The following is a 72,089-nucleotide window of genomic DNA, read 5'->3' on the forward strand; positions in this document are numbered from 1 at the left end:
TGTAACCTCATTTAAAAATTCACCCTTCAGTTAGTCTGACTGCTCGCTGGCATACTAGCCTAATTATTCCAAAATCCTCTTTGTTACTGTTTTCTTTTACTTTGCGTTTGTCGTTTTCAGATAATTTTCATTAGCTACCTACCGCCGCCAGATTCTTGGCCTATGCCCCTTAGCGGATACGAGCCACGACAGAGGTTCATCATCATGATCATCAGGACCCGTGACCTGCACGACTCGCGCGACCCGCGCGCCCACGAGCCAGAAGAAGAACTGTCGGATGGTCGCATAGTCGCGCCCTTCGCTCCGAGCTGCGATTTTTTCTCGAACCTTTCTTCACCGCAAGCTCGCCGAGTACAGCCAGAACGACGATGCACGGTCGCAACGCACGGAAGAAGATGGAGCGGGAGGTAGGCGTCCTCGCTGGCGGCGGCTAGAAATGTCTATAGTCTTGCGATCCAGAATCGGGCAAGCAATATGCCTGGTGCGAGGCATAGTTTCCTAAAATAACCACTAGAGGGAACGCTGGCGCTGCGGTCGTTCAGCCACCAGGGGAATGATGGGGAGTATACGTGGATTTGCCTGTCCTTCGTGCTTGTGGCTTGAGACGTTCTTGCGGCTTTGTTTATTACGCTCAGAGCAATGTATACTTCTCGAAGTGCAGATTACGCTGCGAACACGCACAATGGCTTCTAATTGCAACGATTCAGCGTGTCGAGGTGGCCAAATCGAAACGCGCCAAGCGTCTCAAGGGCACTGGCTTGCCCGCGATAAATTCATGAGGGCGTATTATGCCGCCTGTCGACGCGTGCAGTGATTTCTTGAAAATGACGAGATTACAAAGTCACGAAGCCGTTTGAAGCCAGAAGGACAAAGTTTAGGCAAATCCGTGTACTTCCCATAATTGCCATGCTGGCTGAACCGCCCCCATTGCAGATCCCGTAGACACTGGCGCCACATTTCCCTCTAGTGAGTATTGTATGAAACTCGTATAATTACGGCAGATTGGAGTGTGCAACTAAAATATGCTGACACCGTCCGGTAGGGAGGCCACGAAGGTGGCACGACATATTCAACGATGCCAGACGCGCGCTTTCATCAACGATAGCTATAGCCTGATGCGTCCAGGCAAGTTCTGTCCTTGGCCATGCATGAATCTTGCGAGGAGCTCATGCGCCGAGACGGTTCTAGAATGCGGATGCCCAGACACGTCACAAGCTGGTCACATGTGCTGCAATATGAGCGGTGAAACTGCTAATACAAAATAGTAGCACCTGCTACTTCAAACTGGGTCCACCGCTCGCAAGGCTGCGTGTTAAGGTTCATGCTGTCGCGAGGGGACGCTTCGGCGCTTGTTGTCCACAGACCACAGTTATGATGACGCATATTCTCGATAGGCCATTTTAGCAGAACACAGCGGGTCTGAAACTGCGCATGCGCATGGATCTAGTAGACAATTTTATCTCTGCGTGATTCGTTAGGCCCTTTGCGCGCATTCCGACTCTCCGCAGAACCACCGTATAGACATGCCGACAGAGCAACGTTTTCGCATACCGTCATATAGTATCTCCTGCTTAAAAAAATGAATTCTCGGTTTTCACGTGCCTAAACCACGATCTGATTATGAGGCGCCCTGTATAGAGAGTACTCAAACAGACAGTCGCTTAACAGTGACTGTCTGTTTGCACGCCGACTCAGTGCGTGCTCATCAGAGCGGAGCCGGAGGGCTGCCCTGCATGACCAAGCGTTCCAGGAATACGTCGTGCATGGTGTCGCGATGCGCATAAACAAACAATCAAGATCGAACGAAGTGAGGACTCGAGGTTAACATCGACCCCCTGGCACTTTTGTAAAGCCAACCTTCCATAGGCACACGACGAAAAGCAGCGCAAATTGAGCACAGGCGGACAGAGGAAACACGCGGACGAGCGCTTCATGTCTCGCAACTGTGGGACAGCGCCGAGACAGCAACTACGAGACAGCAACCGTACGACACGCTGTCGGTACGAGTAAAGAACATTTTTATTTATTTATTTATTTATTTATTTATTTATTTATTTATTTATTTATTTATTTATTTATTTATTTATTTATTTATTTATTTATTTATTTATTTATTTATTTATTTATTTACAATATATCCTGCAGCGCCGAAGAAATTACAGCAGGAGAGTGGGTACAGCTAATAAAAGCAAACAAATAAGCGAACAGACAAACAGTTCAACATATGATGATTATAAACGAGGCATCCGTAATTTTAGAAACTGTTATACAAGCCATAAGAACAGCACAGTGCAAAAATACCTCTATTAATTACAAATTATTGATCAGTTGATCGAACTGGACACCGTCAGCTGTGACCACCTCCTCTGGTAAAGTGTTCCGTTCAGATATTGTCTTTGCAAAGAAAGAGTGTTTCATATAATTTATACGGCATTTAATTTCTCTAATTTTACGGATGTGATCCCTCCTGCTTGAGATGTAGTGGGGAGGTTTCATATATTAAAATTTGTCCATACGAGTTGAGTTATTATAAATTGCATGCATTAGTTTCAGCCGGTTTTCCTTCCGCCTTCTGTCAAGAGGTTTGATTCCAATGCTGGCCTTCATTTGTGTGGCACTAGCTCCCCTGGAATATTGTTTTAATATAAACCTCACCGCACGCTTCTGTATACCTTCAATTTTATCAATGAGGCATTTTTGATGGGGGCCCCACAAGCTGGACGCGTATTTTAAGTGTGGTCTTAGTAGTGATTGGTACGCCGCCACAAAGATTCCGAATTACAAGGCTAAGCATGCTGGCTGCTTTGTTTACGGTGTTATTGATACGCTGATGAAATGAAAGATCTTCCGAAAGAAGCACCCCTAGATATTTGACTTCAGGTACGTTTGGAAGTACCTTATTACCAACTATGTGCACTTCCCCTTGCTAAATGTTACGTGGTAGCTTTTGTCAGCATTTAGACCTAGTTCCCATGTGTTACACCACAAGGTGACATAATCAAGATCTTGTTGAAGTGATTGCATGTCACTATCTGCACTGACTGCCCTGTATATTACGCAGTGATCCGCGTATAATCTCACACTGGAAGAAATATTAGACCCGATGTCATTGATGAAAATTAAGAATAATAATGGTCCCAATACCGAGCCTTGTGGCACACCCGAAGTCACTTCCACAAACCTAGATTGTTTGCCCCCCAGGACGACGCGTTGCTTTCTGCTGTTGAGGTAATCTCCAATCCATTTCAAAATATTTCGATCAATGCTGAGAGCAGACAGTTCGTGCTTTAATAGTTCATGCGAAACAGAATCGAATGCTTTTCTAAAGTCTTAAGAATATTGCATCAGTCCGCAATCTATTGTCAGCCGCAGTGACAAGGTCATGAAATATCTCTATTAATTGGGTGGTACATGAAACACCAGCACGAAAACCCTGTTGATTCTGGAAGAAAAAATTCTTAGTTTCTAAATGTTTTATCACATTACTGTACACAATATGTAAACATAGACATTGTTCCTTTCTTCCGATGTTCATCAGCCTTTTCTGATGTCCTTCGCCATAATCTCTCTCACGTGACGTTCTCTTCTCTCTATTGCAGCAAAAGAAGCTGCAGGCTGCGATGGTAAGACCACTCGCTCTTTTACCCCCATTTATCAGCAAGCGGCAAACTTGATGGGCTTAACGACTTCGGGATATATGCGACGTCAGACTTAGCGTAAAAATGCACAGTTGCTCCACCTACGCTTTTAAGAAAACGCTGCTTTATGCAATGAAGCACAAAAGTAACCGGAACGCCAATGCATTTCGTCGGACACTTTGGAAATTATCTCCAAACTGGCGCAGTCCTGAGAATTCGTTCCAAGTCGATTTGCCTTGCATACTGACGAGCTACAATTCATAGAGTAAGGCATGGGCCGTAATATTAAATTAATCAAAAAGTAATTAGCGTAATTATGTTAAATACTCGAGTAAGCATTTCAATTTCTCGTAGAACTATTGACCGCCTCATCGAGTAATTCGAATGAAGGGTTAGAATTGTGCTACCTGCCACACGCAATTTGCAAAAATTTGTTGCAGCTAAAACAAAAAAGACAGGCCTGCGTGGCACACGTGACACAGTCACAGCGTAAGCTGGAGGAGCGGCTCCATAGGAGCTCCATGTTCGGCAGCACGCCCTCGAAGGTCTTCACCACGTAGTCTATTGACGCCATTTTCCCGAGAACGAACCGAACTGTCCGCCCGGCGTCGACGGCGAGCTGCGGCTTCTGCTGCTCTCTGCACAGCGGTCTGCTGAGGCCGACGTTGCCTGGTTGCAGCCGCGCGCGTAGCTCTACGATTGGCTTCTTAATGAAGTGGTTCGTACCTTGCGAGGATGCGCTGTAACGTGTATCGAACACAGGTAGCGACACTACACGGCGTACATGTCGCATCCCTTGACAAGTGGTACAATACGATGCTAATTCTACGTGTCGTGACACCTACTGAGGCAATGCAACGCAACTGCAATGCAAAGTTTGCACGTGTCGACGCTACGCGAGGCGCATCTCACATGACAAATGGCACGATTCGATGCTGCTGCTGATGATGACGATTTATTGGCATCCCTTCTGAAACGGGGCGGCAAAAAAGTGCCGCCAAGCCTGTCATTGAATCAGGTATGCTATATACGTTTTTCATTCTAGCATTTTTTTGTATACATCACCTTAATCTTCTTTTTCTTCCTTAATACTTATCGATCTACATCTTGCACCGCTATACCTATGAAACTGCTACATGACGTGCTACCTGGTGCAATAATATGTAAGTGCAGTGCAAAGCGTGCATGTATCGACGCTACGTGGAGCTCATCTCGCATCGCGTGACTCCTCGCGCGCTGGGACGCGTGTATAGGGCAGGTTTTTGGAGCAACTATAGCAAACGCTGGCGCAGTGGTAGAGTAGCTGACTCCCACGCAGAGGGCTCGGGTTCAATCCCATCGGGAACTGTATATATATATTTTTCTCATTCCTGGAGATAGATGGGACAGACACTGGCGGCGGCAGTGGTGGACAACATCGCCAACCAAAACGGCTATTGGAATGAGCCCGTGACAGCTTACGCTGTAAAACACCCTGTATTATACATAGCGCGTTACAGGGTTTAGGTTGTCCCAAAAATATGAGTCATGGCACACCACTTAATTTTGTTCCGTCTTGTCATAACGTGCCAATTGTAATAAGGCTGTTTTAGAAATGTATTCTGCATGACTCTTGTAGCGTTGAGATAATGAACCATGCTGCCGTTTCTCTTGGTCAGTGTGGCTTGGCCTCTCAGGCCCTTGCTGTGCTTTTAGCGAAGTCCCCTATGGGAAAATGTATGTAAATTGTCTGAGATAAACTAAACAACAACAAGAACAACAACTTCATTGTGTCTAGACAGCGCTATACTGAGACGAAGACAGAAGTAATTAGAAGCAGGACATGCGCAGACATTCAACTAATATTTCATTAGAAAAAATACGGTAGCATATAGCACACTTATAAATGAAAAAAAGAAAAACGCAGTAAGGAGTACGAAGGCATCATGATCGCCACTGTGCAAAAAAAAGAAGTTTGACTTCCGGTACAGTGGATGCGCTTGCTAGATATTACAATTTTTTTCTCACTAAGAGCAATGGACGCTAGGCTCACTCAATTTTTTATAACATTATTTGGCAGTCAGCGCATGTCTTGTTTCTACTTCCTTATATGGATCGTCTCATTAGTGCTGCCGCCGTACTATGAACGTTCGCCATATCTACTTTCTGAAACTCATTTCTGAAACAACTCTTTTCCCGATTCATCGCGGCTTCTTCAACTCTTCTCGGCAGCGCCCTCCAAAGCAGCTCCTGGGTACGGTAGCGCAGTCCCCGTCAGCGCGGTCCCCGTCAGCGCGATCCCCATCAGCGCGATCCCCATCAGCGCGATCCCCGTCAGCGCGATCCCCGTCAGCGCGATCGCCGTCGGGCGGCGGCACGCCCAAAAGCCCTGGTTCGCCGGCGGGTGCGAGGTCACCGATGTTGCCCAAGTCGCCCAAGTCGCTAGTCTCACCGACGAGTCGAGACAGCAAGGAGGGCGCCAAGCCATCCACATCGCCCAAGTAAGCAACCACAGAATACTAACAAAAACCGAGAAGCCCGATTTTTTTAGAGGGGGAGAGGGGGGTAAGGGGGGAAGGGAGTTGTGCGTGAGTGAGTTACAATCGCACTAAGCCGACAGACAACGAAGTTGGGAAAGGAGCAGGGAAGGTTAAGCAAAGGGGGTCGTTTGGCCGAGTTGGTACCGCACTTTGAAAGTATCTGAGCACAACAACAACAACAACAAAACGAATGCACATAGAGAGACTCGATGACCACGAGAAGGCGCGTGTGAAACGGTGGTGTTGATGAGAAGCGCTTCCCGTGGGCAGCGCGCGTGCGAAGGGACACACCTGTAGCGCTGCACTGCCGATCCGGGCAGCATTACATGTGTAGCGTGCGTTGGAAAATGTGACCCGACTATTACTAACTGAATGAACAAGCGTGGTGTGAGCGCGCACAAACAAACATGAATAGATCACACTGAATGACTGCAGACAACGACTGTGAAAACGCTGGCAGCAAGCGCATATATACGCCGCAGCAGCGGGAGAAGGTACGTGCGGTCTAACGCTTCAACAGAAACTGAGCGGCGAACGCACAGTGCATAAAGGTCAGAGCCGTGTGGAGATAAGAGACGGTGCGGCGAGCGACGAGCGCGGTTGTTGGCAGAGGAAAAGTGCGCCCCCCCCCCCCCCCCCCCCCCCCCCCCCCCCCCCCCCCCCGCTCCCTCCGGCGCTCGCTTCCCGCTTCCTTGCTTGCGCGTGGGAGAGATAAGAAACCGTAACGAAATGCACATGCGCTTTCAATTTAGAGCATGGCTCATCACTTTCATTTTTTTTATTCTGGAGTTTAGGTGCCAATGTGTGTTTCATTATCAGTGTGTTTCATTTAATCACGCGACTTCCTCACTTCTTATAATACAGACTGGCGTACCACAGGGATCCATACTTGGTCCTGCATTATTTAACCTTTATACTAATGACCTTCCATGCATTTCTTCCTCACCTAATATCATAATGTACGCGGATGATACTAATCTTTTCTTTGCAAATTCTTCTCTGCAATGCATAGAAAAAGAAATGAATGATTACTTGAATTTATTATCTGAATGGCTGTACATAAACAAACTTCAATTGAATGTCAACAAAACCAAATACATCATATTTAAACCAATAAATAAGTCATTGCCTGTTAATATCAATGTTCAATTTCAAGCAAAGATGATTGAACAAGTAAGAACGCAGAAGTTTTTGGGGGTAAGGTTTCAGGAGAACCTCGCCTGGGACAATCATGTCAACAAGCTGAGCAATGACCTTAGTAAAGTAGTTGGCTGTATGTATAAAATTTGTGATCTAATACCATTATGGCTAAAGAAAGCAATGTACTATGCCCTTTTTTTCACTCGAAACTAATTGTGCCTTGATATGGGGAACAACGACAGCAAAAAACTATGAGAAGTTATTAAACTTGCAATAACGAGTAGCCCTAATTTTTGAAAGCTACCATGGCAGGCTGCGAGACTTACCCACACGCAATCTTTTTAACAAACATTCATTGATCCGAGCAAATCAAGTTTTCTATTATAGATTACTCTTACATATAAAAAAACACAGACTTCATGTTGTCAGCCTACCCCTTTCTCCTCCTCGATACCCATTGCGCAATCAAATCAGAACAACACCATTTACACGTACTAACTATGGACGTCAGGATCTACGCTATCAAATACCTAAGCTACTAAACATCGTTGAACAAAAAATTGATTTTTATGCACCTCATTTTAAAGAATGTATAAAAACCTTTCTCTTACAGTCTGAAATTCATTATAAATAAAATGCTACTGCACTAACATTTTGTTATGGACAGTATATGTATGTTTCTATCTGCACTGTAATGTGAAAGTACATACCAATAATTTTTCAAGCATAGAATGTATAGTCATGTAATACTTGTATAAATCTATCTTGTTTATTTGTATTGTCTACGTTGTACTCACTAGTTTTTTGTGTTGTATTTGATATGTTTGCTGAACGCGCTTAGGAGCAAGAGCCTCGGTCAGGCCATATGGCCTTTAGCTCTTGTTCCTCTTTCTGTACCAAAGCAAGAAATAAACTTCAACTTCAACTTCAAAAAAAAAAACATGATATCATTATGAGACACGTCGCAGTTGGGGACTCCCGATTAATGTCGACCACCTGGGATATCCTTTAACGTGCACCAAGTGCACGGTACACGGGAGTTTTAGCATATCACCGCCATCGAAATGTGGCCACCGCGGTCGGCACTCGATCCCGCGACCTCGTGCTCAGCAGCGCCACGCCAAAGCCACTAAGCAAACCACGACGGGTCGGCATCTCTCTTCGCTATCTGTTTCGCGCTGATATAAACATTGAAAGGGAATGTTAACTGCTGTCATTGAAATGTTGGACTAATAACGAAATTTAAAGTAGACGAAAACGCATCTTTCCCACTGGTGGGAGCCAACCCGCGTAGTGTATTATAGCGGGCCTAATGCAGACTATCAGTTGAGCTACCGCAGCGACCGTCCTCCCGTGCACTTCTTTGTCTTTGAAGGATTTGTGTGTGTGTGCTGTATTTACCGAGCGTTTCACAAAACGCGTTCGAAATATACTTTAAAATTTCGGGAGATAATTGGATGATTTTCTCTCGCTTGCTTTTACTAGAGTCATACGTTTGAAAGTTATTCGATGTACCAATTGGAGAACTATATCATGCAAATTAAACTAATTTAACTTTTTGAACAAGAGAGCCATACGTTCCCTACGGTTCTTGTCGGATGCATATCTGGCCCTAGCTAAGCGTCGTCCTTCTGCGTGTGAGAAGCGTGCGGTGGTGAGTTTACCAACGTCAAAAATGCGGAAATCCAGGGTTTGACGAAAGCCACGGTGTAAGAAATGTAGGTGTTCACAGTCGCCGCCCGCCGCGGCGGAGAGCGCGGACAGATTGTGTTCGCTGTAGGCACGCCCCATCGGCCCCTGAACCGCAGCGCCCCCTCCACCCAGCTGCGGCCGTGACGGTGTAGCTGTGGCGCATGCGCCGGCCGCAGGTGGGTGGAGGGGGCGCTGCGGCTTAGGGGCCGATGGGGCGTGGCTACAGCGAACACAATCTGGTCGCGCCGTTGGGCGGAGCGTCAACACCTGAAGCATTTCGTACACCGTGACGAAAACTTGTCTCGTCGGGGATGTTCACGGCATGGAATAAGGAACACCAACACCAGACAAAGAAGTAAAAGTGTAAAGGAAGCGAACGACGTTTCGGTTCCTGTGCGCAATCGAGTCTTGTTCACAGCGGTTACACGTGAAGTTTTCACGCAACATAAGCCTAAAAAGGTGGCGCAATCAGCGAGTGCAAGCCGTCGGAAGTCGAACGCTCAACCACAATGACGTCGTAATTCCGACTGTTGACGCGCGCTGTTTGCGCCACCTTTTCTTCATATTCCATCGCTGCAAGGCACAGACAATGCACGGACAATGTATGCGAACCGAAACGTCGTTTGTTAGTCGGTTGCTCGTCATTCGTGTCCAGTTCAAAAATAAGCGTCAGTGACACTTTGAGTATATACAGCTTAACAGCCGACGTTTCGCGCGCGGTCCTTGCAGGGGTCAAACGCTCGGCTCGCCGACTAAAGGCGGTCACCAGAGCTCGAAATCACGTGATCCGGGTAAGCAACCTCACCTCAGCGGCATTGAAACAGCATGGCTGCAACGGTTGCACAGTCGCACTCGATGGTCTTCACGTTAACACAGGAAAAAACAAACGAAATTTATAGTAAAAGTATGCAGCCTCTGGGTAGCCGGAGATATACAATGACAAGCCGTTGTGTTCGTTGTTAACCTATAACAATTATCAAACTCGCATACCCGAAATACTAAATGGAAAAAGGCCGGCCCATCACTCCTGAAAACAGACCCAAATCGGCAAGCTTAAAGTTTGTCTACTAGCTTGTTCACATGCAGGTACATATCACTAAATTATACGTTTGTTTCCATGTCGAAAACAGCACTTATAGGAAACAAGCGCTCCTTGACACTCGGCAAATACACGTTTTATGCTAACTGCCTCCAGCATCCATTTTTTTTCCCGACAACAATAAGAGACCGGAATCAGCTTGACAATTCAACTACCGGCACCAATTTATATTCAAACTCGAAGATTACTTGCGTACTAGACCGATGGCATCTGTCTTACAGAACTTCTGAGCTGGAGAAGCTCCATTGCTCACCGTGTTCAAAGCAGTAAAAAAAAATTAACTAAAATGAAAGTTAACTTGTGTATTACCCTCTATACGTGGTGTTTCAGCGAACACGTTTAAAATTTTTTTTAAAGGTTGCCTGTGGCAGATAGCCAAATTCTACTTCATGAGCTGGTCTACTCGAAGAAGCGGACATTATTTGCACAAAAAATTTAAACGCATAATCAACTAATATAACTAAAATTCACTAACTAGGTTTTTAACTAATTACACTTTGGCCCATATTGCAATTTACAAATTGTAGCCGTGGAGTTCGCAAGGCGAATCGACTTGGAACGAATTCTCTGGATGACACCAGTTTTGAGATATTAATTCTCAAATTTTGTGGAGAAATGTATTTCTGTTCCATTTACTTTCTTAGCAAAGCGTCGTTTTATGCATTGAAGCCTAAAGGCTTCGCTTTTAAAAAACCCAGTGCAGACGTACCCTCTCCATATGGCAATGCAGCCGGAGCACTAATGCTCTAATATTCAACACACAATTCGTCACACGAGTGGGTAAAATACACACAGATACGTGTAGGAGACATCCGAAAGCTGTCGTCCATTTAAGGTGCATTTTTTTAAGGTACATAAAGATATAGACCCATTTCTTCATGACTTTAAGGAAGTACTCGCCAAAAATCTGTCGTGTTCTTATTTATTAATTTGATAGCATTCCAATATTTTGGCAATTGCGCTATGGGGCCTTAATTCTCCGAAAGCGCAGTAAATAAAATCATGAGCCATTCCACTCTGAGAAGGTGGATGACCAGCGAAGCTGTTTAGCATAAAACACATAGTTGGCACAAAATGGGGAGGCCGAGTGTAGTCTGAAATCCCGAGGAGCAACGTACCTACGAAGAGCGTACCTACGACGAAAGAAGCGAAATTCAAAATGGGGAACGGCACCTTGTTGAAGCTTTAGGTTTTTTTGGCGAGCTCCCCAGAACTGCCACGCGAAACGTGTAGTGCCTTGTATCAGCACAAAAAAGCGTAACTTGCAAAGTTGACGTTTAATCGTTATGGTAGTGTAAATGCAGATGATTGGTAGCTTTGTTAAGCGACAAGGAACACTTAAAAGGACAGAAAATAAAAATAAAAAGAGAATACCCATAGAGATGAAGTTGGCCCACTCCCTAATTTAGGTTGGCCCACCTCCAAACTTCAGTTGGCCGGCCCCTAGATTTCACCTTCATCATCATCATCATCATCAGCCTATATTTATGTCCACTGCAGGACGAAGGCCTCTCCCTGCAATCTCCAATTACCGCTGTCTTGAGCTAGATTTCACCTTAGCCCACCCCTAAATTGCAAGTTGGCACACTCCCAAATTTATATTTGGTTCACGTCCAAATTTCAAGTTGACCCACCCTCAAATATTAAGCTGGACCCAGCCCCTAATTTAAGTACGCCTACGCCATATTTCAAGTTGTACCCACCCCCGAATTTCAAGTTCGCTCACTCGCACTTTTCAAGCTGGCCTACCCCCAAATTTCAAGTTGGTCGAAATTTCAGTAGGCCTACCCCAAATTTCAAGTTGTACCACCCCCAAATTTCAGTTGGCCCATCCCTACTATAAGCTTCTCCATGTATTTTATTTTCCAAGGAGCCCTATCTATCTCTACGGGTATCCTCTTTGCATTTTAATTTCCTGCTTTAAATTGACCCTTATCGCTTATTGACCTTATTTACACTATCACAACGATTAAATGTCTTTACGAATTACACATTTTTGTGCAGATACAAGGCATTACACGTTTCGCGTGACACGGCCGGGGAGCTCGCCAAAGGATGTTCACGCTTTAAAAACTTAGAACTGGCGACTCCTGACAATGACAGGCTTGGTCGTCGCCAGACCCGTTCCCCTTACGTCCCGATTTCCTTCCCTCGGTAGCTGGCAACCCTAATAGCAACCCGCTTTCGGTGACGTAGTCTCCATTACACGCCCGGAACTGTGCCACACTTGGCGTGCGGTTTAAACACATCCCAGGGTTGATATTGCATACACTCGCAGGTGCCCGATAAAGTGAACGGGATTTTGGCTGCCGCCGTAGCTTAATCGCTAAAGCACCGCTCGCGTGATGCGGGAGATATGTGCGTCGGGCTCCCACCGGCGGCCAAGTTATCTGCTGATACAACGTCAGTTTTTGTTTCCCCGTTATTTGTACATTTCAAATAAATATAATTAAATTTTCATACGCTTTCTCTGGCTCCACTGTCTGTTACTTCGTATAGCTAAGCTCTACGATTTTCATTCGTATGCAATGCGTTTTGAGCATCTCTCAATTGCACTGGCTCCACTACCCTCTATTGCTCTCCCCTTAGCGCATATAAAAATTATATATCAATAGTTAATCTTTCTTTCCTTCCTTCGTTTTGCATCCGTTTTATTTACATATGTCTGTGCTAAATAAATCAATTATCTGCGCTATCGGCCTTGTAACTACAAAACAAAATTAAAAGAAAAAAGACAGCGAATCAACTGAACCTATTCCGTCGCCTTGTCCAACTTCATGGCGATGTATTGATATCCACCTATAAATCGTGCCGCCCTCCGCAGTTTACCTGAGAAAATTTATCAGAGAAGTACTGCACTATACCAACAGTGAAACCCTGAACTGAAGGCTTCGATGTCATTTTTATATCATGAATAAAATATATTTCTCTCTCTCTCTGTCTCCGCAGAAGAGTCCCCTGCCTACTTGGATCTCTCGATGCCATCGCATGTAGACACGGTGAAGGCACCCCCGCCGAGGTCACGCAGGAAGGCGTTCATCTGCGTCGGCGTCAGCATCGTCCTGGTGGTCGCGGCCGCCTTGGTGGTGACGTCCTTCTGGTTCGGGCACAAGAGCTGGATCGGGCAGGCGCCCTGCCAAACCGACGAATGCGCGCGCGTCAACGCGATGCTGGTGGAGGCTCGCAACGCGAGCGTTGCGCCGTGCGACAACTTCTATCAGCACGTGTGCGGCCGCTGGTCGCTCAACCACAGCGGCTACTCGGTCTACGACACGCACGCCAACGAGTTCCTGAACAAACTCTCCGACACCCTGCTAAACGTGAGGGCCTTTCGCGAATCCTCTCTATCGCGGTGTGCTGCAACACATGGAGACTCAAGCTTGCCTTTGAACATTCCGACTGCACTCTTAACCTCGTTCCGCATACGTTATATTAAGTGTGTGTAACACGTTTGCAGGATGCTCCAACACTAGTAAGTGCCACTTATGTGGAACTAATGTCCTTGAGCGTTGCCTCTTCCATCGGTGGTGATTCTTGCCAGTGCGACTATTGACTTCGAGATGATAATTTTGGAAGCACGCAGCTCGCGGCGAATGTATACGTTAATGCGATTAGCATTGAAGCAATGTGGCGACACGCCGTATTGTCGCATATAACACATACTTACCCAAGTTGGCATCACAGCGGGATATTAAAAAACGTCGCATACGCCCGCGGTTCATATTCAGTAAACCAGGTTGGCGTCGAGGATGTTCATTAAAGCGCCACACACACACATTGGCCCACGTGTATGTGCCGTTATAGTCGCTTTGCGCGCCACACACACACATTGGCCCACGTGTATGTGCCGTTATAGTCGCTTTGCAAATTGTTCATTTGCAACAAGATATTGCGCCATAAATGCGCAAAGAAAGGGAGTAAAAATCGAAGAAAGGAAATGTCTTCTTGTGCATTAGCGCACCATGTGATTTGTTGTTTAGACTGCACTACCTTGGGGATCAGCCCACATTTCGTAGGCTGCACATCTCCAGGATGGAGCCAGGTTTTTTGTTGAGTACAGCCAGACTTAACGGTTCCGATTTTTGGCGCGCCTAGTTGAACGAGAGCGTCTGGATTTCGTTTGGGCATTTCTGCGCTAATTACGCAATATTACTGCTCCGCACACAGCTCTACGCCAACTTGGTGCGCTCTTTTTTTTTCGTTTCAAGCTTCATTTCGAGCTTTTTTCGTTGGCCTACGCGCACTACATAAAGCCTCAAATAATCTATTTTGACGACACTAAAGCGGCCAGACACCCAAATTCCGCGAACACCAAATCGATCGGGTCTCAAAGAAGACCTTATCTTCAAGATTTACAATGATTACGAATATGAGCGGAGACTAACTGTCCCGCTACGTTCAGAAAACTACGAGGGCATGGAAATTTGGAAAGGTAAAGCGTAACAAGCAGTGTCACAAAACGTATGAAACCACAAGCACGAACTGATGTACTAATCATCTTTCCCAAGGTAGTAGCACGATCGCAGCGCCAACGTCGTCTCTAGTACATTTATTGTGATAGCAATTATATGGATACTCCAAGCGCATTTCTGCCGTCGCCGTCGCCGTGATGTTCCGTATAAAGTCCGAACACGATAACATCGTCGCCGCGCGCCGTACGCTATGTACGCTATGTGCGAGTGAAAGCTTGCGAGGGTCAGCCGGCGAGCGCGGCTCAACCTCGCGCGCACGAGGGTAGAAGGCGGGGCGGAAGCGCGCAGTCTTCTGTCGCGCGCGACGCACGGGACGGCGTTCTACTCTGGCGGCTGCTGCTTACGGCGCGGCCGCGCAGGCGCCGTATCTTGAAAGCGATCTGCGCGATGTGGACAAAGTGCGCGCCCGCGCGAGCCTCATCTTTAAAGCGTTCTGCGATGTGCACAAAGTACACCGAGTGCCGGTAGCTTCGTATGCCCTGTGATTTCCATGTTTAGTTCACGTTGAAGCGAGAGACCGCACAAAGGTCAATTCGCTCGCTGCTGCTGCCGCTCTTATTTACTCCAGCATTTTTGACAGTGACTTTCCGCGTTCATCGAGCGAGATGTGTTCATGTTTACGTGTGCGTACGTGACACCATGCTTGTTAATTTAGTTAAGAAGCGAATGTTTGCAAGTTTACACGGCCGATGAAACTACTATCCTTATTTCGTATAGCTATCTACTAATTTCTATCGCAAACGATGCTTCGCCTTTCAGGCGATACTGCGACCTTCTTATCATCATCATCATCCTCATCAGTATCATCATCATCGTCATCATCAGCTTATTTTTATGCCCGCTGCAGGAAGAAAGCCTCTCCCAGCGATCTCAAATTAACCCTGTCTTGCGCTAGTTGATTAAAAGTTGTGCCAGCAAAGTTCCTAAATTTCTCGACCTACTTAATGCTTTACCGTCCTCGACTGCGGTTCCTTTCCCTTGTCACCCTTATGTAACTCCATTACACCACCGCTTGTCTGCCTTACGCATTACGTACATGGCCTGCTCAGCGCCATTTTTGTCCTCTTATGTCAACTAGAATAACCGCTACCCAGTTTGCTCGCTATTTCCCTGTATTTCTATGTCCTAACGTTTTTCGTAGAAAACCAATACGTTAGAAGCTAGACTTACTGATATATGTAAAAACGAAGCATTACAATAAAGGTTTTAGACTAGGGGACCCAAGCGGCCTTTCGTACGCAAGATATAAGGGCCACGGTACGGTGCATGCGCATACCCAGACGTATATGTTTGCTCATGCGCAGTACCGTGGTCTCTAGTTCTCTAGTAAGCAAGCCGCTTAGGTCCCCTAATCTAAAACTCCCTAATAACTCACGATAAAAGGTGCCCGCTAGCACTTTCTACAAATATAATACCAATGAACATTTCATGCCCGGAGATTGAAGTGGAGTTTTGTTTGATTGTTTGATTAAAATACCTGTTTATCCTTCTCAGACCCATTCTGAACCCTCGTCGATATCGGTTTTCATTCTTTTCATATTGAATCAGTAAAGAAAATATAAAATATTCTTGTGTCACTTAAAGCTAGATATAAGCGGCACTATATATATCAAACCTTTAATCATTTCGTTTCGCCAGTTCTCGAAAAACCCACTGCATCGTCTTCTGCGGCGAGAAAGTGAATGCGCAGTACATTTCGAATACCACAAGGTGGCGTTGCAATCCAGGATAATACGTTGAGGCAACGAACCGTCCGGGTCTATGTGCTGCAGTAAACAAAAGCCTTTTATCTCACTAAACTCGTGAAATGGGCTCTACGTCCACATAAACGTAGGTGCTGCTGTGTGCAACGCACCTATGTGACCTGATAAGTAAGCAGTCCTGGAATTTTTTTTTATGACACCGGTTGTCAATACCAATTGACTTTAAAATGTTTTGTGCCGCTACACTCTAAAACAAGGTCTACACCCTTTGGGATGTGTGCTGTACCCAGAAAAGTAATCGTCATGGGTACTGCTGGCGAATCTTTTCTTGAAAATTCTCGGCTCGCTACTTTCTTGTCAAGAGTGTTATACTTCTCACGGGGCTGACAGCGCTCGTACAGTTCGTAACCTAGAATCACCTTGTGCGCAGCGTTTGAGAGAGGGAAGGCACGCGAGAGAGTTGATTATTGGACTTTGGCACAAAGCCTAAAGGGTGTGAACTTTTCTTAGTCAAGGATTTTGTTGGGTCTTAAGTAGCTTGGAGACTCTCTATGTACGTGTATGCTGTCTTCGTTCACATTGTCGCTTTGTTTAGTATATACTGAAACGATGAACCTACTCGCGTTCATTACACGTTCCTTCAATTCGCCCTGCACTCGGTTTACTAGTTCCCGAAAGTTCGAAGCCAGTTTCTGCTGGTATAGAACTGGCAGGGCATGGGGAAATGCAGCGAGCACTCGGCCCACACGAAGCCTGCGCTGTGAAACGAATACAGAAGCGCTGGAGAATCGAATTGACCTCAAGTCGCTGCTTTTAGGGGCGAAGCTCCTTATAGCGGCACCCGTTCCGTCCCCGTCGTCGTAGTAGTAGTGTGTAACCAGTCTGAGAAAAATGAGAAAAAAAAATTCCGAAGTTGTGTCCGTAGCGCGTAATCGAACCAGGGACCCCTCGCTTCCAAGCGCGCGGCGTTAGCCCACTACGCCACGAAGCGGACATGGACACACGCACCACGATGGCAATAAATACCCAACATTAACGAAAGGCCGCGTTTCTAGCGCGTTTCTAACGCGTTTGTGCTAGCGCGTTACGGCCCGTGTAAGAAGCTGGTGTAAGACGCTGTGGCCTCTCCGCCTTACCTTCAACGCGTTTCGAACGCGCTGCCCAAAGCGGTGGCAAGTCAAGTTCAAGTCGAGGAGCGTTTAAAAATATGGGGGGTATACTCTCTCAGCAGTCATGTGATGGCGTCGGCAAACGCGGTGCACGTTCCGGCATGTGTAAATGGCTGCGTAAGACGCTGTGGCCGCTCCCCCTTACTAGAGAGTACTGCACGTTTCTAACGCGTTTGGGCTAGCGTCCCCTTAAGCGGGAGATCCGATGATTCCCTCCGGAGCTTCGCCCACTCATCATCATTCACCCCGTGGATATGCTGTGATTTTTTTTTCACGGCAGACGTTGGTGCGCAATCAGGAAAGCCCGACCGAGAAGGTGGCGCGCTTCTACCAGACCTGCACCACCGTCGTGGTGGAAGGGCGGGACCAGACGGCAGAGTTCCACGAGGCCTTCGGGAAGGTGGGCCTTCTCTGGCCCCGACTAGGGACCGGCGGCGATGCCTACATTGTTGAAGCCAAGGTCCATGCCTCTTTCCTCATGAGCTCGTTGCTCACGATTCGCATGGTCAAGGACTTCGGCGGCGAGGTATTGTACCGCGCCAAACCGCGACGCTGTTCGTGTCAGTCGTGATCTAGCTTTTTTTTTTTTTTTTTTTTTGCACGGTGTGGCAGCCATCCACGATCCCGGAAAACTTCCGGTCATGCCTTTTAGAGTGCCGCTCTTAATGGCTCGTTCCTTGGGCGAACGTCGGCGGCGGCGTAACCGAGCGAACGAGCACAACAGCGAAAGATGAAAGAAAGACGCGAGCCACGAACGGCGGAGACCAATGAGAGCGGGCCCTTCAGTGACGTGCGCGCGGAAAACTGGTTTCATGCGCACCCGCCCGACAGCTCGATGCGTACTCTTATCTGGCCTCAGCCGGACCGCTAGTTTCGTACTATCATCTGCTCGCGTCAGCTCTCGCTCGGGCTTGTTTGGTTTGCTCGTTTGGTCTCGTTCGCGTTTGTTTCGATTGTCATGGTTTGCGATTGTCTTGTATTCTGATTGTATGCGCGAATCGAATTGTGTAGTACTTTCTGCAAGCCAAGCGGCACCAGCATTACACTGGAACCGTGGACGAGTCATGTATAAAAGCCGACGCACTTGACCAGCAAATCAGATATACGACGATTGCCCACTCTGCGACATGTCTTTCTCCAATTCCTTGCTTCAATATATCGCGAAATGAAAACACGTATAGAGCCGCGCTCAAATTTCGCAATAGGGTGCATCGTAATCATCGGTGACAGTCAAGTTAGTCAAGGAAAAAGAAGTATTTTGTATCATAATATACGATAGGCCGGTGATGTTGATGCGTTCGAATATGAGGAAAGTACCCCATGCGTCGAGCTCATGTATGTAGCTTTCTAGTTGTACTTATCAGTAAAGCTCACTTATCAAGAATACTTACTCTGTAGCAGAACTGGCGCCAGCAGGATAGTTCTATGGAGTTGTAGGCTATTGCGAGTTTTGTTGTTGCAGAGCACTTGAGCCGAAATCTTTGAGGAGCTCTGTTTGTTTACACACAGAAGGGGTCTATATAGGGCGACAGTTGAGAGGAAGCAATAGCTTGGGGGAGGGGGGCTCCTATTTCAATACATCGAAACAGAGAAATAATTTTTCTCGGCAACCGCTGCAGAGGGTTTGATAATTGTTGCAGTTAAAAGAAGCGACTAAAATCTATCTAACTGCATTGTGATAACGTGCAGAGCATGCAACTGCGCAAATACTATCTAATGTGTGAAGATACCCGCCCACAAACCGTATGCGCTCTGTAAATAAAGGCGTTCTTGCTTTGTGCCCACTATAGGTCATATCAACTGGCGACGAAGATGCTTAAACACCGTAGGAAAATGCGGCGTAGGAACCGGATGGCAGAATAGTAGGCGTCTTTTGGCTGTTTTGATGATAATTGTTGCATTTAAATTAGGCAACTAAAATGTATTAACTGCATGATGTGGACTTCTTAATTTACGTCATCGAATTTTTGCAGATTTCAAGAAAGACTGGAGCATGGAGATTACAACTCTAACTCAGCAAAAAAGAAGAAAGAAAAAAGAAACGGGGGATATCAGAATTCTGTGAACTGCATCTGATAACAAAGCTAAAGCTCACAAAATTAGCATAATATACGCTGCTCCCTAATCTAAGTGGGACCTTTTTTCAAAACTCTCGTAGACATTGTAACAACTTCATGTAAACTGTTCAGTCAAACGTAAAATTTGTCCGCTTTAATTTCTCCACAGATGCAGTTTACAGAACTGCGATGTCTGTTTTTTAGCGCAATGTTACGTAATTGTAAACTTTGTGCTTCTGTTGTTTTTAAACCTAACCACGGTTCTAAATCAAAATATTGCTTCCTAGAGTTCCGTAATGGCAACAAATCAGTCATTCCAAACGGCCCAGCGGTTGTCTCAGAAAAGCATTTGTGCGTTTTATATGTATCTACATGGTCAAATCGCAGTAAACTGGCCCCACGCTACAGCTTCCTCTTAAGCTTGCTTCACATGCAAGCTTAAGAGCACGTCACGTGACGGGTTCTTTTCGTCACCCATGACGACGCAGCGGTCGAGTTGAAATTTAAAGTGTTAACTTCCTTGAAGTATGCGTTATAGAACGTGATTAAGCCACGTCCATACAGTTTCCGCGAGCATCTGAGTCCATATCCGTGTTGAATATTTTATGTTCGAGGTAATTTCGAAAAGAATTTGATTGATTCACGGTGGTTTAACATCCAAAACGAACACTGCGGCTATTAAAGGCGCCGAAGTGCGGCGCTGGCGAATAGTTTTTACACCCTGGGTTGCATCTAACGCACAAATTAATCTAAGCACGCGAGCATCTTTCTGTCATTCCAGTGTTTCGTGCAACGATTGAATTCACAACTGTTTAATTTTGTTATAGTAGCTTCTTTGCCAGAGTTATTTTTTTATATCAAGGATTTCATGCCGTTAGCGTTGCAATCTTGCAGTTGCATTGGTTTCAAACTTTAACGTGTTAGTATCGTGTTCCTCTTACATTTTTTTTTATTTGCTTTACTTCAGCGTTCTCGCGTTCCCCTATAGCTAGCTATTCTGCAACACGAAACGTCTACTGAAGTGTACTACTGTTCTGTAATTTGCACATTGTATAGACATGCAGTTTGTTTTACGAGGTCTCCTGAACAGTTCTCTATAGGACCTCCTAGTTGGTGCATCTTGTAGTGTCGTTGAGCGGAATCACGGGCAGGAAGAGAGCGTCTTTTTGAGCGTCTTCATTGTCCACTTCGTCTCTTCCTGCCCGCAATTCCACTCAAACGACGCTATACATGACTTCCTAAAGTAGTTATAACTTCATTAATCACCTCGTGATGTAGACGGGAAGTCAATCAAACGTGAACTCGAATTGCACCGTCGTGTGCCGTCGCCCGCAGGTGTACGTCCGCATTTCGCCGGCCAACGCCCAAGCCGTTTGGCGGCGGAACTTGCCCCTGCTCTTCCCAGACAGCCCCGATGACGAGAGCGCGTACCGTCGCTACTACGACAGCGCGTGCGGGGCCTACGCCGCCGGGATGGCCGGAGCCGTGGATTTCGACACCTTCCTCGGCATTGAGGAGGAGGTGTACAACGCAACCTATCGCGCCCAGCGTGACAAAGGCCGCACCAACCTGACCAGCCTGACCGAACTGAAGAACGTGATGAGGAAGGAGAGCGCGCAGCAGCTGGCCGAGTTTGTAACGGCGACCTACAGTCTACCAGTCGCAACTAACGTCACCGTGAGGGGACCGGAGTACTTGAAGCGCTTCGGGGAACTCGTCAGCGAACTCGGTGACGACAAGGTGATCTTCTACCTCGGCTGGCTGCTGCTGCAGGTGAATCGAACAGCTGTGCTTCACCCCCCGAATGTTTTCCCTGTCTCTTCGCGGCTGCGTTTTTATTTTTTTTTATTACTTACCTAACCTAACCTAACCTAATCTTCTCCAGGTACAAATTAGGACCAAAGTTTTCAAAGCGTCAAAATATTAAATTTATTTTCCGTTTTTTTTTTAAACACGGCGCGAATTTTGCAGAAAAACTTGGAGGACGCATTAGCTTCGCCTTTAAGAGGCAGAACGCGATAGCGTTATCGGGACCCGTTCGCATCGCATCGTTCGCATACGGCAAGTAGACTTCATTCTCTGCAACACGGAACGTGGGAAAGCCAGCTTACAAAGACCAAGCTTACACCGATCCCCTTAAAGTCGGCTTCACTTTAAAACTGAAATGCATTGCTCGAAAGACGTTTTTCCAGGGGCAATATAAGTGGTCTTATATTAAAATGTGAAGGCCCTAGCACCTTTTTTATTATTTTATTAATTGTTTTCTATTGTCCCGACGCGCGCAGGTCTGGTAGAAATGTTTTTTTCCTCGTAGCAGGATTAGGTTTTCTCCTACATTCGAATTACAATCCGACGCCGATTGGTAAACAAGACGGCGAATCCGACGCCAAATGGTAAAGTCGTACTTAACCATTTTTCTGACGGATTTCACTGAGAAATTCAATTTTTGTTCACGAAAACCTCGCACCACGTGGAGGGCCTGCGCAATCGATGTGGTTGGACGATTTTCTCCGCCACCCGCGATCACACGCCGGTTGCCGACGCCGGATTTTCTGCGACACGGGGCTCTAAACGCTATCGCGTTAAAAAGGAGCGACAGACGCTGAACGCGCTGCACTGTTGGAAGAAGAAAAGTGTTTGAAGGCGGCGGCACCACAGACAGCAAAAGCCGCCATATGGTAGCCATTTCATGCTTACATCTACTCTCGATTACGAAAGAGCCAGCTTTCTTTTTTTTTTTTTTTTTTTGTCCTCGTGCCCATGCACTGCATTCACCGAGGCACGCACGCTCCTGCGAACCTCTTTCTCGTTGGCGTCTATGCGCGGCCGCCCGGTGTAGCAGACGACGCTACGACAACACTTGAAACAGGCGTCGGACATTGAAAGCTCAATATCCGACGTGCTCTCTTCGGCAATTCTTCTGTGAAATCGCGTCAGCCGTCTCATCAGACAGGCGAGGCCGGTCTCCCACAGAAAGAAAAAAAAGAGACACGATTTCATTCGCAAGCCTTAGGGCCCATTCACACTTGCGACTAGGCGAGGTCGCGCGACCGATTGCGACTGGCGACCTACTCAAGACGAACGATATTCACACTGACAAATGCGACCGACGAGTCGCTAAACCGAAATGTCTCACGATATACCGTTCACGTCTGCTTGAAACGTCATCGTCGCGTAAAATAAGCGTCAGCGTATACGGACGTCCTGTTCCTTCGCATCTGATTGGTTCAGCTGTTCTGCGACTCGGTCACGCGACTGAAAAATCGAGCAGTGAGCGACTGGCCCGAAACGGTCGCATTTCGAGAAAAGCGACCATTTGCGACTACTTGCGACTGGTCGCTTTGTGACTAACTTGGTCGCGCGACCTCGCCTAGTCGCAAGTGTGAATCGGCCCTTACACCAACAGTACTCGTCTGCTGTTGATAACAAGATCATCGCAAACACGCGCTCAAAATAACCGGGTTGAGTCCCGGCGTCCAACGTAATGGACACGCGAAATCAAAGGAAGCGTTGATAAAGGTAAGCGCGGCAACAGTTTTAAAGTTCGTATTCTGCGCGTTGGCTGTTGTATCAACTTTAATATAAAACCAAATATGCCCTGTATGTAGGTAGAAATACGATAAACAGTTCTCCGGCAGGTGCCATAAAACGCCGCGCTCCTAAATGCCGCCATTCTGGAACTGTTGCGACGGAAATTTGAACAATGTATTTTCATCAATGCGGCATCGATGGCGCCAACAGGTGTCCCATACATTGGACAGCGGGATTTTAAGAGGATTAATGGCTTGGCGCAAATCCCCATAGCGGGGTCTCGGGAGGACTACATACTGTACCATTACCTACACTTGCAATGACGCGGCTTCTATCAATCACTTTCCTTGCTTTTCCTCCACGAATACTCTAATCGTATCTTACTTATCTCGACTGCTGACAAACGGTCGCCGCGCCGGAGTTCCCTCTAGTAGTTTTTTGTAGGAAGCTCTTACGGCGTAAGCATGGCCTCCGTGATTGGTGTGCCCGCGCCGCGCCACTCGGAGGTCATCGGGTAAGCGACCGCCGAGTATACGAGTCGCTATGCGAATGTCGCGCAACTGAAACGACAGTTCACGCACTGCGCGCAGCTGGTGTGGCGCGTGCTGGACCGACGCACGAACGTGCTGTGGCACAAACACTTCGGTTCGAGAGTGTCCTCGCACATCCTGAGGCAGCAAGAGGTCGACTGCCTGGAGCTCACCGAGCAGCTGCTCGGCTGGGCGCTCTTCTACCGCTTCACGCACGAAGAACACGGCGAGAACACGACCGAAATGGTGGACACGATGGCCGAGAATATAGGCTGGGCCTTCCAGCAACAGCTCTCCTTCAACCACATGTTCGACAAACTGTCTCTCACCAACCAGACCTTCACGGTGCGCACTCGTCTTTCTTGCTTCTTACGTTCAATATGAAAAAAAAAAAAGAAACATACGTTGAAAGTTGTACATCGAGTGACTATAACGCGATGGCATAGAGATCCTATCAAATCGATTGCTCTCTATCGAGAATTTCTCGTGCCTCACGGTCCTGTAAGTTCTAAACATTATTATGACCTATACTGTCCACCTGCTTCACCTAAGTCTACAACATCACTCCTTTAAAGCCACTACACTGCTATAAATCATCGCCCTAACACGCAAAATGAGAAAATAAAAGTGTCGAGTGCTTCTGAGGTTGATGTCATATGCTCCGCACAACTACGTGCACATATCATGCGATATATGCTTTATAAAGGGACCCGCTCACTCTTGTGACTGCACTGTACCGTGGCGGGACTCCACTTTTTAGCAACAGCGCCATTATGACACGCCCCCTCAGCGTAGTGACTGCCATATTAATTTGATTCGGCTTGTTTTGTACGCCGCATCAGAAAATCCTTTTTCCGCGCCGATTTAGCAAACTTTGCTGTGTTTGCTGTCAAACTGGCTGCACGGTAACTGCACTCAGCGCAAATTAAGGGAGGTGCTATAGCTTACCCAGAACGCTGACGCAAGAAAACTCGCGGCTCGCTTGGTCTCGGGACTTGGCCTTCAGTAGTGACACATTCGGATGCGTAAATAATTCGTGCTATAAATCTGCGCGGGAAAACGATTGGCAGCGCGAAAAGGTCACGTGACGAGCGCTGCGGCGGCTGCCCGGTGCGATTTTTGCTCGCATGGTCTTTCACTGACCATACATCTGTTACCCATTGGTCGAGTAAAGGTTCGTATTGGCCCGTCGAATGCTACATGCCGTATCCTCTCTGCATAAATCTATAATGCAGGTGACGTCACCACATTACTTAGTGGCAAGGTGTTTGGTAGGAAAATATTGTAAGGTGCAAATTTGTAAATTTTATAGCGTATATGTCTATATAACAGTCCGGCCGAAACGTTTAAATGAATGTTTGTTTTTTCTTTTCGATGTGCGGCCGCGACATCATTGGTCGGACCATATTGGTGACGGGCAATATTGTAAATTTTATAGCGTATAGCTTTAAATAACTTTACCATTAATTAACTGTACCATTACCTACACTTGCAATGACGCCGGTTCCATCGATCACTTCCTTGCTTTTTCTACGCCAATATTCTACTCGTATCTTACTGATCGCGACTGCTGACCAGCTACTAGAGTTCCCTCTAGTGGCTGTTGTAGGAAAGTATGACGTAGTACGATAGTCAGCGACTGTCGACAAGAAACACGGTTCCTGGACAAAACTACAAAACCATGCCTCGCAAACTGCGCGAGGAGACGGCGGCTCACTGCAAGCCATGCAAGCGCTATACCGGAACGAAGTGGTGTTACGTGATTCAATAACTCTCAACGCAAAAACGACAGCAGCGCCAGTGCTTCCAGGTCGCGCCCAATGTTGTTGCTCCATGCCTGATGCCTCGAAATTTATTGCAGGCCACGCGATGGCCACAGGGACATAACCTGATTGCATGAAAGCTTAATTAACTGGCCACTTGCAGCGCAATGTGTTCCCTCAACTCGTTCGCCCGTCGAACGCGCACACTCTCGCCTCTAACATTTGCAGTTACGGCTGCAAACAGAAACATATCGCTTAGCAACCTAAAGTTGTTTTACGTAAAGAATAAATAAAAAAAGGCAAAGGCCTGCGCGGCACACGCAGCACAGTCACAGCGTAAGCTGGTGGAGCGGCTTAAGAGTAGCAATTTCGGCACCACGCACAACAGGGTCTTCGCGGCAAAGTCTCTTCGCTTCGTTTTGATGAGAGCGATCTCAACTGTCCGCCCGGCGTCGACGGCGAGCTGCGGTTTGTAATGCTCTCTACACAGCAGTCTGCTGAGCCCGATGATGCTTGGTTGTAGCCGCGCACGTAGCTCTACGATTCGCTTCTTCAGCAGAGGTTCGTACCTTGCGAGGAGACGCCATAACGTGTACCGAAGAGGTATACCGAGAATACGTGGCGCACATGTCACATCGGGATCGCGTTTATTGCGCGCCTCGTCTGAATCGCATCTCGTCGTCTGCGCCTGTGCACGCGGCTTTTGCAGGCGCCTTAACTAGATGGCGCCACCATGCTGGCGGTGGCTCGGGTCGTCTGCGCCTGCGTGCCTGTCTAGGGCGCGTTTATAGGGCCTTTTTCTGACGCTGATAGCAAGCGATTGCGTGGCTCAGTGGTAAAGTATCCGACTCCCACGCAGCGGGCCTGGGTTCGATCGCGGCGGAGACCGGGTACTTTTTTTCGCATTTCGGGCGATAGCGGTTACGTGGCGGCGGCGGCGGACAACAACGCGAACCGAAACGGCTATTAGAATGAGTCCACATAACAGCTTACGCTGTAAAACGGGCAAGCTTGCTCTCGGTCGTGCAAAGCTTAGGCACAGCGAAACTGTCTATCCTCAAGTCTTACTGGTTGCTACTGCTAGGTATTAACTTCGTTGCTGTTAGGTCTTAACTTGGTTTAACTTAACTATACGCATGTAGGAAGCGATCTGGAGTGATCATTTTCTGAGGTCCCTTCCCTATTTCGCGACATTTCGTGTGACTAGCGCTGGACGCGTCGGCGCCTACGAGCGACAGCGTTCCTTGCATGCCACAAACGCAGGCAGGCTAACAAATGTTGGCACAGTGCCACGAAGGCTGTTGCTTGCCGACGCCGAACGCGTTGGAGGCTAGCCGCTCGATATCAATCGGCCTGCTTTTTTTTTTCCTCCTGGCTCAGCGCGCCGCGGAGAGAAGAGAGGCGGGGGTTGGGAAAGGAGGAAGCTGGCGAGGAGGAGACCACCGTGCGCATGCACGCGGTCTCCTCCTCCCCCTCCTGGTTATCATGGCTACGGCGCGGCAGTTTCTTGATACGCACCACGAACCACAAACTACGGCTGGCTTAAACAGCTTCGCTGTTAATAAATATTAATGTTTTAGTTGGTTGTAGTTGTCGTACTATCAACCGCTAAATAATTTTTATGGTAAGATTGCTATTGAGCTCACTGCACCGATCATACCGCGGCATTTAACGTCATTATCAATGAACGTGTAGACCCAACATTATACTTAATCGCATTACGAAGCTTAAATGGCATTAACATTGCCGGTGTGTTTGTCACGGTTTAACATGGATTTTCTCTTCGATAAAGAATGCAAATAATAGTAGGGGGAAGCTTGGGCGAGTTGTTAAAAGATGATATTTGACAAACAGCAGCCGATATTAGCGCTGCTGTTTTTTGTCGAAAATAGGGAAATACGTTGTTCAGGATTACGTCGCTTTCCAAAACCTTACACCAGTAAGCGAGTACATGGAATAATTTATGCGCGCATTGGTATATACATATATGACGCGTTACGGGATGACGTCACCCGCAGGAACTGGTGTTCTTCCGCAAACGCTTCACCGAGGCCAATCTACGCCAGCGGCTGGACAACATGGACGACATGACCGACTTGTTGGTGACCAACTGGCGCACTGTGGCCAACACCAGGCGCATGATGTCCGAGGAAGACTGGAGCGACATGTCCACACACTACGTGTGGTGGCTACGCACCAAGCACGGCTATACGCTGTACAACTCGATACGAAAGAACCTGCGAGGCCCGCCGCTGTACGGGGAGCTGCCCCTGTTCGGCGAGCAGTCGACTGAGGCCGCCAACTACGGCGCGCTGGGCACCACCATCGGAGAGGCCGCCATGCGGCTGATCGAACGAAAGGTGAGCAGATAAATCTACGGCCCGACGCCTAAGCGCAAAGGGGACGCGATTGCCTGCGTGGGAAACATGCTTCGGCACGGCCTGGGGAGGTCGTAAAAGAACGCGACTTTACAAATGCTAGTAGGCACAGCGGAGACTTCCGCTTAACACGTGTTGTCATGGCAATCGTGGAGCTCCTAGGTGCCTAGCGACATAATCGCTTAGGGACTTTTGAGGCACTGGTCTCCGCTGAGCGTGGCTCTCTTATCTCCGGGACCGGGCGCAGCGACCTTGCCGAGCGCAGATCCTACGTGCGAGCGAATCGTTTAGGGCGCGTTGCAGTGGCGCACCGACGGGGGGGGGGGGGGGGGATTCCGGGGTTGGACCCCCCCCCCCCTGAGGCCGACTTAATCCCCCCCCCCTTTTGTTTAACCCCTTTTCTTTCCTTACGCATTTGAGTACTGCAACTAAGATGTAAGATGCGCAATCGTCTGCACACTCGCAAAAAGCGCATTTTTTTGACAATTTCCCGTGATGAAATCGAAATTAGTGCTGTTTAGATGGTATTGGCCAACTGTCAACCCCCCCCCCCCCCCCCTGGCAGAGATCCTGGGTGCGCTACTGGCGCGGTGAATGTCTGGCGGTCTCTGGCCCACGCCGGCCGCACTTTATTATTGTAGCGTTTGTTGTAGTGGCGGAAATCTTTTCAGTAGTGGTGGTGTAAACAAGCGGATACTGCTCGCGTTTGTACCCCGGTCCTGCGGCGGAAGCCGCAGTGCCGGGCACCGACGCGAAGCGGCGGTCGTTGGGGTGTTGCTACGCTGCGCTCCACAGCGTAGCAACACCCCAAATAAAAAATGTCACAGTTTCGCCCTAAGGGCGAAGCAATGAATGCGATAGCAACACAGCAATGTCATACGAAGTAAGGTGAGCGGCTTTGGTAGCAATATGAATTGTAGTAAACATGAGCTGATTAAGTAAGCAGGTGTGCTGCGACGTAAGTAGACCGACATGAAGAGAGACTCGATGACCACGAGAAGGCGCGTGTGAAACGGTGGTGTCGATGAGAAGCGCTTCCCGTGGGCAGCGCTTGCGAAGGGACACACCTGTAGCGCTGCACTACCGACCCGGGCAGCATTGCATGTGTAGCGTGCGTTGGAAAATGTGGCCCGCCTATTACTAACTGATTGAACAAGCGTGGTGTGAGCGCGCACAAACAAACATGACTAGATCACACTGAATGACTGCATACAACGACTGTCAAAACGCTGGCAGCAAGCGCATACGCCGCAGCAACGGGCGAAGGTACCTGCGGTCTATCGCTTCAACGGAAACTGAGCGGCGAATGCACGGCGCATAAAGGTCAGAGCCGTGTGGAGATAAGCGACGGTGCGAGCGAGCGACGAGCGCGGTTGTTGGCAGAGTAGAAGTGCGCCCCCCCCCCCTCCGCTCCCTCCGGCGCTGGCTTCCCGCTTCCTTGCTTGCGCGTGGGAGATTGAGTGCGTTCGCTCTCCGTGATAGCGCGCGTCCCCGCACGCTTCCGCTCGGGCATACGGCGCGCGGCGAAGATTTTATCTATAGGGAACCTCACGGCGACGGCGACGCCGACGGCAGAAATCCGGTTGAAGTGTCCATATAATTGCTATCGCAATAAAAATACTGCTCCAGTCAGGTAGACTGCTCCCTCCCTGATAGTGAGATTATATTTGGATCATCAAAACAGTGATGCGTTTATTTAAGAATATCATCGTTTCTCTCTCACAGGCGCGAGGACAAGCGGGTGCGATAGAGAAACGAAGGACTTTCCGCCACTAGAACAAACGCTACAATAACAAAGCGCGGCCGGCGTGGGCCAGACACCACCAGACATTCAACGCGCCCTAAACGACTCGCTCCCTACGCACGTAGGATCTGTGCTCTGCAAGCTCGCTGCGCCCGGTCCCGGAGATAAAAGAGCCACGCTCAGTAACTAGGAGCCGCCGCGCGCGCAGGCCAGTGCCTCAAAGTCCCAAAGCGATTATGTCCTTAGGCACCTAGGAGCTCCACGATTGCCATTGGTGTTGGGCTGCTGAGCACGAGGTCGCGGGATCGAATCTCGGCCACGGCGGCCGCATTTCGATGGGGGTGAAATGCGAAAACACCCGTGTACTTAGATTTGGGTGCACGTTAAAGAACCCCAGGTGGTCCAAATTTCCGGAGTCCCCCACTACGGCGTGCCTCGTAATCATATCGTGGTTTTGGCACGTAAAACCCCATAATTTAATTTAATTTTTTAATTGCCATGACAACACGTGTTAAGCGGAAGTCACGTGACCCGCAGTGCCACGCCCCCGCTGTACCTACTAGCAATTGGAAAGTCGCAGCTAAAAGAACACTCGGCGCGACCGAAGGGCGGAGGCAATGACTGCGATGAGAAAGTGTAGTGTTGTGCTAGAACTCCTCGGACGGTGTTCTAACTGTGCACGGGTGCGCCAACGTTTCTTCTTCACGTTAAGTTAAATGCTTCAACACGTGGTGTAAGGCCTAGTAATGGCACTTTCACAGGTACCACTGGGCTGCCCGTAAAGAGTGGCACCAGTAAAATTACATCGCTTTCCGATTGTGAGCACTAATACTGTTTCGCACTTCTTTCATATTCTGAGAACATTTCAGACAAAGGCGTGAACGAAATGTTTCATGGCTGTTGCTTGCGCCTCTTGCAATTCTCAGCAAAGAAATCTGAGGGAAATTCAGTTGGGAACATGAGACTGGTCTGAGCAACTTTTCCGGTTGAATAGTATAGCATCTAACTTGTATACGAGTATGAGGCATAAATAAACATGTAGCGTATATTTATGTAAGTCTAAAGCACTTCCCGCTGTTAGCTCTTTCACCGAATGTGACAGTTTTTTCTACAAAAGGTGAAAGACGATGCGAAGCGACGGTGTAAACGTCTGAACCTAGATAAATTACACTGCGTGCAATATAAACAAGAAGCGCAGTCTTCTAGGTGTATTTTTCGTGGCAAAACCACAAAGCTTATTGGAAACAGAGTTACGGCGTCGGAAACAGCAACTTAGCAAGAACCACTTGCGTTTTACTGCAGCAACAAATGAAATAGCTGACCACTGACGACCCCTTTCAGAATTCCGAATATGCTAACTTTCTGGGGGCTAACGCGAACGCAAAGTTATCTGCTTTTTGCAATAGACATCGAGGTTCGTTATTCTTATTCCCCTCACAATGGCATCCTTAGTGCAGTTCCAAATCTCATTGACAAGCCTGGCGAAGTTGCTTTCCAGAACGCCTCTAGAATCCCTGCCAAGCTAGCGCTTCTTAGCAATGCAGTCAGCTTAATTTCAATTTGGGGGTTAATAAGTGCCACAACCACAATCTGATTACGAGGCACGCCGTAGTGGGGAGCTCCGAATTAATGTGGACCAAATGCGATTCTTTAACGTGCCCCCAATGAACGTACACGGGCGTTCTTGCAATATGTCCCCTTCGAAATGCTGCCGCCGCGGCTGGGATTTGATCCCGCGACCACCTGCTTAGGAGTTACCCGAGTTCGACGTATGTCGAATGGGATAATGGTGTGTTCATTCAAAGAAAAATGGTGCATGCATCGGTAAATCACAGCGCATTAGAGACAAGGAACGGTCGCCGAAACCACCCACACACAGGGGCACTGTGCGTCTCGTTCTCAGCAAACCAAACTTGAATTAGTCTGGTTTGAGTGGTTTCGTGATTTAATCAGTTTGGTTTGGTAAATTACGTAGTTTACCAAAGTACTGAAAACTGGTAACTCCATTCGGGCATGCCAGAAACGATAATGCAGGTTACACTGCCGTAGTTAAATGAGAATTCTGAGGTATCACAAAACAGCGTAGCTTAATTGTGACACGCATTACCAGCCCATACAGGGTTGGCATACTCACTCAAAAGTACGCTGTCTCAACGGCTCGTTCCGCACTCGTTTCATGCTCGTGGAATTCAATGAGCACTGAGGTGTACGCTTGGACGTGGGTGTGGATGGGAATTATTTGCGGCGAGAGCTTTGTGTGGACGAGGATATTAAAGAGTCGTGAGTGGCAGTTAACGTGAGTGTCCAGGAGAGTCGGCGACAGTGAGGGTGAGTGACGTATTTATTTATTTATTTATTTATTTATTTATTTATTTATTTATTTATTTATTTATTTATTTATTTATTTATTTATTTATTTATTTATTTATTTATTTATTTATTTATTTATTTATTTATATTTTTACTTATTTATCTATATGGTCCCCACAACGCCTATTTCAGACATTACAGGGGATACACAAGTGAGAGGAAAAATAAGTTGCAACTAATATATATTCACGTGAATGGAAGGGGAAAAGGCAATACGCAGGCAATGTTATAAAAGTAGTTAAAAGCCATTCAAAGGTAACGATTAAGGAGCCAGTGCATAACAAAAAATTGTAAAGAACAACCAAAGGCTACGCAGAGTAATATTTTTTTTAATGGCTGGCTCTCCCGTAACCGAGAGTAGATGTAAGTATGAAATGGCCACTGGCAAAGCAGATTGGTTGGAGGTGATACTAGGCGCATATCTTAAAATGGGTGTACGCATGTTCGCAACGACACACCCCACCACACCAGACCGCACCCCACGCAGCATCCCATACTGTGCACTGGTCCACGTAGACGCTGCCCAGCTAGAAGAAAAAAAAAATGTCGCAGTTTCGCCCGAAAGGTGAAGCATCGATTGCGATAGCAAATTAGTAGAAAGCTATACGAAGTAAGGATAGTAGTTTTATCGGCCATATGGAGTTGTAAGTATTCGCTTACTAACTAAATAAACAAGCACGGTGTCACGCGCGCACCGGTAAACATTAACACATCTCGCTCGATGACCGCGGGAGCTCGTCAAAACGCTGGAGTGAGAAAGCGCGCCGGCGGCAGCGAGCAAACTGACCTTCGCGCTGGCTCTCGCTTCAACGCGAACTAAACGTCGAAAGCGCAGCGCATACGAAGCTACCGGCACTCGGCGAATGCACTTTGGCCCATCGCAGATCGCTTTGAAGATGAGGCACCCGCGGGCGCACACTTCAGCCGCGTCGCAGATCGCTTTCAAGATAGCTCCGTGAGCAGCAGCCCCCCCCCCCCTCCCCTCCCGTCTCCGTCGCCTCCTCCCCGTTCCTCGCGCGTGAACGAAGACCGTGCGCTTCCGGCCGCCTTCCTCTCTCACGTGCGCGAGATTAAACTGCGGTTGCCGGCTCACCCTCGCAAGCTTTCACTCGCACACACAACGCACGTCGCGCGGCGACGATTTTATCGCCGTTGGACTTTAGTGCGGAACATCACTACGACGACGGCGGCGGCAAAAATACGCTTGGAGTGTCCATATAAAACGGCTGAAGGCGGCACGACAGGCAGCGAAAAACGCCAGGGAGACAGAGCGCACCACCCAGCTAAAAGAAGCGCCTGAAGGAGGCGCCAGGCAGCGTGGCCATCTCTCGAGGCGACACAAAACCCTCACCGCGAAGCATGGCCTCCGAAATTTACGCGAGCCGGCTGGTTGGCCGGCGCACGTGCCAATCCCGGAGGCCATTGCGGTACTCACGGACCACCGGCGTTCAAAAGAGCACACGCAACCATGTCTCAGCGCCGAAAGATGACAATCAAGTGTATGGTGCCCTGCATCTGCCTTTTGAACGTCGCTATTGGAAATGACAAATAAAACTTTAGTGTACGAGAATTAACAGCTTGAGTGATATTGTGAACAAACATTAGGAAGAACTCAAAAGCAAATTTTTTTGTAACTTGTTTGGGCAGCAACTAGTGTGTGTAATGCGGTCCTGTACAAAGGGTTGGGGGCCAGAGACGACATTTTGTTAGCTTTTGACTGGTTGCCCAAATGATCTCGTTTTGTTCTCGCAATGATGCCCCTATAACGGCTCTGACTGTTGGCTCAAGGTCCAAGCAAGGTCGCCGACAGCAGGAGCTAAAAGCATTTCATGCTTAAAAACGCGCACGAATGTCGGCGAATGTGATTCGACGTAAGCAGCGTTAGCGAATTCCGGAGTACTTGGTCTGGGTACATGCGTATTGGCAGGCTTATCAAAAAGAGGGCGTCCTGTGGCGTACGGATCATTTACGTTCGTTCTTTCTCGGTCTTTCTTTTTTTTTTTTTTGCACGTTTCAACAAATACAATGGGTTGTCTTAATCAAATGTTCATGGAAAGTTAGTGGACGCGAGTATGGGCTGGTAAGTGCGAACGAAAGCGTGTGTCGACGCCAGTGAGCGTTAGAGAGTGTGTCTGGGTGCTATAAGTAGGAGCTTGAGTCAGTGGCAACGAGTGTTGGTGAGCGGAAGTGGGTATGCATTTATTGTGCCCACCTATACACAAAAACAAAAGTCAAAAGTCGGAACGTCTGTGCTCACTTACGTATTTCGATATTCACGTTTTAGGTGGAGAGGGATCGGCCTTTAGCCAATTACGTGTTGCTGATTGCTCTCTCTCTCTCTCTCTGTGTCCGTTACAGTTTGTGGATGCGAAGAAGACGGAGCTGACGGATCGCATGGAGTGCGTCTACACGGCAAATCCAGAGATGCCGCGCTCGACGAAGGATCCCGTGTACCGGTCCGCTGCTGTCGACATCGTGTACACCGCGTTCAAAGGCGTCGCGTCCAAGCGAAAGAATCAGGATCTGAGGAGTTTCGGTCGCGAGCAGACATTCTTCCAGGTCAGTGAGCTTTGAGGGCCGCTCCTGCGCGCTTTAGAAATGATGCAGCTGCGCCGCTAATGCAAAGCAGTGACGCCACAGCTGGCGCGTTACGTCCTTTTATTTAAGAATGTCCTACAGGGACACATCGTGGGGGCATTGAGTAAGGCGAGCTTGGAACAAGCTATACAAAACAAATTAACTAAAAAAGCCTATATTATATAGATGCAGGAATGCGACGACAAGTTTTTTTTTTTTTTTGGAAACAAGACGTACTTAACGTTTTCGGCTGGTGGACCAGCCTTCGTCAGAGTACAGTAACATTTCAACAACTCACGCATAGCTTTAAAAGCACCGTATCAAGGACAGGCGCTGACTAGAACTTGTCCTCTGAGAACCTGTGAGGAAGTGCAGCATATATCCTCATTCTTCTAGGCCGTCCGCCAAGCACAAACAAGCCTTATTGAACTAAATTAACGTTTAAAAGTAAATTGCGTCAGAAAGTGCCTAGAATACGACTTACAAAAAGTTGCAGGCGTGATAGCTTCGAAAGTCATTCTAATACACGAGAAGACGTAAATCGATCGCGCGGGAAGTGAAAGAGAAAGCCCGTTTCCAGCTGCCGTTTGAGGTCTGTCTTGAGTGGCCGCGGCCGCAAGCTGGTGGTACCGTTAGCACGGCATACATCCTCATTCTTGTATGCCCCCCGCCGAGCGCAAGTGCGTTACTGAACTAATTGAATTTCTCAAAGTAAAATCCGTAAAAAAAATTCCTAAAGTACGACATACACACAACCTGCAGACATGATAGCATCGGATTGCAATTTGAATATACCAGAAACATAATTCTGTTACGCGGAATTACAAACCGCTTTTCCAGCTGCCGTTTTTGGCGTGAGCGCGCCACGATAAATTTCGCCGAGTACGATACTCCCTAATGCAATATTTGATCGCAGCTTTGTACGCGTTTTCATTTCGCGATATATTGGCTGGCGCGGACAACGTCTCGTGTGGCACGTTGCAAACGGAGCGAGAGGCAGCGGTTGGGTGACGCGTGCGCGCGACTCACATGCAGCAGCCGCCGCAGACAGACCTCCGCTCATGCAGCGCTTTCTTTTTTTTTTTTCATACAGACGACGCGCGCTACTCTGACGTCATCTCGTAACCATCGTCGCCGCAAAGCCAGTCTTGCGCGGCACTACGCTTTTATTGCGATAGCAATTATATGGACACTTCAACCGGATTTCTGCCGTCGCTGTCGCCGTCGTCGTCGCCGTCGCCGTGAGGTTCCCTATAGATAAAATCTTCGCCGCGCGCCGTATGCCCGAGCGGAAGCGTGCGGGGACGCGCGCTATCACGGAGAGCGAACGCACTCAATCACCCACGCGCAAGCAAGGAAGCGGGAAGCCAGCGCCGGAGGGAGCGCGGGGGGGGGGGGGGGGGGGGAGCGCACTTCTACTCTGCCAACAACCGCGCTCGTCGCTCGCTCGCCCGCACAGTCTCTTATCTCCACACGGCTCTGACCTTTATGCGCCGTGCATTCGCCGCTCAGTTTCCGTTGAAGCGATAGACCGCACGTACCTTCGCCCGCTGCGCGGCGTATGCGCTCGCTGCCAGCGTTTTGACAGCCGTTGGCTGCAGTCATTCAGTGTGATCTATTCATGTTTGTTTGTGCGCGCTCACACCACGCTTGTTCATTCAGTTAGTAATAGTCGGGCCACATTTTCCAACGCACGCTACACATGCAATGCTGCCCAGATCGGCAGTGCAGCACTACAGGTGTGTCCCTTCGCACGCGCTGCCCACGGTAAGAGCTTCTCATCAACACCACCGTTTCACACGCGCCTTCTCGTGGTCATCGAGTCTCTCTTCATGTCGGTCTACTTACGCCGCAGCACACCTGCTATTCAGCTCATGTTTACTACAATTCATATTGCTACCAAAGCCGCTCACCTTCGTATGACATTGCTGTGTTGCTATCGCATTCATTGCTTCGCCCTTAGGGCGAAACTGTGACATTTTTTCTTCTCACGCTTTCGCCATGCCCTCCTACTCCGCTTTCCGCCTCATTGTTCCACTGCACCGTCCTCCTCCGTTTTCCTCCTCGCGGTGTCTTCGCTATCACCGTCTTTCATTACCCGCTGCGCTCCGCGTTCGCTTTCATCCTTTCGCTGTGCTTGTTCGCTCGGTTACAAGGCACAACGCCGAAGCTGGCCGCAGGAACGGGCGTCTAAGAGCGGCGCTCTAAAATACAGACTAACTAAAGGTTAACAGCTTCGCTGTAAAAATCCAAGGACACCTAAGTACTTCTTATGACTTCTGAATGCGAAAGCATTAATGCCCATGTGAACGCCGCTGAGCGGCCCTTCGAGTTATGAACTCCTCACGGGCCAGCGTTTGGATTTGGCCTTACGGTGGCGCAGTTAGAACGCAGGCGAGAGCTTGCGCGGACAAGCAAGGCGCGGGTAACACAGGCATCCAAGAGCGATAGCGAGGGTGACGTGGCGTCGCGCTGATGCCCTCTGCCCTCACGCAACACCGGGCGCATTATGGGTGCGGCAGGTGTTGCCTTTCGACCGGTCTGCTCAAGCAGGTTAAAAAAAAAACTTTTCATAACCACCTTGGGTCTGTTCCGTCGAGGCGCGCTCAGGACGTGGCGTCGCAGCCAATGGCAATGCGACTTTAGTTGCCATTTCGCTGCTATAGACGACACATGCCGGTTTTTTAACAGGCGAAGCTGTTCTAGCTAACCGTAAAAAGTGTCGCCTGCTGCCGCAAAACCTCGCCGAGCTATGACGTCAGCTGCGTTGCCTAGCAACCACCTCGCGGAGCGGTGTGTGTACGCCTCGCCTCCTCTCAGTGCCGTGCACATCTTACCTTGACAGGGGACGTTAAGGAGAGGGAAGGAGAGCATGCGCGCGGCGAGCGCAATGCTCGGGAGAGGGAAAGAGAAAATGAGAGCGAGGCAGAGAAAGAAATTGTAGCAGCACCAACGAGGCAACGTGCAGAGCTGCTGCCGACGCCGCCCACGTTGCCATAAAAGGAGCTGCGCCTAGTCATGTCAAGTTTCGCTAGATATCGAGCGGCTCGCCTCCAACGTGTTCGGCGTCGGCAAGCAACAGCGTTCTTGGCACTGTGCCAACCTTGGTTAGCCTGCCTGCGTTTGTGGCATGCCAGGAACGCTGTCGCTCGTAGGCGCTGACGCGTCCAGCGGTAGTCAGGCGAAATGTCGCGAAAGGGAAGGTACCTCCGAAAATGATCGCTCGAGAATACCTTCCCTACATGCGTAGTTAAGCTAAACCAAGTTAATACCTAGCAGTAGCAGCCAGTAAGACTTGAGGTTCGACAGTTTCGCTGTGCCTAAGCTTTGCACGACTGAGTGCAAACTTGCCCGTTTTTTGGCTCAATGGGCCATCCGACACTTTCGCGCAAAAAAAAAATTCGCTGACGATTACGATACTCCCTAATACAAAATTTGAGCGCAGCTGTTTAGGTGTTTTGAACTCGCGATATATTGTGGCCAAGAATTTGATTATGACCGACAGGGTCTTTTCGGCGACGGCGCTGAACCTCTGTTCGGGCAGCCCGTTTAGTAGCATTATTAGACGAAGCATTTCCACAGGTTGCGTATCTTATGACTCCTAAAAAGAGCGTGAACACGGGACCGCGTTGCTCGCGCGGAGCCCATTCTCTAGCGGTGGCGGCACAGGCGAACAGCGCATGCGCAGTGGGTCCTATGCCCACGCGGGGAATTCCTACCGGGAAATTCTTCGCCGCCTGAGCTCCAGAGACTGTCTCTCGCTTTGAGCCTGTCCATGCGTTGCTGTCGTGTGTTGAATGGCGGTGGGTAGGGTTTGTCTTTTCTTGCAATCTTTGCTTGGGGTTTCATGGCCTTCTGATCATGACCTGACCATGAGTTTGCACTCATGGTCAGGTAGCTGGATCGGTTTTGCCACATTTATAGCAGAAGGCTGGCAGTGGTCTCGGGCAGACATCGCCGCGGTGTCCCGTGTTGCCGCAGGTCCTGCAGTATTCCACCGACTTGCGGTAGGGTCGGCATCAAAAGTCGAGACTCTGGAAGCGGACGCAATAACGAACGTGCGGTCCTTGGGAATAGATCACGGCCGCGGACGATTGCCCGAGCATACAGGCGTGGAGTATCGTGTACCTTGCTGGTGCGCGAATACTTGCCTTGAGTTCTTCGTCACTCGTGCCCGGCGAGAGTCCGCTTATACACCTCTGGATACATCGCGTCCGAGGTTCTTGTGTTGCCTTTTACAGCAAAAAAGTGCCACCACGTTGTTTTCCAGTTTCTTGGCGTCTTCCGAGCCGGCCGTGCTTTCAATAATCAGGTTCTCGATTCTCTGCACTTGAACGCACATTTTTTCCCCGAAGTCTTGCTACGAGAAACCACTGCCTTTTCCGATGACATGCATGATGGACCATCGTTTCGGATTTTTTTTTTTTTTTTTTTTACTTGTAGCACGTCGCGGGCAGCCTCACGTGCATGTTCGTGCGAGCAAGCGCCGTTGGCGCGCAGCGAAGCGTGAACGGAATGCGCGGAGTGATACATTTTCGTGACCGAACTTCTTGCGTAGCGCCTGATGTCTGAAACGGAGTATCCGGATGAGCAATTTTTTTTTCCACATTGTTATTATGTGCATATAGAGTTCGTCGTTCAGGCACCTGCCGGTTTGTCCTTCATATAAAGGATCGCAGGAGCACGTCGCAGTGATCATTCGGTGAAGGCAGTCACGGACCACCAGGAAAGCCGCGCACTCAATCCATTCGTTCAATCGTGTCGCAGATGATGTGCTACCTGATGTGCGAGGGCAGCTTGAGGGACGCCAAGGTGCCGGAGTGGAGCTGCAACCAAGCGGTCAAGGACAGCCACAACTTCGGCAAGGTTTTCGGTTGCCCGATCGGGTCACCCATGAACCCGACATCCAAGTGTCGCTTGCTCTACTGAAACTTTCTCGACCCTTTCTGTGCATCGCGAAGGCATTTTGCCCGCCTCTGTTAAGGTCCCTGTATTTTTAACATACAGGGACCTTAGCTCTGTTCGACCTGGCGTGCCACCTACGCGGTTTTGACTGTACTTCACCTACTATTGCCTGCTCATCTCCTCGTTGTCCCTGTGCTTTCTTTTGTGTGTGTGTGTGTCGCTAGCTGTCCTTTCTTCGTATTTTGTTTTTACGGCCTTCATTAGCCGCTGTGTTGTGTTGTAAGGTGCATTGAGCCACGCGTGTGCGATAGCGTGCGATGTGTGTGAGCCTCAGTCGTCACCTCTTGGGCAAATGTGCGCAGTCCCATATACGACCATACGGCTTCTGAACTTTGTGCCGAACTCTACTCGATGCGACAGGAATCGCGGTACGTTTCAGCTCGCCGAGCTGGCCCCGTTGGGAGAGTGCGGTACATCGAGAACTTTGAGTCAGCAACGCCGAAGCTTCGCCGCTATTTTTATGTTTGCCATGTTGATGCCGTTGTTTGTATGCTAGGCTATCACGGCGATTGACGTCGGACTCTCAAGTGTAACGTGACTGGAAAATCACGCGGCTTTCGTTTCATTTGTATAACGCGAATGATTGGGCGATTTTTTTTTTTAAGTTTTGGCGCGTGAGTGTAGTGTCAGTGTCTGTACCCCAGCGCTGGCTCTGCGTTTTTTTTTTTTTTGTTAGCATATTTCTCGCCCTTGACCACAGCACTCGACGCTATCGTGGCCAACCTGCGCCACATTATCCCCTGAAACTCATCGAAACCTCCTTGCAACTGGAGTCGTGATTTGTATGCTCGCACTTGCGCTCCTATAGAACTTTTTTTTTTGTTCTGAGTTCGTAAAAGCGTCCATAAAGTTGATGAGCCTCCTTTTATTGAACGCCACAGATTCGTACGAGTTCAAGTACGAGTGCAAGCTAGCATGACGACAAGGTGGTGTTCATATACGCTTGAGTATTGCTTGTTAAATAAACGTTGCGCTTGAAGTGTCCGCCTGTGCTCGTTTGCATGCATTTCTGGCAGACGTGCAGCGCGGCCCATCGCCCGAAATTTTCGGAGGTCCTACACGTTGTCATAATCACCAGCCTAACCTCGCCAATCTGTTGTCCTGGACAGCACTCGCCGTTCCTGGACATTTTGCATCGTGATGACAACGCTGTTGGTTCCAGTCACTGTCCGATACCCACAATGGGGGACTGCTCAAGATGCGGGTTGCAGAACGAGAAGTAAAGGCACACAAAAAACAATCTGAAGGTTAACTTTCTTGTAAATACTTAGAAACTGAAGATTCACGCAGTAGTCGGACTATTATATATGATGTGTTGGTCGCGGGATCGAATCCCGGCCACTGCGGCTGCATTTCGATGGGGGCGAAATCTGAATAACATGCGTTTGCTTTGATTTAGCTGCACGTTAAAGAACCCCAGGTGGTCAAAATTATTCCGGAGCCCCCGCTACGGCGTGTCTCATAATCAGATGGTGGTATTGGCACGTAACACCCCATAATTTAATTTTTTTAGCTTTCCTTGCCTAACGTTTTTATTATTTTAATTCTATAATGTACAGGAAACGTTATAAATGTCATTTCACCACATTCACAACTGAAAACACCCGTGTACTTAGATTTAGGCGCACGTTAAAGAACCCCAGGTGGTCCAAATTTCCGGAGTCGCCCACTACGGCGTGCCTCAATCAGAACTGGTTTTGGCACGTAAAACCACATAATTTAATTTAACATTCACAACTTAACGGCAGCTCCGGCCAAGCTAAAGCAGCACATATTCGTTCCGCTGACGGCTGGCAAGAAGTGTTGCGAGGGTTATATAGAAACCATTGGTAAGCGTTCATATAAGACATTTACACGTTATCGGGCTGCTATGAAACCGAAATAACACCGACAATGACAGATGCTTTGTAGTTTGTACATTGCGCACCGGCTCGCAGAAACGCGGCGACCACCTCTTTTTCGCTTCATGTAGCGCAAGCCAGCGAACATCGAACGTCATGCCGCCGCGCCTTCATCCGCCGTGCGAAGTTCGTCTTGAAAGTTCGCTGCCCGTAGCACAGGCTCAATGAGAAAGACTGCGTAGGTTAGAAACGCGGGATTACCGTGTGCTTCAGTCAACCGGCAGTACAGAACACTTGCGTCACCGCGTGACGTTATCGCCAAAGAATCGAAACATAACGACCGTTTCAAAAAATTAAGTTATGGGTCGTGCTAAAACCACGATCTGATTATGACGGAATAATTTGGACCACCTGGGGTTCTTTAACGTGCACCTAAATCTAAGTACACGGGTTTTTTCGCATTTCGCCCCCATCGAAGTGCGGCCGTCATGGGCGGGATTCGATCCCGCGACCTCGTGCTCAGCAGCCCAACACCATAGCCACTGAGCAACCACGGCGGGTGGCGACCGTGTCAAAACATTGATGGGAAACGTAGCGGCTCGAAAGGAGAGCAATGTCTACCCGCTCGTACCTGCTTCGTTATAGTGCGCTGACGCAAGATTCTCGAGAGAAAGCGTTCTTTGAGATGTACCCGCTATGCCTCTCGAGAAATCTGCGGAATAGAATCAACCTCTCTATGTGGCTTTCGTAGATATGAAAAGGCATTTGATTCAGTAGAGATACCAGCAGTCATAGAGGCATTGCGTAATCAAGGAGTACAGGAGGCATACGTGAATATTGGCAAATATCTACAAGGATTCCACATCTACCTTGGTTTTCCACAACAAAAGTAGAAAGTTACCTATCAAGAAAGGGGTGAGGCAAGGAGAGACAGTCTCTCCAATGCTATTCACTGCATGCTTAGAAGAAGCTTTATTCAAGCTCTTAGACTGGGAAGGCTTAGGAGTGAGGATCAACGGCGAATATCTCAGCAACCTTCGGTTTGCAGATGGCATTGTCCTAGTCAGCAACAATGGAGACGAATTACAACAAATGATTGAGGACCTTAATCGAGAAAGTGTAAGCATTGATTTGAAGATGAATATGCAGAAGACAAAGATAATGTTCAATGGCAAGGGAACAAAAATTCAGGATCGCCAGTCAGCATCTAGAGTCTGTGAAGGAGTACTTCTATCTAGGTCAGTTACTCACAGGGGACCCTGATGTAAGGAAATTTGCAGTATAAAATTCGGTTGGAGTGCATGCGGCAGGCATTGCCAAATCCTGACTGGGATCTTACCACTGTCGTTGAAAAGAAAAGTGAACAATCATTGCATTCTACCGTTGCTAACATATGGGGCTGAAACTTGGAGCTTAACAAGGAAGCTCGAGAACAAGTTAAGGACCGCACAGAGAGCGATGGAAGGAAAAGTGTTAGGCCTAACATTAAGAGACAGGAAGAGAGCGGTGTGGATGGGAAAACAAACAGTCATAGCCGATACTCTAGTTGACATTAAGCGGAAGAAATGGCACTGGGCAGGCCATGTAATGCGTAGGCTGGATAACCGGTGGACCATTAGAGTTACAGAATGGGTGCCAAGTGAAGCGAAGCGCTGTCGAGGACAGCAGAAAACTAGGTGGGGGGATGATGAGGAGGAGGAGGAATAAACGTTTAACTTCGAAACATTATCCCGGGTGGCATACTCTAGGTGGAAAGTCTGAATTAAGAAATTTGCAGGCGCAAGTTGGAATCAGCTAGCGCAAGACAGGGTTATCTGGAGATCACAGGGACATGCCTTCGTCCTGCAGTTGTTGTCGTTGCCTCAAAACATGACTCGTACGTCGTCCATCAGTGTACTTAAAGAGTACGCTGATGATGATTATTATGATGATGACGTTGAATTAATTATATTTTACTTGCTACGTACAAGTCTGAGACAAATACAAAAATTATGTGTGCGACATATGCGCGTTATACTACCGTTGTAAACGACTTCCTTTTACGAATTGAAAAGAAAAAGTAAAATATGCAAACATTAAATGACAAAGGAGAAATAAATCGAAGCACACAATTCTTCATCAATCTATCCTCCAGTGTGGGTATGAGCCATTGTATGAGGACATCATCATCATCATCATCATCATCATCATCATCATCATCATCATCATCATCATCACCATCATCATCAGGTCTCGCTCGATGTGACATGCGCGCGTGCTCAAGAAAAAGAAGATGGTGGGAACCGAAACAAGTCCGAAGGATACTAGTCTAGTTATTCCAAAATCTTTTTTTTTTTTACTTTGGGTTTCTCATTTTCAAAAAAAATTCTTTAGCTACCTACTGCCGCCCGATTCTTGGCCTATCCCCCTCGGTGGGTACGAGCCATAATAGAGGTTCATCATCATCGTCGTGTAAGTCTTTCGCTGCATCTGAATGGAGACGAAGACACGCCGACTGATAGACGGAAAGCCTTGGGAAGACGAAGCCGGCACCATGGATAGCAAGACCAGCAACATCCCTGAAGACGATCTCGGAGCTAAGGAGCGAACAAGGTCGCGGGCTGCTCCCGCTTTCTACATTTCACGAGATGACCCAAAACAACGCTCCTCCAGGGTCCTCATACACAAGGATCGCCGGCTACCCGAAAGCAGGAGAGGAAGTCTCGAGAGCAAGCGAAGCGGAGACGACGTAAATCCGCCTTTGGAGAGGTCCAGGAACAAGGACGGTGTAGCAGCCGGCACCTACGAGCCGGGAAGCTCCCGGAAGCAGCGTGCTTCGGTCGACGACGTCTACAGCGGCAACGACATGCAACGTCCGATTCTGAGGCAGACTACCGCACGGACAACACGCACAGCGTCCGCTACCGAAGCAGAACCCCTGAATGGGCAATATTCCGAGAGGCCGATCAAGGTCTACAGGGACGAGTTTCTTTCGTTCGACGAAGAAGACTTCCGCAATTCCCCCAGGTCACCCCGTACGCGCGTAGAAGGCGAAGACGGGATGAAGCGTTCCATGCGAGAAATTGCTTCAAGTGACGAGGAGGGCAGGATTTCGCGAACTGCGGACAGGCACAGCAAACGCGAGGCTTATGAAGAGCACCTTGCTCACAAGTCCTGTCAGTTTTCAGTTGTCGCCATCGACGGAGACGACGACAGAGAGCATCGCATTTCGAAGCGGCGTCCGTCGACCGAGCGCTTCTTCTCGGACAGCGAAGAAGCAGGAGCTCGGCAAACTACCGACGAACGAAGCAGACGTCAGAGCTTCGAGAGTGTCCCTGCCATAGACTACCGCAAGTCGGGAAAGCAGTCCACTGGGACTATCGACGAAGGCGGCGAGAGGGAGCGTTCGCTTTCAAGGCGAACATGGGTATCGACGAAGCGCGCACCGTCGCAACGCGATGACATTGAGGACAAGCGACCCGCTGAGCAACTGAGCAAACGTTATAGTGACGATGCTCCGCCTGTCGACGGAAGCCACCGCAAGAACCGCAGGCTCTCCATTGCAACCACTGATGAAGAAGACAGAAGGGAGCGCTCATCTTTCGAGCAAAGATTGCCGTCGATGGAACGGCCGTTCTCGAAGAGCGAGGAAGCCTGAATTTCTGCGAGGCGTTGGCAGGCTGAATACGCGTTACGTTGACAAATATTTTCCTCGTAAAGAAGACAGCAGCAGGTACCGCAAGGTGTCCGGCGAACGCGTCGATGAAGCCGATGAAAGGGAGTGGTCTTTACCGAAGGAAAGGCTGTCATCCACGACACGCGTCTCTCCGGGCGATGAAGAACCAAAAGGCCGACGAACTCTTGAGACATCGAGCAGACGCTACAGTGACGAGACTCCTCGTGTCCTTAACGGCCGCCGTATGCCGCATACGTTGCCCGCCGCAATCATCCATGAAGAGGAGGAGAAGGAGCATTCGGTGTCAACGCTGTCAATGAAACACGCACTATCGGATGCTGAGGAACCCAGAGACCAGCGAACCTATGAGAAGCCCGGCAGGAGCTATGCAGAAGAGGGTCCTCATATGAAAGATATGGGAAAGTGGAGAAAGCTGCCCAGTAAAGACGACTACGACCAAAACGAGCGCGAACGTCCTGTTTCTAGGCAACAAAGAAGCCAGGAAGATGACGAGGGAATTCGGCGAACCGTTGAGAATCGCAAGAGCCTCTACAAATGGCGCAGGCCTAAGCCGAGAAGACGACGACCAGAGGCCTGCTGGTTCCCGGTACGAAGAAAGCACACCCCGCCGGACTGCTGGATATGACAGGCACTACTACCGCACCGGACGCACCCTGCTGGAAACCGAAAGGCCACCCGAAGCTACTACCACCTGGTCACCGAAGGAAGACGGACGGTGGACAGCAGACGCGGAGCCAGAGGATAGGGAGCCGTCTCGAAAAAGCACGGAGAACGCGACAGAGAGGGACGAAGTACCTGAGAACAAAGGTCGGAGGGACCAGACACCTGTCAGTGGTGGGCACATCGACATTGCCAGACATGCGGTCAGCGTACAAAGGTGGCGAGACGGCCAATTTTCCAGTAGAAGATAGAGGCGGAAAATACCACGAACCGAGGCCTGTACCTCATCATAGTGTTCGCCGCAAGACGTCACCCCCGACGAAAGGCACTAGCGCAACCACCAGCTGAAAAACCTGCCGCATTGTCGACGACCGAAGACCAAGTTGAAAACGGCATGAAGCCCTATGACAAGGAGAGGTCCGATGACAAGAACCCCCTCGTTGACAAGGAAAACGAAGACGCACCTAACAGCGTGAAACAACTGTTAACAGTCGGAGAATGGCTGAAGATATTGGTAAGCGGCTTTCATTTGAAGGATTCTACGCATCGCTACTCAGGTATTATTCGCTTAAATTTATGGGCTCTATTCTTTAGCTCAAGAAGAAAGAAAAAAACACCGTATATCCACGGGGTGAATTATGATGAGTGGGCGAAGCTCCGGAGGGAATCATCGGCAAACCGTGAATCTTCCGTGTAATTCGCCCAGTCTCGCCGCACTAAATCGAACGATTGACTTCCACCAATGACACGCGCCATATGTGACGTCATTCCTATTTTATAACAGTGCCCTTCATTATAATTGCACCATCTCCCGCTTAAGGGGACGCTAGCACAAACGCGTTAGAAACGTGCAGTACTCTCTAGTAAGGGGGAGAGGCCACAGCGTCTTACGCAGCCGTTTACACATGCCGGAACGTGAAACGCGTTTGCCGACGCCATCACATGACTGCTGAGAGAGTATAACCCCCGTATTCATAAACGCTTCTCGACTTGAACTTGACTTGCCACCGCCTTCAACGCGTTTCGAACGCGCTGCCCAAGGCGGTGGCAAGTCAAGTTCAAGTCGAGGAGCGTCTATGAATACGGGGGTAAGGCGGAGAGGCCACAGCGTCTTACACCAGCTTCTTACACGGGCCGTAACGCGCTAGCACAAACGCGTTAGAAACGCGCAGTCTTTCGTTAATGTTGGGTATTTATTGTCATCGTGGTGCGTGTGTCCATGTGCGCTTCGTGGCGTAGTGGCTAGTGCCGCGCGTTCGGAAGCGAGGGGTCCCTGGTTCGATTCCGCGCTACGGACACAACTTTCGGAATTCTTTTTTTTCATAAATGTAGACGTGGCTACCTACTACTACGACGACTACTACTATTACTACTACTACTACTACATACTACAGAGGAGGGACAGACCCACACCCTAAGGAGCTTCGCCCCTAAAAAACATCCTGGCGCGTAAACCGGATCAATCTTCCCATGCGAGCATTTTTCTAGGGACAGGGTTGAACATTGTCTAATTGGTTTGGCAGTATGAACGAAAAGGCAGTGCGAAGTGAAAGGCATGGGCAGTAAGAAAGCGCAGGTGTGTGCACTAAGAAAGCGCAGTGTATGAAGGGCCATGTGTGTGTCTGAAGACTTCCTCCCCGTCAACATCTGTCGTTCTGCTCAACCGTTCCTAATACTCCATGCCATGAGCTTCAGTTTACTATTTCGTTTTCATCCTAGACTGCTTGTTGTTAGCACTGTGCATACTATTCCTATTCCAATGCATTATCCCGTAAATCGAACCCTTTCGAAGACACCACGTTCACTAGACGTTGATTGGATGAGACAGTGGGAAGGATGGCCGTCGTTCCAACGAGGCGTCACGTGGTATTTCTCACTGTGACGCAACATGCGCAAAACGTGAAACTAAGTCACCTCCCGTTCTCTCAGCTAGCACACAAACCTGCCAAATAAATTCAAATCTAGAAACACTGAAGAGACACCAAATGGCAGGACAGTCGAGAATTGAAACTGGCAAAGTAAAATTTCGACACACATAACGCGTAACGAACATACGGTGAATGTTCCCCGACTTGGAATTCTGCCCCGAAACGCCAGAGACAGTATAGGCCTTCGTAACGTGACATATTCGACCGACTTGTTCAAGTTTGTTTCGATCCTTAGCTCGGTTTCGCGGTGGTCGGTGGTCGGACTTTCACCGTCGGTATTCAAAGACGTCGGTGCAAAGGGTACGTGCCCTTGCGCGACCCAGTTGCGGGGCGCGTTCGTTGCCGAACGTTATAACTATTAGAGATAGATAGCGTTGGAGTCATCGTGGCCGCCATCTTTGGGTACTATGGCACGGCGACAGTTTGCGTCTTTGACGTCCCGTGAAAACTATCTATACTTTTTGGAGACGCACATGCTATCGTCGCGCGAGTGTATCGGCGCCGCCTGAAAGTTTAGGTGGTGCAACGCTCGGAGAAAGACAGCCCCTCCTCTTCTCCCGCCGCCCTCTCCCCCGGTGGCAGCTGCAGGAAAGAAGGATGGAAGTCGCCTTGCACGTCGGAGCTCGCGCGCCGCTCGACTATCAACACGCATACGACGATTCGGCCTAGTTGTTGCCGCCGTCTAAAGTACCACTGCAGATGTGCTGGTTAAAGGTTCGGGGGCCGAATTCAAAAATATTTTCTTTGGTAAGTGTTATTTGCCATTTGCCGCCCGGCTTCACTAATATCCAGCGTCAGGATTGACTGAAATTTTCTCTTACGAACAATTCCAGCGTAGCAGGGCTTTGTGAATTCGGGTCCTGTGCTCTGCGGAATTACGAAATGAAAGAACAAGTGCTACCTAAATAACCTCACTGCAACAGCCATCATTCCTACAATAAAGCGAATAGTTTTCCAGAAGCGTTCGGCTATTCGCTTGCATAGACAATCATTGTCGATGGTCAACGTAAAAGTTTCCTGCATTCGGGCCGTTTTGTTAAATGAAAAGTTACTTTAACTTGTCTGGGTTACGTTCTTGTTTCCATTAGAATGTAATTTAGTCCTTCTTTACCAATAAACCAGTAACTAGACCCCGATTAGATGCCGTCAAAATACTTGACGTCACCGCTAGCAGGGGCGGGAAGTCAATGCGCCATCGGTACCCGCCTTTCGTTATTTGCGTCTCTTATGAGTTGCCAAGCGTCCTGTCGTGGTAAGAGTAGCTGTCTGACTGCTGCAGAATTGTAATTTTTCAGCAGCCTAACATAAGCACTATGTCATAGTAGAGGGACCAATGCAGTTATACACACACAAAATAAAACGGTTTTCAGCGCGCACGTTAACTGGAATTTTTAATCTGAAATCGCTGCCTCTAAGCCCCTCCCACCGACAGCGATCACCGTTTTGGAGTGGGTTGTGTGACGCAAGGAAGTGTGGGGCCACCACTGTGTCGTCTGCTTTGAAACTGTTAGCTAGAAACAGGCCAAGCCAGACCTCTTGATCTGGCACGCTTCGGCGCACATGCAGAAAGGCGTACGTCGCCGTTCAATTGTGCCCGCAATTCTATCACTCGCGCGGTAAAAGCAGCACTAACTGGAGAACTCCATCTCTGGCTTACCGCCGAGACGCAGATGCGAAAACAAAACAACTCTCGCGACTATGACAAATATCCGGCTTGTGCAATTATTCTCGTTGTTCGCCGTATACACAAAAGCACGGCCTTTGAGATCGGCTTCCGTTGCTCTGTGGGAGCCGTTGCTGGAGGGGTTCGATTCATTTAGTCACCAGTTAGTGCTACCAGACGGCTGTATGGTTCAACTGAGACATAAAGAAATCGAAATGCAAGTTTTCTACTGCACCGAATGCGGTCGTATTTTGCCGGCTCACTGTGGCACACGTATATGGTTGCGTAATTGCGTAACATGCGATGCAAAGTCGGAAATTTGGTGTCATTGCATCTTTCACTCGATGTCCCTGTCCTATAGTGTCTCTTCAAAGCATTTACTTGGCGAGCAAGAGAGGGTACAGGGGGTTAAGCCTATCGCCATGACTCTGCAGCGCGACGTTCCCGTTGACGCTCCTCGGAATCCCGCTACTCGCTGCTGAACCAGGAGGCGTCGAGTCGATAAGGCACCCGGCGAATCGGAACCTGGCCAAGAGCAATCTCAAGGTGCGCGCAGCGAAGTTTTTGTTGCAATTTTAAAGCGACGATTTTTTTTTTTTTTGCATCTTGCAAAAACGCTTGCAAGAAGTTTGCAAGAAGCCCGCGAATACATGCAAAATTGCCGCGCGATCGGCATGCACTCGAGGCACTTTGCGTGTATTCGCGGGCATCTTTCGCGCTCGGAAAAAAAAAGCACTTTCATATAGCACGTATTGAGCAACAGAAAGCTGTACCGGGAGTTTCTCGTGTTGCTCTACAATTTTCTCGTTGACACTTTAAATCTAATTATAACAATGGAGAAGATTGATTCATTGACTAATTATCTAGTTATGCGGAATGCAAAAAAAATATTATGAGCATCTCCAAGCGACGGCAAACAACATTACCTTGGTTCTGTTCAGCTACGCAGCGTTTGGATATTTTTAAAGTTTGGCCCAAGTTAAGTGAAACATCCTGTATATTGAAAGGGCTCACGAAATAGGCCGGTTCAGCCCTACTGAAAACAGGCCCGTAATCGTCCGTTTTCTAAACTGCAATGATAAAGATCGCGAGCACGACAGAAATAGGCAGAATTTGCGATATCTCAAAATAAGCCGATAAACCGTCGCCATAACAAGCTGCTTATCGAAGGTGTCACGTACGTTTACGACCACATTTCACAAGGCGTCACATCGCGGTCATCATATATCTACTGCCAAACACTCTTCGTTCTACAGCTAATTCTGCTCCCCTTTCTCTTATTTAAACCAACGTAACCCAAACGAGATCAACTGCTTCATCTAACCGAGACAACTGAATGTGATCTAGCCGTTTTGACTGAAACTTGGTAAATCCGTCGATCTCGGATTTAGCACTTTCCTGGTTTCGACATTTTTCGTTGCGACCGCGCCGGTAGGCGTGGCGGCGGGGTGTTCATAGACTTTAACCTTCCTGCATACATGGTCGACCTTGACATTAACGATATCCAAATGCAACACGGAAAGTGATTTCGCCTGCCTAGCATTCGAGTTGTCACAACTTGTTTCGACACCTACAAGAGAAACGGATCGTTCTTCTAGTATCCTCGAGCTCTGACTAACATCTAAACCAGAGAATGTCTTATCGGTCTTGTATCTGACAGGGTTAAGCGATCACATTGTGACAATTACAACATATAAATCTTCACTTAATAAAGCAAAGAAGAGCAAAGAAAAGGCTAACTCCTCACGATAAAGGAAACTACACTGCTATTAACGACTTGCAGCCTGGTTCCATACTGGCTTTTCATAAAGTACTGTTGAAACAAACTGGTGTCACTTTAAAATAAAAGTGCATGACCTGACCCAAACTTGCATTCCTGTTATAGCGGTAACAGAGCTATCGCAGTACTAGTGGTTTACCGTAACATTAAAGGCTCTGAAAAATAAAAAGAAAAGCTAGTTGCGATCTGATAAACTGTCGAATACACCACGCGCTTGGAATAACCACGATGCCACCAAAAACATCAATTCACTTGCTGCTAAAAATAAACGGCAGTTATTTGCCGCAACGTTACCTGACGTGCTTAGTACTAACCCCAAGCAATATTGGAAAATTACCAACCCAAACGCTTCCAAAACGTTATGACTGGGTGACGAGTGTAATCGACCCATTCCAGAACAGGACGCTGCACATGTATTGAACTCTGTTTTCTGCTCTGTGTTTACCGAGGAACATAATGATTTGCCCTACGCCCAGAAATGCCTGAAAGCAAGTTTGAAGCTGTTGGCAACGCCAGTTTAATCGACACCCTAAAGGTGACATCGTCAGCTGGCATAGATGACATCAACGCTAACTTACTAAAAGGTACCCAGCATGTTCCAAGTGTCACTCTTTCACGCATATTCCAGCAATCCTTTTCTACTGGTATCGTTCCACATTACTGGAAGGTGGGCAAGGTTATAGTCCAGTTCAAAAAGAAAACAAAGAGTAATCCGTCTTCACTTAAACACTATCCTCCTATCTCTCTTACAAGTGTACGCTCCAAATTAATGGAACACATTCTCTAGTCACACATTGTAAAGTTGCTTACATCTAAAGCTTTTCATCCCAATCAGCATGGCTTTCAGAAGGGGCTTTCCTGTGACAACCAACTTGCTATTTTCATTAACGACATTACTTCTAAACTTGATTTAACTCATTCGTTCACGCTTTGTTTCTCGACTTTCATAAGGTATTCGATTAGGTACTCCATAACCGGCTATTCTTGAAACTTTCACACGCAAACCTTCATTATTTCGTATTCGACAGGATACGCAACTTTCTGAGTAACCACCAACAGTTCGTCTACGCCAATGAGCGCTCTTCTTCCCCCTCACCTGTGACCTCCGGTGTTCCTCAAGCGACAGTACTAGGCCTCTTACCCCCTTTCTTATCTATAATAATTAAACTATCTCCCAACTAACATTTATTCCACGATCCGCCTATTTGGAGACGACTGCGTACTATACCGCCCTATTAACAATAGTAAAGATGTTCTATCTTTTCAGTCTCACTTCCGACTCATCGAAGCTTGGTCCTGCAAGTGCTTATTGTCGCTGAACGCTAACAAAAATCTTCCCTTCTTACTTTTCATCGCAAGCAGTCCTACGTTACTCAAGAATACGTAATAATGCCTGGCTCTGTTATCTCCTCTGTTGGCACTTACAAGTACTTAAGAATTAGTCTGACCCCCTGATTTGTATGGTTCGCACACATAGGCAACAAAACAAATGCAGCTAATCGCGTCATTGGTCTCCTTCGCCGTAATATCCGCTTAGTTGCCCCGTCTCTCAAACTTTTTAACTTACTGCTCCCTAATCAGGCCTAAATTCGTGTATACATGTACACTTTGGGATCCATACCAGCATAACCGTATCAACACGCTTGAAGCCGTGCAGAACCGCGCAGTACGATTTATTTTTTCTGACTATTCGTACACCTACAGCTCACTGAAACTTAGATCACAGGCCAGCCTCCCCTGCCTTGCATCATGCCGCGAAGTGAGCCCGTCTTTCTCTCTTCCACCAATTACTTCACACGTTACCTCGACCAGATATTATTGTACCAGCCTAATGCCACTCAAGCCACACCTACCACAAGACCCTATGCCCACCTCAAGCCCGTACTGCTTGTCATCGTTCCTCATTCTTCGTGCAGACGTCAAAGGAACGGAACAACATTCATCCCAACGCCGTGCTTCTATCAAACCCAACCCACTTCAGAGGCATCACTGAAGAACTAATGTACGAAAACAGCCCACCCCATATGTAAAACCCTTCCTCAGGGGCCTTTGAGGTACTAGAAATAATTAACTAAATAAATAAATTGGAGGCGGCGGCAATGCGCATTTAGGGCGCACCGAAACGTTAAACTGAAGCGTTCCTTGCCTGTTGCCCCTGCTTTGCCGTTTCTGGCGGCTGCTGCTGTTGAATGCCGTCTTGCCGAGCAGACGCAAACACACTTGCACACTACACCATAGCAGCTACCACAAGGCCACTACTGCGGCCCCATAGATGGTGCCGTCGTGGCTTTCGGCTTATTGCTGCGTGGTGCAATCTGAGGCAAAAAAAGGTGAAACTGTCGGCAGCAGAAGCAGCCAAGTATGGAGGTCAGTTGCTACACTGTGCCGAAGCTTTTGTTGAATGTCAGTGTCACGTAGACCCGAAAGAATCGTATTCGTTGGGTTTGGTGGTTTTTTCAATGACGTGCAAACAGCAACAGAAATACAAAGGACAACGAAAAGCTTGAGATCGTGCTTGATGTTCCCCGTTTCTGATCTCTCGTGTTCTCTAGTGCAGTGGCAGGCCAAAAGTGTAGTGTGTTACGCCTAATAAAATAATGTGAATTTGTGAGCGTAAAACGTACTCCACACCTGCATTAAAACATTTTACGGAATGAAGCGGGTCACTGACCGTAATACAAGCAAAGTTAAGTTGGGAGAACAGTATACGGATCACTCGAAAGGTCATTTTGTTTTGACTGTTTGGTCAGTCACTTGCTTGATTTCTAACAAAGATGATGTCTCACCAGACGGTATTTCGTCGAACTCTCTACTGAATCAAAACATCACCGTCATGGTGTTACATTTGTATCATTAGCGCTATGCGCTTGTTCCAACATTTGCGTAAACATTAAAGAAAGCTTCGTTTCTCACAAATACGATGCGTGGGATCCACTCATTTCTTTATAGGCGTTCCGCTAGAAAAACATCTAAAATCAGCAAGTAAAATTCACTATATATATGCTCTATACGCCTCGTAACATCATGTCAGGAGGTTCAATAGAAAACCACAAATATTGCGGTCGATGCCACGACTGAGAGCGCCCAAGCACTGAACGGACGGTATCTCTACCAGTCCAACTTACCAAGGGCGTCTGTCTGGGGTGCAGATCAAGCGGTCACTAAAGAGGTCTCGTGAGTCACTCGGATCGAAGCCGCTGATGTCCATCCCGCCCACCTCTTCCTACGCGCTGCCGCATGACACTCTGCTCAGCGTCCACACCAGGGACCTGAATAGCCAAGAGGTATGCAGAAATCATCACGACAAAAAATATATAATCACTTTTCAGTTTAAGCACCTTTTAAGCACCCGTGGATGTTCGGCGAGAATAATATTTTGGCAAGATTAGAAATTGCCAACTTTCTAAGCATGCGACAGCATACGTATAGCGCTCGCGTACGCTCAACACGTACGCCTCGCGTTTTCGGTTAGATACCTCCAAAGTGGATGACGTCAGCCTATAGTACTATAACGAAATGCGTGACCGATGGTGGCATTCGAACCTTTGTCATCCAGCTTCTCTCGTGCCAAAATTGTTCTTTGGAACGTCTGGCGCGTGGGTCACGTGACAGTTTCTCGCATTCTTCGCTCGTGGCCTCTAGCGCTTTGAGACGCTGCGCTAAACTGTACTGCCTCCGAGATCGGCCCTAATTTTAGACGTCACTGCGTTCGGGATCGGCCGGTAGCTTTACTTACGACTTACCCGCTGGATACTCCCGAAGTGGGTAAGTCCGCCTATGATGATATAGCATTGAAAGGAAAGAGCGCTCTCTCAGGACCAGACAAAAGAAGAAGGAGCAAACGCCAGCTCAAATCTTATTTCGCTGAAATAAGAACATGTTGAAGGCGCAGGAGAGGGCGCATAAGTGTACGGTGTAATGGTCGAATCAATGACAAGACTGACAGAACAGTTAGCAGTCTTTTCGTTCCCATTATGCACGGCGCCTTCTATGTGCTAGCTTCAGTCTGTAAATTCAGTCTGTCCCTTGGAAATAAGAACATTTACGAACCTCTTTAACGTGCATCGAAGTTTTGGTACAGATGCATCTCTTTCATTCCGTCTCCTACGCAATGCGATGATCGCCGCAGACGGTAATCTCACACGCGATCTCATGCTCAGCAGCAGTAGGCAACAGGCATGGCCTCAGAGATAAGGCTTCGCACGCAGCGCCCCATCTTGGAGGCCATACTAGAGACATACAGCAGAAAATTACTCTTTTCACTGTCCACGAATGCCACAAGTGTGACGGTTAAGCCAATATGGGAATAATAGCTAGTACATCGACTTCCTCCTTTCGACTTTTTCCTTTCACTCGACTTCCTTCTTTTAGAAACGGCTTTGCGTCTCTTTGCGAATCAATCGATTTTTAGGAAAACATTTCGTAATAAGTGCAGCAATTCGCAAGGGTTACGCATGCCCGCCGAATCTTATTTTCGTCTGGTTCCCGTTGCTAGTTGTCTGTCCGGGACCCTATCTTGCCTTCTGCTGCACTCAGTTTGTGACACGGAGTGTATAATGTATTTGCGGACTGCCCGCTGAACTTGTTTGACGCTACACGTCCCCGCGTAGACAGAGGACGAGGGTGAGAACGAGGAAGAGGAGGAGACAGCTCCACGCCGGTGCGAATGCTGCTACTGGATCCGGTTCTGGTCCGCCCTCGGCGCGTTCTCCATGGCGGTGCTGCTCCCTCTGGGCGTCGTGCTCCTGCCGCACACGGCGCACATCTCGCCGCTGAGGGACCCCGGATATGACAGTGCGGGAGACTCAGGGTTTCGGCAGTCGATCGAGAAAGCCCTGGTGAGGCACGAGGCTGTCCTTCCTGGCCGCTCGCGCTCGACACGAGCGTGTTTACCCTCGATGCGATTAGGGTAATATGTAGAGAAAGGGGGAACAGGCACCACAGCTGACACATAGGGGCATGTATGGCTCTACGTACAATGTGCCAGGGTTCATTTTCAATTTTTTTATATATATATCTGGACGAGAAGTAATAATTTGGCAATGGGAAAGGTCAAAGAGCAGGGCAAGGAACGTGACTATACGGGAAAATATCTTGGCTGAATTATAGGCTAGTGTAACCTCTGAACAACAGCGTATTGAAGCTACCAGGATGATGGGTCGTAATGCGTACATGCAAGGCAGAAGGAAACACAGAAAGAAAGAGAAAAGAAGAGCACATAGAAAGAAAAAAAAAGTTGACAGTCACTTTAGCGTACGCTAAAGAGGATGAAGGCGAACGCCTGCGCGCTCACGATACATCCAATAAATTACTTTGACATTGTCATTCGATTGCGTTGTTACTTCCTATAACTTGTTTTCTCTTTGTTATTTTTTTTTTCACTGTATGTTTAGGTAGTTCATCCTCCGAAGACGGACTTTCCATGAGGTGACACAGCGCGTTCAGTATGACGAGACAGGCTGAAGCGCGCCGCGTTTTATACGAGACTCCTCGTCATCGCGCGGGTTTTTTCCATGACGCGCCGCCTAACCGCATGTGCACGCAGACACCGCATGATTGGTCGCGGTAGACAAGGTAGACACATAATTCACATTTGATTCACTTTTTTTCAGCTTATATTCGCGCTAATTCACATTTGATTCACTTTAATTCATTTTACATTTCACTTAATTTGCCTTTTGATTCACGCAATTTACCTTAGATTCACAGTTAACACTTAAAACACTTAATTCGCATTTAAGCGTATCCCCTCGAATCGCTTATCGTGCCATTAACTGCATTACTTCACCTAATTTACCTTTTGATTCCCGTAATTTACCTTAGATTTACAGTTCACACTTGAAACAAACAATTCGCATTTAAACGTATCAAATCTAATCCCTCATCATGTCATTTAATGTGTCTGAGACGTGTTGAGGCCGGGTTAGGTCGCGGGCTCGATTGACGGCCAAGGCGGCCGCAAATTCTTTGGATGCGAGGTGCTGAAACATTCGTTCACCTTGCTGTGTTAGCTTCCTAAATAACGTTAGTGTTGGGAGGAAGCATTAGCTCGGGGCTCCTATTTGAATACATGGAGAAAGGAGACATCGTTTTTCTCGGCAACCACTCCACCAAATGTGATGAGGTTTGTTCCATTTAAAAGGAAAAAGTTAAAATCTAGTTACTGTTGCTTGCGAATGTTTTGTTTAGGTCGTCAATATTTTAATAAAAATTGACAAAAATCGCAAATTTTTCAGAAAACGAAACTATGAAATGTACAACTCTGTAACTCGGCAAAGAAAAAATGATTTCACAATTCTGTCAGTTGCACCTAATAGTACATCGAAAGCGGACGAAATTGACGTGTTATACGTGGCTCTCAAGTAGACCACTAATTTTTGAGTAGGACGTTTGCAAAACCCATGTAAACAATGTAACAAATTCACGCAAGATATGAATTGACATATCAAATTTGTCCGCTTTGGATGGTCTGTGGTTACAGTTTATAGAAGCGCGATATTTGTTCTAGGTGCGGGGCTACAAATTCGTAAACTTCGTGCTTCTACTTTTTTCAAACTTTCCAATGTTTGAAAATTCCACTTAAAGAATTCAGGCCCTGAATCGAAATTCCGCTCCCAACAGCCACTAGGATTCACCTTTCGCTCTCGAATGCAACAAGTTTCATTGAAATCGGCCCAGTGCTTATCTCATAAAAGCGTTTCTGCGTTTTACATCTACTTGAATAGGCGGTATCGAAGTTGGGCCCGAGCTATAAGATTCCTCTTAAGAAGAATCGTGTCCTTTCGTGTTTTTTATTGTATTTCTTTTTTTTTCTGTAGTTCCATTTGCCAAATGAACGTCTAGTGTCCAGAATTAATGCTGAGCCATGCAGTATACGGCAAATTCCATGCCCCCCGTGTTTCTTTTTTCACGCTGTCTCGCACTGCAGAACCTGTCCTACAACGAGGAAGACTTCGAGATCGCGCCGCAGAGCTGCGACTACGCTCCCTACGCTGCGGCTCACTTTGGTGACGTGCCCTCCAAAACGTACCGCGGCGCAAACGCGATGGGCACGCAGTACAGGCACGTCATCTGCGTCTTCGACAGCGGGTACGCTAGCGACAGCTTCGTTATGGAGAAATAGTGCGCAATAGGGAAAGGTAACCTTTGCCAACAATCATTGAAAGATTCTCCAAAACCTACAGAACCTGCAGACAGTTCCTCTCTGCTTCCAGTCTTCGTCCGTGAACCATCGCGCTATAAACCAAACATATGCTACAGAACATACAAGGGCGATGGAAAGAACAGTGTATTAGCGTGGCTAGAGGGGGAGAGTAAAGGGTGGAGGGGGTTCCAGAAGCTTCCAACACTTTGGCACCAGTCATTGTCAGACGCATAGGATGGGTCATCGCACGGCTAAAGCTGGCGACTTTCTCATTTCCCCTTCGGCAGATACATGTGGGGCAGCGGGACCGTCACCACGTTCGCCTACACCCCGTACGACATCCAAGTGCAGTACTGCAACGCCATCGTCCACTACTCCATGATGATCGGCCAGGCCGGACCGCAATTCAAGGCTGGCAGGTTGCGGGGAAAGAAAGTCAGCGAAGCGCTCAAGGCCCTCGCCTCCTCGAGGCATCGGGGCGCGGACGTTCCCGTCTACCTGACGCTGGGCGGGTCCTGGGAAGACAGCTACGCAATTCACGAAGCGGTTTCGAACGCCACGATCGGCGAAGCCGTGGTCGATTTCGTGGCGAACAACAAGGACTTCTACTCGGCAAGTGGCTACGCTATACTTGATTGGAGGTGGGCGAATACGTACCTACTAACCTGCGAACATCAAGATTAGTTAAAATCCTTGTGGCACAAAACCGGGGAAGGGGGGTAGCACGTATTGCTTTAGAGCTTGCCTGTAGCACACGCCTTTTTGTGGGAAACGTACGCACTTTATTAACGAGTGTTAGGAGCAGCATCAGAAGAAGAAGAGTAGGAACAGCCGAGACCAGCAAAAAACGCGTTGCTTTTTTTTTTTTTTTTTTAATCACAGCAACACTTTCAGCGGCTTTGCTACTACACATTTCGACTGCTTCAGAAACTTGTCTGTATCGCCTTGCTCGAAGCAAGCGCTTCTCTTGCACCTTTTCACCGTAGGAAAACTTCCAACGGGAGGCTCGCATACCGCGACGCGCGAAACTTTTTCGCAAACAGCATTTTTCGTAAGACTTAACGCAGCATTCGTATAATAGTAAAACGATCACCGTAATGTTTACGAAATATTCGGGAGAGTTGGCAGGTATAACGAATATGAACTTTTTCGAATACGAACTGAATACGAATAGTAAGTATCGAATGTCGAATGGAACGTATTGAATAGTCACACGCAGACACATATATTTACAGCAGGAATATTTATTTCGGTGTATTTAGGCACCACGCTCGTACTAACTGGCGAAAATTAAGACCGGTGACTACGGTACGATTAGGATCAGTTTCAAAACTCAATACCACTAATTATCATTTAAACAATTCAACTGCACAAATAGCCTAGGATTTATAGAGCCCGGTCGCAGACAAGCTTTCCAAGAAGTATGGCTTCGTGAAAATCCTTCGGCAACCATTTATTCGGCAAGAATGCCGAATAAATGGTTGCCGAAAAAAGATCAGAAAAGGAAAAGAAAACGCTGATGGAAAACTTGCGTGCTGTAGATACATGCAAAAGAGGTCACCGATTGTAGCTTGGAAGATACAAATGCTACACGTCAAAACACTAAATGACAGACTACGAGCAAAAATCACAGGTTTTCATGCAAGCTACCACCGCGAAACCGAAAACAAAGCTTGCATCACCCATTTTGTTCCTGCATTGCTTCGAAACCTTTTGTCGTTGTTCTGATAATTTGCGATACATCGTTTAGCAGATGGAGAACAGTAACTAGACTTTAAGAGATGGTTGTGAAAATATTTGGTTAGTTTCGAATGAGCGAAAGTGCTGAATAATTATATTTCGAATACAAATACGAATACTAGTTAGTGCGTAATATTCTAATTTCAAACTTGGAATATTCGCCCGACCCTAAATTATTACTGCTCTTCAGGCGCTGTGCGCATAGTTGCAATGCCCAAGATAGTACATCAAAAGTTAGATCAGTGATGAAAATAAATATATTTGAAAGGTGTCGCATACACCTTGAAACACATCTGGTAAGACGTGTTCCAAGCGGATAGGTACTTTCAAAGTATGCTAGACGCGAAGCGGTTAACGTTCTCATAGCCCACCCTCCTGTGGAGAGTTCTCGCTTGGGGTGCATATGCTGTGCACTTGACAAAACTCGCCGAATTAATAGTTCTTATTCTGCTATACCACAGCTGAACGTTTTTCTTGATTCTGATGATGCAAAAAAATATGGTGAAAGTAAATATTTCGATGGCAGTGCCTGAAAGCGATGGCATCCCATAGAATGACATCGCATGGCATTGCATTGTATGCGATGCGGGCTTCTTGGTTTGCCCTATTGGAATACTATAGTGCAGCTTAAACAACACCAGGACGCATGCGCGTTCGTGAGCACATAAACATGTGCTCATGAACGCACATGAACAGTTCCTTCTTGTCCTCTTCTCGTGTCCACTTGTCTCTTGTGCTACACTCCAAGAGGGCTAAGTTATGCCGGAGTGTTAAGTAGTCAAGCTAGATTAGTAAATTTATAATAGTAGTAATGATATCAAATTTAACTTACCCAAATTTTTGGGAGCCTCTTTCTTTTCCCTTCCTTAAGCGTATGTATTGTGGTTGCAAAATAACCGCACTTGTCGGTGGTCAACGCCTCGTCCCGTCCTATCTCTTTTGACCCTTCGGTCGCGCTGTTCTACCGTCGCGTTGGTTAGGGTTCGTTTAACAGAAGGTGTACTTGTTGTGACATTGGGGCACAGAAGGTCGTCACGTTTGAGCAGGACATCTCGACATTTCGGCACTCGTTTCGGCTAACTGAGTAGTCTGTTAAGCTGCTAGATCGGGCTTAGCTCATGGATAAGCTTCTTGAGGAATGGCCAGCAACAAAGTTTCGATTTTACTGGGGGAAGCGCAAAAAAAGATGACTTAGATCATTAGGAGGACGATATATAACGATATAAATTTGTCATTGCGTAGCGTACGTATTTCTATATTGCGTTTCTTCTGAGCCGTGTTTATTAGCAATATTTCAATAAAATCCCGCATTTGATAGCCAGCGCTGTGTCCTTCAGTCGGATTATTTTTCGCGCTGCTTGCCTCAAGGCATGTCGGTATACAGTCGAACCCGGATACATCGAACCCACATATAACGAATTATTGTGTATAACGAACAGCTGTAAAATCCCCTTGAAATTTTTTGTATAAAGTTTTTATTTTATATATCGAATTACCTATATATTGAACTTTGTGTCATCCCCTTAAGATTCGATATATCCGGGTTCGACTGTAATTACTTATTTCTGTCGCCTTTCAGGGTGTCAACATCGACTGGATCCGACCGGGCGACGCATGCAGCCAAGCCGGTGTGGGAAATCCGACAGTCGACTTCCCGTCCTTCGTGAAGCTCTTCAAGTCTCGTTCACTCCGCGTGATGCTCACGGTACCCCCGCTGCCCCATCTTCTCGGCCCCTACCAGCTGTCGCGTTTGCTCCCCGAGCTCGACCACGTGGTCATTTCCACGCACAAGCTCCGCTCGCCGGGCGAGGTCACGTGCGCCGGAGAGCGCCGCCTGACGACAGCCGCTTTCCTCCGCATCAGGCACCTCTACGCCTCGCCGTCCGCGGACTCTGCGGTGGCGGACAAGTTCGTCTACGCTCTCTCGGTGAGCAGGGTGATTTCGCAAATACGCTTTCAGGCATGGAGAATGCAAACAACTATAGGAGAGAGCGTCAGGGCATTAAATTGAAACCGCCAAGGATTGTGCAACATTATCGACGATAATAGCCGATGTAAGCGAATAGTCCGAACGAACGAACGAGTGAGTGAACGAGAGCGAGAGAACGAACGTTTTCCTCGTCGAGACCGACCACGGACCTTCGACCGATCATCGAACTCCTACCACCGGCCGACTACTAAAACGGCCGAAAGAGCCAAAACAAGCTATCGGCTTTAAAAGGCGCCCCAACACGGGATCACGCGTCCGTAAGTTTTAGTTAACCGGGCTCAGCGCACGCTCCATCGAAAATACAACGAGTGCGACAGCAAAGCGTGGCTGCCACACTCACACGTTGCAAAGAAGACTAAAATGTGCGCGGTGGCTATACAAACGAACGGAGCTGCGAAAACTTGATGGGAGAAAATATGCGCACACAGTGGTTGGCCAGTAGAATAGAAACAAAGAACACATTATCAATCTAAAGTGGTTAAATGTGTCTCTTTAGCGTCCCATAAAGAATGCACACCCTGTGCAGCACTGCTTCCGGATTGTTGGAAGTCTTGTTTTTACACCATCGAAATTAGGAAGATGCTAGAATAGGTTTGTTGGGCGTTTGAAAAATGTAGGACCCATTACGCAATGTGGAGTTTACAGCTGTGTAATAAAGCGAAAGAAAACACAGATTTTTCTGTCAGTGCTCTTTTAACGAAGACCGGGCAATAACATTCAAACCAGATCCCCCCCACTACGTTGTCTCCCATAGCTGATGTGCTGATTAGAACTTTAAGCCCCATCAATCAATCAACCGATTAATCGGTTATTTAGAAAGGTTGAAGAAATTCAAGGACACCTAAGTACTTCATATGAGTTGTGAATGCGAAAGCATTAATCTTCAACTGAACACCGCTGAGCATTCTTTCGAGTTTTACGCTGCGAGTAATGTTTTCAAGTTTTGCTGTGGTGTATTTTATAGCTGAGATATTGCTATTGAGATATTGAGATATGAGACGATATTGCTGAGAAATCAAGGACGCCGCATGCCACCGACGTCCTGCACAATGAGAGACCGCCGAAGCAGCCAGCAGCCACAACGGCGTGTCGACGCGACGCCCGTCGCCGTCTCTGCTCCGTCGATGCACGCTGGTGACGTGGCGTCGCGGTGATGCCCTCTCCCCTCACGCAACACCTGGCGTGCTACTGCGCCAGCATTTGTTCCATTTCGGCCGCTCTGCTCGGTCGAGGCCCGAGCCCGCAAGCGCGAGCCAGTGTCGCAGCCATTGGGAATTTAGGTGCCGTTTCCCTTCAACAGACGCCGCCAATCTTTTTGCTCAATGAGTCATTTGACGCTTTCGCATAAAAAAAATTGTCGTGTTTAACGTCCCGAAACCGCGCAGTAAGTAATGAAGGACAGTGTAGTCGAGGGCTCCGGATAAATTTTTCACCAGCTGAGGTTGGTTAACATGCCCCAAAATAAAAGTACGCGACTGTTTGTGCACTTCTCCTTCATCTAAATGCGGTTTCCGCGGTCGCAAGTCGAACCCTCTACCTCGTGTTCAGCAGCAGAACTCCATAGGCGACGAACCACCATGACAGGTCAATCAATCAAACAAATCAATGAATCGATCGACTGATTGATCCCGGCAGGAGAAAGCTAACTAATAAATGTGCTGTGGCGCAATGTAAAATAACGCACGGAAGAAAAAGGAGACGACCGAAAGAGTGTCGTCTCCTTTTTTCTTCCTTTTTGTTGTTTTACATTGCGCCACAATACCCTCATTAGCTACAGTTTCTGTTGCAGATCGCTCCCGACATCTACAACATAGAGGAAACTACAAATGCGACATTTCCGGCTGCCCATAAGGAATGTCGCAGCGTCGTTTCAAGGATTGCAGCAGTGGAAGAGCAAGACGGCCTACCCATTCGTGTGCGACTTGCAAGTGAGCGACACCAAGTCTGACAAGGAATGTGTCATGGCCTTGGGAAGTGCGAAAGGAGAGGTGAGCTTTTACTTCCACCCGGAGATGAAAATTCCGCTAGAAACCATCTCACGATGACTGTATGAAACAATTATATAGCGACACCGCGTGTTGCCATCACCGAAACGACTCACGTATGAGGCGTGTATGCAGCCGGGTTCCTCTCGCGCTACCCGCTGAACACGATGCGACATCTAGGGACGCCGCCGCGAAGTTTGCGCGTGGCGCCTGCGTAAATATAGACTCAGGCAAAGCTGTCTCAATATGTATGTCGCTGGTTCGATCAGCACCGGATAAATGTCGAAAGATCCTCTTGTTATTGAAGAGTGGCAGACACCCAGTTACGCATACCCAGTGACCCAAGATGGCGGGAAACGGTTTCATTTTAAGTGAGGTACCTACCTAGTTTCACATACCAGTGAACTCTACCAGTGAACTCTACCAGTGAACTCTACCAGTGAACTCTACCAGTGAACTCTACCCAGTTTCACATACCAGGTTCTCTGAAGAGCGGCGCATAAGTTGTGGCACATGCGCAGTAACACAAATTGGCGTGTAACGGGCTAACTGATGACGGCACATATATAGAACGTCGCATATCCGTGACACAAGTTGGCCCGACGATCGCTTTCGGTTCCCTCATCACAACAGCGCGGCGCTCCCACCACTAGACTATGGGCTACCCATTTACAGTGACCCAAGTTAGCGGGAAAACGGCTACAGACAGACAGGCAGCCTGACAGATAGAGAGCCCCCGGAAAGTACATGAAGTACACTAATAGTGATAATCGCATTAATAAGTGCTGACATCCTGAGAGCAATACGAATATGACCTAAAATAAAAGGCTACGGCCCTTCACGACAGCGTACACTTATTGGTCAGGTTCAGGGCTTCTCATATTTCATGCAGAATGACAATTTACTGTTTTAACGTGATGACGTCATCATATTTCGTCATCAGGCGATATCGTCACGTGACGATGCCGTTATTCTCGCATATTCAAGTCACAATCCGAAGCTATATCGTGTCCTCTCCGCGCATAACGTCTTTCACACCAACCTGGATCACTGGGTTGGTCCATGGTCTATAATGGGTGGTGCATTGGCCTGCTGTGTTGAAGCAGCCGGGTTCAAGACGAAACCGTCGAACCAACTTGGGTCCCTCGGTATCCGACGCCGCTCGGTATGTGCCGGTCTTCAACGAACCTGATTCACGCCAACTCGGGCCACTGGTTATGTCTTAGTATACATTGGATATCACTACACGCGGTCTTCGTGGTGGTGCCGATAGATATCACAGCGTGCCCAGAGGGAATAAGCGCGAGAGAGAAGCCCGGCTGCAGTAGGTACACGCCTTATACATGACACGTAACGGCGTTGGCAACGCGGTACGTCGTTACATTGCTTCAACGATAAGCGCATTAACGTTCCAGTCAACAAGAGCTGCTTTTTGCCGTAATTTCTCAGTTTATAGGAAATTTGCATATGCTTATGTTGAAAAAGTGCACTGGAAATCCTTTAAATTTTAACTATAGTCTTAGATTCTACGTGCGAAAACCACGATCTAATTATGAGACGCATTGTTGTTCGGGACTCCGGATTAATTTTTACCACCCAGAGTTCTTTACCCTGCGTTCACGGCACGGTACAGAACGTTAACCGCTGGGGCCTAGATCCAACCCACGGCTTCTCGCTCGGCAACACAATGCCATATCCACTAAGCTTGACAACTCATTTGTTGCATGATTCACTGTGTTCAAGTAAGTCTGCGTGTCGGCAGAGCTCTATGATATTTGAGCAATAACACTAATAATTAATTGTGAGGCTAAGTACTCCACAAATCGGAAGTTTCCAATGTCACGTTAGGCTAAAACAAGAAATCGGAATGTTGTTCGAACGTCGTAAGCGAACTGACATTAGAAACTTTAGAAAGAACCGGGCCCTGCTCACGCGCATCGGCGACAACTAACGCTGGAGAGCTTCGCTATGCGTATGTTGGCGGGCTATAGTTCCGTTGGGAACTAGCCCAATATGCATCGTGGACTACACCAAGACAGAGAAGGCAGCGAGTGTCATTCGCTTTCTCTGTAAGCGAGTTAAAGTTGAACAAGTTGATCGGGATTCGTGTAGCTGAAAGACGCGCATGCGAACACGGGCACAAAGTATACAGCGCTTGTGTGTTCTCCTTTTCGTTCCATCTATAGTGTCTGTGTTTGCACGCCTGTCTTCCAGCAACGTGAATCTCTGTCTCCGTATACGGTGGCGTTGCACATAATCACGAATGTTGGAGAGAATGCGTTTCTGTCTCTTCAGGAATGGTGCCTTCTTGAGTTAATCACTCCGCTTTTGAGACGCGCCCTCACGTACGCGCGCCGACTCCGCAGGTGGCCGCATTCGCGCGTGCCGAGGATCTGTGCCGGCGCATGCGCAAAGCGTATGACGACGGGATCGGCGATGCCCCCGTCGCTGTGTTCGACGTCCAGCTGGACGACCCTGCCGGTAGATGCAAGCTCAAAAACAGCAGGGGCCCCTTGCTCAGGATCGTTGCCGAGGCTGGACCCTTCGACTGCTGAGCCTCGCCGGGCACTCTGATTTTGACACTTCGCTTCTATAGTTCTTGACGAGATACCTTCCAAGTTTTGTTTTTACTGAACATCATAGTTTCGCCGCAAAATGGAACTTTTTTTGCATGATTCGTGTTTTTTGCTAGAGCAGTTTTGTGCTGCTAGTAGCTGATATGCTCAAATAAATATAACTCCCAAGACGCTGCGGTGAACATATGCTATATATAGGAACACTAGAAAAATCGCGCATGTAATCATTAAATGCACAGGGGCTTATGCTCCTCTTGGGCTGTCTGGTGACTTGAGGTAACGTTCTGGGATGCTCATGTCACACGAAGTGCCCCAATATGTTCCTTAACGCTGGCTCGGGTTCTTCATAAGGCACAATGACTTCACAATTTTTCTTTCTTTTTTTTTTTGTATGCCCTTGTTATTTGCCTATGTATGTTCACTGATTTTGCATTGCGGCAAGAAGCTGGGTTAGTTTGTCTTCCGCATATGATGGGCGAGTCTCGCCCGCACTGCGGTACAGCCCTGATTACAAACGTTTCGCCGAAACACTGATGCACAACCGGCCGTGTGTATACAATTGCCGGGAGCTTGCTCATGCATATAGATGCTTCAGATCGATGATACTCTGGAAAGCCGTGTCACAATATTAAAGCTGGATATCGGCATTAACTGGTTACTGCCGGTGATTTTCGTGTTTTGGCGACTATAGAGCCTTACATATAGGCATTAGTCTAAGTTCTAACGACGATAAACATGCTAGGTCGACTATATCGGAGCCCTACATAGGATTTACACTCGTGCTTGATCAACGATATTGGATCCCGATATGGGCTTTATTTATTTATTTATTTATTTATTTATTTATTTATTTATTTATTTATTTATTTATTTATTTATTTATTTATTTATTTATTTATTTATTTATTTATTTATTTATTTATTTATTTATTTATTTATTTATTTATTTATTTATTTATTTATTTATTTATACTGCCAATCTCGTGAGAGATTATAGCGGGGAAGGTACATGAAATGTTTATTAGTTACACAGAATCATACATGCATAACATTATACATTCCTATTTCAACAATACACGAGAAAATGTATTTAGTCTAATTTCTAACAGTCCGTATATATACTTTATTGGCTGAGATGAAGAACTTCGAGGGACTGAGCCAACTTTTCCTCAAGTACAGGACGGCAGTACCCTCAAGCGCTTCGGTGGAACGGCTCTTCAACATTGCCAACGAAGTGCTGACGAAGCAACGGGCTCGTCTGTCGGACACCAGCATCGAGATCCAACTCTTGCCGAGTTTAAACAAGGGACTTTACTAAGCTGCGAATATGTATAGTGGACATTTTCTTCCCCTCACACTGCAATATTGAATCAGCATTCATTAAACGCCTATGTATTGTTCCTTTCGATGCGGTTTCTTGGGCAAGAAATTTAATTATTTTTGGTGCATGTGAGTAACTTCCTATCAGTTGCACATCTGAAGCGGTGTCCTGACTGCGCATTTGAAGAGCGAAGTGGAAGGTGCCATATGTGTTGCACTTTTAATAGACGAGCACCAAAGTTGTAGTTAGACATGTCTGGAGCATGTCCGGTGCTCCCTGAAAAAAATTCGTCTATAGGAGCGTTTATTTAGATTCTTTTTATCTCTAGATAATCTGCTGTCGGCGATGTTCAAATTCGTTTAATATACGTAGTTCGATGCGAGTTTTAATTGGTCACTTTATTTCGCCTCAGCATCATCCGACACTATATTTTAATAAAAAGAATGAAATGCAACGTTAATGTAACGTTAATGTAACGACACGTTCCAATGTTCGAAGTGTAACTGGAACGCGTTCCTTTCGCATTAAAGGAGCTTGTAACGGGAACTCCTTTCAATATTGGGAAGGAACGGGGAACGATCTTTCGTTCCTGTTTTTGAGGAACATGTACAACACTGGTACTGCATTTGAAATCAACAAACGGAGCTGAACTGCAGTGCCTTGCGGCAGGTCCATAGATGGCGCTTTACATTTTTGAAATCCCCTATTACAGACGCGTTTGCGCAACAATTGATTTTCTGATCTAAAGTAATGGATGCAGAAGCTGAGCGATCTTTATTTCCAGCGGCGGGTTCATCATCTTCATGAATGCAACATGCTTCCAACCCCCCCCCCCCCCCCAAAAAAAAAAAAAAAAAAAAAACGAACGCGCCGCCGTATTGCGTGATAGTTTCATTATAGACGACACGGCACGCATCAACGATAGAAGCTGCGACTGCCCGGCAGGGAAGCTCGCCTGCAACCACAATACTGTTGTTCTGATGAATGTGATGCTGAGGGCAGACCGTGGTCGCCTTCAAAAGTGTGAACTATCTCTCCTGACGGCTACGATCTACTTTTTGCATCACATCCCGGTCAAAGTGTTTTCATCATAGATGGAACATACTGTCACCTCAACAATGCTCTCTCTCGAAAAAAAAAAAGAATAATAAAGAACGATGTAATGTAACACCAGATAATGTTTCAAATACTCGATAAACAAGTGCGACTGTGGTTTACTTACGCACATGGTTGTGTCATTGCGAATTTCTCTTCTTTCAGACCAAGTTATATGAAATGCACACAGCTTCACGGTAACAAAAACAATAATCGGGTTTTTCTCTCTCGATCAAACCATGTTACAATAACTTGAAAATTTAACGCGATTTTCCGTTTAACCTGCCCACAGGGCAGTCGCTGCGCGGATTAGAATTGCGCGTACTATCGGCGTCAAATGAAATGCGAACAGCGGAGCGCTTGGCCGAAGCATATCTGAAGGTACTATACAGTGCGCGCAGTCGGCCAGTCAACTGCAGAATTACTGTACAGTCTATACAGTAACTCTTGTCATCGCCATTCACAGACATGCACATCCGGTTTGACTGCAACGTAGGATGATGCTCTCGCTAGACTGCGATATTTTCGTTTCCGTTTTGGTTATCTTTTATTTGAAAGCGAGAAAGCGAAAATTCCAAGGAACCAGAAGCGAACATAATCGCAGTATACATTGCGAGCACCATCGCACCCTATACAGGCAAAGCGAATGGGCGAATCGATCTCTAACGATGACTGCTGGGCGGGCGCAAAACTGCACCTTCGGATATCGCAGTGCATGGGGAGCATGATAGCACAGTGCGGTCAAACCGGACACGCGAGCCTGTCAATGACGAGGCATAACCTCGGCCACGCCGCTCCGCAGTTCGCGTTTCATTTGACGCCGATAGCCCACACAGTTAATCCGCCCGTCAGTCGAAATGCAAGGGAAAGTCTGACCAATTGTCGGTCCCCACACGTTTAGCTTTCTTGCTTGACCACATCGCACGGCAAAAAGGACGGGCCTACGAACAAGGCGAAGCAGACGCGTTTCGCCACCAACATAACGGCGAAGACCAAGTTTCTACAGCAGAAACATTTGAGGAGCTGTGCCAATCCACAAACGGTTTCCGCCAATGTAACGTCTTACACGCGCAGCACGATCACAAAAACGTTTCTTTCGCGGTATGGCACAACGACATATCCCCGCGCTTAGTGTGGCAAGTGGTCAGAACGATGGGGTAGCGCCCGGTGAATATCCTGCCGCATCCCACAAACCAACAACCGTAAACCGCAAGTCGGTTCAGGTTTAAGGGTATTACCTATTATTTTCATGGTGAAGCCGTAGCTAGATGGCTTGTAGATGAATCAGTTACACGTCTAGCGATATAAGCAAGCCAGTATACCTACTGATGCAAGAACACAATGGAAGTGCGAAACAGCAGGAAAGCACTCACATTATTTTGTCCGGACTCGAGAAACACACCAAACAGCGCGCGCAGTGGCACACAGCAAATTACTGGCATGGCGCCAGATCACAGTCGCCAGGCAAGAGCACGAAACTGGATCATGTTCACCGCAAACGTCGATTCAACAAGCCACGCTAAAGATCACACGCGTCAAGCGCACAAGACTGCTCACGCACAATGACGGCCGCTAGCTACTTTCTGCGCACTCGTACAGATGGCGCTGCAACAGATTTTTTTTTCAGCACCACGGAGATGTACAAGAATGGGTAGAAAGAAATTAGGAGTGGAAAAATCTGTACGATAACACAAAGGGCAGTGCCTTGTTGTTTGAGACCCGAGCTAGTTTCCTAAGGACAAAAACATACAGAAGCAAGCATTCGCAACAAGATGGGGCATACATGTGCTTCAGCGAAAATCCGGAGACCACTCGGCCCATCCTAATGGAATGCGAAGGGATTCACCCAGTGAGACGCGTAGGTAACGTCTGCTTTCCAGAGGCGCTTGGGTTTAAAGTGGATGGAAGCATCAACCAATCAGCAGTCGAGATAAGCAAGACACGTTTAGAGTATTGGTGGGAAAAAAAGCAGGGAAGAGATTGATACGATCGAAGCGGATGGAAGCATTAACCAGTCGAGATAAAAAAGAAATTCTGGGGTTTACGTGCCAAAACCACGATATGATTATTATGCACGCCGTAGCGGGGTGCTCCGGATTAATTTCGACCACCCGGTGACCATGCACCCAATGCGCGGTGCATGGGTGCTTTTTGCATTTCGCCCCCATTCGAATGCGGCCGCTATGGCCGGGATTCGATCCCACGACCTTTGGCTTAGCAACACAACGTCGTAGCCAATACACCATCTCGACGGGTGACTCACAAGCGCCTCTAAAGCACACCGATCTGTTATTGTAATGGTGAATTATATTTACTTGATACTCTGATTTGCTTACTATATTGTTTGATTAACCACTCAGTATGTACCACGGGGTTCTTGACCAATCCTCTAGCGTGGGCACGTCTGACAAAGTACGATCCCTACGTAAAACATGAAGATATAATGCCAGCTGACGGAACATCCATATAGCACACCGATCTTTTAATGGAATGGTTAAATATATCTCACGAATTCTTCGATTTAATTTATTTTCTTTTATTTATAGCCATTCTATGTGTGCCACTGTGGGGTGCGCTCGCGTTTTTGGGCCAATCCTTCAGAATGGGCATGTCCCGCTGTGGCACAGGAAGTACAGAGTCCCTAAATGCTGCGCTACACTTGCCGTACTTTTCTGTGCATACACCTGTCACCGCCAAATTTTTTACGCATCGCCGTTAGTTGCCAACCATTTAATTAACCATTTTATTTAGGCTTCGCTTCCGCATAGATACCAACACGTGCGTTGGATCTGCCTACTTTTTTTTTTCTTTTTTTTGTGCAAAACCGTCAAGCATACGCTCCACTTCAATCGTAACAGGCAACGCTGCGAAGGCTAGAAAAACTTCTCTCATTGCTTGCATTCGCGGCAAAAAGAGAACAAAAAATCATCGGCCATTCCACTCCGCGAAGGTGGTTGACCAGCGAAACTGCCTATGGTGGTTGGTAGTAGAGCTCTTATTCCCTAGCCCGCACGGGCGCCGTTCTTGTTCTCTCAAGGCTAATTCACATTAGGCCGACACGACACCGATTTTGGTCTGTCGACTGTTGGCGACAGCAGTTTACAGGACGGAAAAACGCTGTGACCAACGGTTTAAAAGAAAGGAAAACGCTGTCGCCAACAGTCGGCAGACTGAAATCGGTGTCGTGTAGGCCTAGTGTGAATGAGCCTTCACCGCCGCGCCGGCGGCGTGACGTCGACGGTCAAATTCCCCCCGCTGCTCTCGACGTCGTTCCTCGTACATTCGCTGTTCCTCGGGCGTACGAACCACTCGCGGCCGCCGCATCGCAACATCGGAGCCAAAA

At 47.9% G+C, this 72,089-nt stretch overlaps 2 protein-coding genes across 2 annotated transcripts; both read left to right on the plus strand.

The window, feature by feature from the left end:
• The first annotated feature begins 27,478 nt into the window (after positions 1-27,478).
• Positions 27,479-39,311, plus strand: LOC119433345 (neprilysin-1-like). Its single transcript, XM_049658302.1, has 3 exons — positions 27,479-27,673; positions 34,164-34,364; positions 39,150-39,311. Exons 1-3 carry the CDS (start codon positions 27,479-27,481, stop codon positions 39,309-39,311), a joined length of 558 nt encoding a protein of 185 aa, XP_049514259.1.
• Positions 39,312-43,721: 4,410 nt separating this feature from the next.
• Positions 43,722-44,825, plus strand: LOC125941306 (pre-mRNA-splicing factor 38B-like). The gene has a single exon (XM_049658303.1). The coding sequence runs from the start codon at positions 43,722-43,724 to the stop codon at positions 44,823-44,825; it is 1,104 nt and encodes a 367-aa protein (XP_049514260.1).
• The last annotated feature ends 27,264 nt before the right edge of the window (positions 44,826-72,089 follow it).

Source organism: Dermacentor silvarum, chromosome 11, assembly GCF_013339745.2.
Source record: "Dermacentor silvarum isolate Dsil-2018 chromosome 11, BIME_Dsil_1.4, whole genome shotgun sequence".
NCBI lineage: Eukaryota > Metazoa > Arthropoda > Arachnida > Ixodida > Ixodidae > Dermacentor > Dermacentor silvarum.

Coding starts and splice junctions, on each gene's coding strand:
- LOC119433345 (XM_049658302.1), top strand. CDS start 27,479: ATGTCCACACACTACGTGTGGTGGCTACGCACCAAGCACGGCTATACG. Junction 27,674..34,163: donor TGCGGCTGATCGAACGAAAG/GTGAGCAGATAA, acceptor TGTCCGTTACAG/TTTGTGGATGCGAAGAAGAC. Junction 34,365..39,149: donor GCGAGCAGACATTCTTCCAG/GTCAGTGAGCTT, acceptor ATCGTGTCGCAG/ATGATGTGCTACCTGATGTG.
- LOC125941306 (XM_049658303.1), top strand. CDS start 43,722: ATGGATAGCAAGACCAGCAACATCCCTGAAGACGATCTCGGAGCTAAG.